The 72,089-nt window shown below is 32.8% G+C and overlaps 1 protein-coding gene across 1 annotated transcript; it reads left to right on the top strand.

Moving 5' to 3' along the window:
• Positions 1-9,549: 9,549 nt before the first annotated feature.
• On the top strand, positions 9,550-40,132 carry LOC127835695 (neuropeptide receptor 15-like). The gene is made up of 5 exons (XM_052362132.1): positions 9,550-9,662; positions 12,683-13,113; positions 13,682-13,835; positions 14,744-14,856; positions 39,994-40,132. The coding sequence occupies exons 2-5, from the start codon at positions 12,749-12,751 to the stop codon at positions 40,130-40,132; spliced, it is 771 nt and encodes a 256-aa protein (XP_052218092.1). The 5' UTR covers positions 9,550-9,662; positions 12,683-12,748.
• Positions 40,133-72,089: the final 31,957 nt, after the last annotated feature.

Here is a 72,089-nt window from a genome sequence, read left to right on the forward strand (position 1 = left end):
ACCAGTTTGTAGCATGTCAGACTGTTACAATTATAAAATTATGTGGCATGTCAGACTGTGACAATGGTACCGGTATGTATTATGTTAGACTGTGACAATGGTACCACTATGTGGCATGTCAGACTTTGACAATGATTCCAGTACGTAGCATGTCAGACTGTGACAATGGTACAAGTACGTGGCATGTCAGACTGTGACAATTATTCCAGTATGTAGCACGTCAGATGGTGACAATTACACCAGTATGTAACATGTCAGATTGTGGCAATGTTACAGTATATAATGTCAGACTGAGACAATGGTACCAGTATGTATCATGTCAAACTGAGACAATTGTACCAGTACATAGCATGTCCGACTGAGACAATAGTACTAGTTTGTAGCTGGTCAGATGATGACACAGGTAGCAGTGCGTAGAATGTCAGACTGAGAAAATTATAATAATGATGCTTAAAAGGTAGGGAAAAGATCAATAGGATTTTACTAGTTTCTGTCTTATCATTTTTCTTATATCACAATTATATTTGAATAGTTTGTATTTGAATTCAGAAAGAGGGTTCTAGGCCTGCTTTTAATTACAAAGTTCATTATTTTTTTAAATTAAAATAAGCTGATATAATAAACTTGTTTTGACTTTAACTCTGTTTAATTATATTAATTACAATACAAATATTAAATGATTTAAGAAAATTGTAAAGATATGATGATAACTTTTTTCTTTTTATGTATTGGTCTTTTACTTAATAATTCTGTGCAGACTACCAGTCACTGATTTATGATCATTTTTCTGTTTCTGGTATGTCTTCATACCTTAAAGTAATTACATATTTTTTTCAAATAAACTAATAATAATTTAAAGTTATTGGTTAAAAAACAAGCACAATACAATAAATGTCATGTCCCCCAGGCAATACAACTTGAATTCAAATAAATATAAAATGTAGTATTTTCTTCCATCATTAAAAACAAAGATTATGATAATCCCATTTTTCAAGTATTCCGAATAAAAATCTTCATATTAAGATATATGAACAGAAAAAACTGATCTGATTTTCTGATACGACATTTTTGCATAAACAATATAATCAAACATTACAAGATTTTAAGCGCAAAACAGTCGTATCTTGATATTTAACAAATATCTCCGACTACAATAATGACAATAGAGGTATATTGTGTGAACTTTAAATAAATGTACAATACCTTCATGTATGCAAAATAATTTTCTATTACTGATAAAAATTAATAAAATATTTTTATTTTTTATCGTACTGAAAAGTTTACAAAAAGTCACTTACGAACCGTTTTGCGCTAAGCCCGCGATATGTTTATTCGACAAACAGATCGCACACACGAAAATCGTATTTAATAACTGCAACAATATCGTTGTGCTGTAAATGTTACATTTGGTCATGTTATTGTATTATTTTATTTCAAGCACAATTCAACAAATGGTTTGCGTAAATAACTTAAACATGCATAAGACACTAGCATATATATATGTTTTATATTTACATTAAATAACCAACTACCGGATCGATAACATTAGACGTAGACTTTCATTATGGAAATATATTCGTGATATGTAAAACGCCTTCTATGTAACAAATCGACATCGCAAACAAACATATGTGATCATGATGTTTCATTTATTTTTATGAGATAAATGCTCTTGTTTACATTTGTATTTTCTCTAGTTTCTATCTTTTATCGTGAAGATACGCAGATAACTGTATGAAAAAAAACGTTGAAGAGGTTGTTAGCGATTTTGGTTGACTTTTGGTATGATTATGATACAAAGCACATATTTACTCTATAATCAGATGGTTAACATACACATTTTGTCACACGTTCAACGAGGCAAGTAAATGCAAACTAATACACCTAAAGTGTTATATATGTTTGATGACACTGTATGAATGAATGCTATGTATAAAACCAGCATCAAATACGATACGCCATGCATTGTGTAATCATACTAAGAACTACAGAAACATATAATTACACGTTTGAAAATCTTAGTATCTGCTTTTATTTGTCAGAATGATTATTCGTTTTATGTGCATTTAATCTAAAAATGCATTCATATAACCTGACATTGTATGTATAAACCTCATAACAGATGGATTGAAGGATCAAATTTCTACAGATAATTATCCTTTAAATTATAAGACAGAATACACTCATTTGAAATACATATCATATCAATATATATAACTAAGTACACTTAAACTATCTTGGCACGAAAATAAGCAGTTTAATAGCATACATGGCGTCGTTCAGATGCATATATACAACAGGCCACCATCAATCATGAAGATTTATTGTTTCAACGCTGTAAAAGCAAAATGTTCTCGGAGAGCTGTTGTTATGTTTGTCCCTGGTTAATGTCTGCAGAGGCCTTAGTTGTCAATATTATATACACAAGCGATGTTTTTGTCAGACGTATCTTTTACCGGTGTTTGATTTATTATAGTTTTTTGAGAGATTTGGCATTTCGGAGCGCAGCCTTAAATTCAAAACGAATACATAAGTGACAAACAATAGGTTCCGAGAGAGGATTTCGTGTCTCAAAATAAATGAGGAAAACAAAAATACTGCAAATGGATTCTGGAAGCTACACTTTCCTCTGCTTATAGCACGATATGGATTTTTATACACGTGAAGCTTCCCAACCTGCCCACTTTGTGGAAAGAAAGGCACACTAGAACACACACTATCATCTTGCCAGACAGCCCTTACACAAGGAAGATACAGGTGGAGACACGACAAGGTCCTCCAAGAACCTGGCAGACATAGTGGAAAGGGAAAGGCGAAAGATGAGGACTGTGAAGAAGACAGAGAAGATGCAGTTTGTAAAGGAAGGGGAAACCGGCAAGAAGCTGCAGACGCCAGCAGCATCGATCCTAGATCGTGCGCAGTCATCGGAGATGGTTGTTGACCTGAAACGAAGGCTTGTTTTCCCAAGTGTTGCCCAGACAAAACAAAACCCCGACATGGTGATCTGGTCGGCAAAGGACAATTGTCTGGTGATGGTTGAACTCACAGTTCCTTGGGAGTCGCGCTGTGAGGAGGCGATGGAGAGGAAAACGACGAAATATGCTGATACAAACAAGAGATGAAGAAATGTATCGCCTATAGTCGAAAGTGTTATTGATGAAATGCGAAATATTCTAAAAATATTTGATATGGGTAATGGATTGGTATACACAGTAACCAAGCATTTTCTGTTTGAAGAAAATCAACTAAATAGTGGAATGTTCCCTTGAGCGCAACATATCACTTTGTTCTACAATATACTATGGTCAATTTACTAAAGTGCTTTCAAGCTTACTTATTTAGCGACTTATCCAAGGGGATATCAGTAATTAAAAATAGTCACCTCCAGTTATCTTAAAAATTAGAAATGCTGAGCTTCCTCCGAAGGCGTTATTATTTGTTTATATGTTATGCTATGTGTACCTTAATTAAATAATGCAAGACGATAACATCTTCACCGTTAGTCGTTAATGATCATGGCATTGTGTTTCTATTATTTTGTCCATTTGTAGTTGTATGTTTTTGCACATAAATAATTGTTTACATTTCTTTCACAAACTTTTTCACCAACACAACCCGTTGATTTTGGAATAGCTTAATAAAACAGGTTGTAGTATCAATAATGACCACCACTGACTGTGTACTGAATACTGTGTGCTGTACGGTATTGTGACTAAATTGGCACGACATTACTTAATTGGAAGAAGAAATTATAACGCCAAAACAATGTTTAATAAAAAAGCTCGAAAAATATATAATTAAAACCAAAACATATATATTTATGGGACACATATATACACATATTTAATTAACCAAAATGTATATTTCTTTTGAATCAATTTTAAAACATATATGCTGACATTCATAGTTCGAAATGTTGGTTATTCTTAACAACTATTGAAACATACAGATGTAGATCCAATTATTTTATAAATGGGTTGGCAGAATTGAGACTAACAAACTATGTATAAAAACAAGAAGGTATACATTATTTGAAAACAATTCCATAAATTGATATGAATCGTTCGAAATAGGTTAAATAATGAAGCGTTTGCAACGATTTTCTTCGATAATTGAAAAACAACAAAATACATTGATTGCTGACATAGCGTTAATAATGTGCACTTAAACACAATAGCACGTGTAGCGATTGCTGCAGGATGTCTCGAATTTATATCCGGGGGAAGTTAATATTATTAACTTTGCTTTGTTATTGTCCTTGGTTAAGTCTATTCCGAACCTTATAGAGTTGTTGAACATATATAATACGATATGTTGGAAATGCATAATTTGTGAGAAAGGCCCTTAAATGTTTTTGAACGAATGAATATAATTTGAATGCGTATGTCGAATGCTTTTGCCTTTAATTAAACAGGACACTAAACCACAATAACAAGTCAAGATAATTATCTGAATATAAATGCAACAAATGTGTTTAAATAAAGAATATGTTGAAAACAATAACGATCATTATACATCACGTAATATAAAATGGCATATAAACATTTCATTTTTACAAAGGATCAACTCCGAAAACATTACAATTTTAGCTGATATTGAAATTTACATAAACTGAGATTAAAGATGAAAACTTATGATTTATATTTATACCATACAGACTAAAACTAATCTGGTTTTGAACTTATCTAAAAGGCGCGTTAAAAATTGGTTATGAAGTTGCAAACCTATTCGCCTATCAATAAATGTCATGTTCGTATTTTACATTTATTGCTGATTGGTTTGATGCCAAAAATAACAAAGTGAATTAAATACTTATGTTTGAAGTGCTTTTTTGTAAATATTAGTGCTATCGATGACATATCGCATAAATATTAGTTCACCAGCATATGGTTAATACAGGCTAATGATACGAGGGACCTCATTAATACTCACGCTTGCATTTTCACTAACGTAATAATACTCGAAGTTTTACTATCGTATTTTTACTCATAAACGTTCAAATTCGGTCGTGTTATTTCATAATTATCCAACATATTCATATATTATTTAATTGCATACGTTTCAATATGAAAATGTTCGGTAAATATATTTGTGATATGCAATGTGAAAGTTAAATTGAAATACAATTTCAATTGCAATCTTTTCCTGCCCCTCTAAATTTAGATATTGTTTTACATTTAGCAACATGTCCCAAATTAAATAAGTAAATTATCTTTAAAGTAACAGATGAACAAAGTAATCGCAGTATTATCGAGGCCTCTATGAAACATATTGATCTTTGCTATGCATCTCTCAGTGCCTGGTACATTTCACACATTTGTAATTGTCAATTATTTGTGTGATCTGAGTGGTGCATTTTTATTTGTAAATAAATGCCGCTAATCGAGTATGAAATAGATGCAATCAGGCATATAATAGGTTTGGCCAAATAAAAATATTAGGACATTTATCAACAGATCGTTTGGTAACATTGCGTGTGTCGTAAGAAATCCGTCGTTTGCTTATCGTAAGATTATATTCGTCTTATCAAATACATATGCTAAGATGTTTCCCTGACGCTACTAGTTTGTTCGACTAGTCTTTGCTTGTGCAAATAGGGCAGCCTTAGGAGCTTTAGACATGGTCCGAAGGGAGAGGAGACTGTTCGTTGGAAGCGAGGGTTTTAGTTATCTTCAGACGCAGACACCTATTGTCGCTATCAACTTGATAGACTAGGTATTTATTGGCTCATCGAAAAGCTTAGATATTGTCTATAAAACAGACGCGGTTATCACATACCTGTTCTGACGCAGGTTTGATATTGCCTCTTAATACGTGTTTGTTCACAATAGAACAAAATTCAATTACCTATGATAACGTCAAATGAATGCGTCATATCAAGCTCTGCTTAAACGTTCAAGCTTCACAATTTATATTTTAGTAATATGTTATTCGACAATGTTACAATATTTATTTTTCCAGCTGTCAACAGGATAAGTAAACGATTTCTTCTGTTGAATTTTCATCAAAATAAAATCTGTATTGTTTATATTTAATTAAATAGTTTAGTTTGCATTAAATATTGAACTTTTTAAATTGAGGTCTGTCGTTGACTTTCAAATTTTTTTCCACACAATTTACCGATTTACCTTCTTCCCATAAAGTGTAATAGTGGTTGTCTTTATTACAATCTAATGTATAATATCTGCTCCGACGATCATACGTCGACAACTTTGCAAACCGTAGTATTATCAACGTTCTGCCAATACTAGATTTATGAGTGCATTTTCAGTGACCAATTGTAAATTATGTACAGCTGAAAACACAACACTAATTGCCGATCAAGTTTGACCATGCACCAATTGATTTTATATTTCATTAAACATATCAATAGCATGGCATTTCATTTACTTGTTTTAAACCGTTAGGAGCCTTTTTCAGTAATTACTTTAGATAAGTTTGCTGGAAAAAAGGTACTTGTTATTCAGAAGTTGTAAGACAGGGATACATATAAGCATGAAACAACAAACCCTTAGCCCGTAAAATATATTTGAGCTTGTATAATTTTACTATTAATATAATAATTTTGGCATTTGAAGCAATTTGTTTTAACTATTTAGCAAAAAAAAAATACTGATCAGCCGCTTTTTTCGTTGTTATCTGCTGTTTAATCAGCATCCGTTTGAATCGTGTTGTTTTTGTGATTGTTTGACAGATGATGGAATGAGAATACGAGATTCAGTTTCAACATATGCTTTTATATTCAACATTCTTGACAACGAACCGTATAGTATATGTTAGACGTATGCGTCAACAAAATTTAGATTTGGTGTACATTATTACAAATGATGATCGTACAATTAATTATTCTTTATTTTTGATAAAAATCACATTTTTTATATAACGGCCATTGTGAAAAGATGTAAAATGAGCTGTTAAGAGAATCATCCGATACTGTTTATATATGAATTAATATTACACTATAAATAGCATATTTAATCAAATTTGTAAGTTGAGCGAATATTGATTCGTTATTTTAGTTTAAAGAACCAATATAATGAACCATTACAATAATTACTAAACCATAATGGCCAATTGTTACTTTTGTTGAATTGTATTTCCTTTTTCTATGCTGATGTAGTTATGTGAAAGTAGATGTCCATAATTAACAATATTATCAGCACACAATTTGTGTACACATTTTTAACTTACAAAAATGTATTAAGTTAACAAGAAAATACGGCACCGTTATTCACGAAGTTACTTAGTTACAGATATAATGTGTATTATGGTCAACCTTTAAATGTGACACTGCTACTAGCAGTCTATTAGACGGTTACCTCCACATGTCGTTATTGTATTACGTTAAATAAACTAAGTCTTTTTTTCGATGAAATATTGGAAGATAATTAAATAACGGTTGTAACGTGTCATTGACGTCTAGTCCGAACAAGTATAATTGGCGGAAATAAACAATTTTTATTTTCGAATTCAGATTTGACATGGTAACATCCGGCTTGAACAATCTTATTAATATTTACAACATTTAAGAAAACGTTACACGATGAAGTATGAATTATTTTATTGGTTATAGTGTAAATTATCGAATGCATATTCTAGGTTGATATAGTATTTTGTCATTACGATAATGATTGTGAAAGTAAAAGTAGAAACGATGTATGAAGCCTTTGTTTCATTCTTTTGGTATGATTATTCGGCCAAACAATTTACATTGTTATATCTCGTTATTAAGCTTACATGATTACAAATAATGACGCACCGACACGAACAAATGTGCCCATAGTGCACTATGAAGCTGATCACTTATCATACTTCTGCAAGTGTTGTGATTTCCAAGGTTTCTTTATTTAGACTTGTTTGTTGGTGAACGTCTGTAAGGAAAATGCATAGTGTTTACATTAAAATACTCCACAAAGAATACAATAAGTTGTTATTTTAAACCGTTTGAATTCGGGTTTTCAATTAAACACCGCTATGAAACAATAAACTGAAACGAATATCACATGCAAATCAAATGCCTTTTGATAGCAATTTCTTGTATTCATCAGAAGATTAAGTACATATTTTCCCGTTTGCTTTCAGCTTTATATGTTGTGACCCCCCCCCCCGTTCCTCAGACCCCGTTTACCAGGCCTACCTTTTTCCGCTTTTCTCCTTTTTTGTCGGGGATGACTATAACAAGAGTATACACGTTAATTGATACACAAATTGTTTATCTACAAACGTAGACCTGATTGGAACTGTATAAGCCCTTCTGGTAGGTATATTTTTATAACAAAAGTGCAAAAGATCATGTGATGTAATAAATTTAATTTTCCTCAATTAATGCCAATTCCTTCATTACTTCCACTACCTCGCTAAGCTTACTGGTAGTACTTGTAAGTACAGACTTTGACTAAACACACAATATCAGGTTAGATCTTATTTGGCTTGCGTTGAGTTTTTCTTTATGTCTGATATCTTGCTTATGTGGCAACATAAGATATTGACATTAACGCGGATAAACGCATTTGAATATTGATTTGATCGTACGCACAACATTAATTTGATTGCGACTTACTTACGATTGCCTTCGTAAAACGAGTAAAAGCTGATCGCAGATGAAATCGTTAGTCGTGTCATTAATATATAATCCGCTACAAGAAGTGTTCATAAAACGACATCCGGAGCAATTGCGTTTCATTTTTCGAAGGAATGAATGAAAAACGAAGTTTTGCGAATTCGTTCTGTGTGACGGTATTTCAGAACCCAGCATCATAAATTGCCATTTTCTGTTCAGCCTTATGCAAATGAAAAGGCCGTCATAAACAGCTGAACCACCAGAACACATAGCTTGTTTTAATATATAAGACGTTTCAAATACATATGGTCATTTGTCACATGCGGATGTGAATTACTATTCACAATTTCAAACAAATAGAATAGAAAAGTAACATTTAACATGCTTTTCAGTAAATATGTATTATATCTATATCAAACCATATAAATAATGGGATCAGAATCAGTATTCATTCATTGCTGAATAACTGTGTAATGTATGTTTAAATATATAGCTTGTGGAATAATTCATTCCAGGAAATTCACCTTTACTTTATAAAATGTGTGTGTTTGTACATACATCGTACAAATTGTGTTGTATGCACATTTTTGATAAAAATAAATAATGTATTATGGACACAAGTATTCAACGGCTTTGATTGGAATACTAAAAGATAAAATATCCTTGTGCGTTGAATGGTAAATATGATGCACCGTTTCAGAATGTTCTGCGAAAACAAAGGTGATTACATTTTACTTCGTTTAAACATCATAACTAAAGTTAAATATTAAATATATGAAACAATAGTTTTAGCCTGTCTCAAATCGTCAAACTCTCCCTGATGAAATATGCGTAAGATGCCAAGCTTATGATTTCAATCGGCTTTTTTTAAAGGCTATGTGAGACGATCATATTGGAAAAGCCGTAAATGTGAGATGCAATGGAAATATAACGAGCAGAGCGGGCCTTGCGAACGCATTGGTTTGCTGCTTGTTTTTCAGTAACTAGTTATTCAGACAAGGAGGCGTGTGTAGTATTTTGTTGATATGTTTTATTGAAGAGGAAAGCCATACACGTTCGGAATTAAACATAGAGTTTTAACTGGACAATAACGTTTGACTAGGTACGATATTTAACAAGAATATGAATAATATTTTGGCTCACTTGAATACACATTTGTTTGCACCAATTATGTTTTATTCCGTTTGTTAATTATTTGAACAACAGTAGAGTAACAAAAGATGGACATTTGATAGCGTTGTATCTAATTGGTGTCAGTTCACCGACCTCCAAGGCTATAAATATAACGGTGTTATTTTTAAATAATGATTAGAATTATATGTTATTCAACGTTTTTTAAATACAAAACAACCTTTGGAATTAACTTATTTGGCATGCACATTTATATGTTTCTGTATAGCATTATTAAGAACTATATATACTCGACTTAAACCATAAAAGCATGTGTTATTTCAAAATCATCTAAAATTGGTCAATCAAAATAAATGCATCGTCTTGTTATCATCAACGCACGTTGTGTTAAACTTAGGAAATTGACAAACAATTAATATTTGCTCTTCTTCAAAATGATTGACATTTACTTGTGAAGGAACCATTTTGGAAAAGCAACGATTAATTGCTTGCTATCTATGTCCATCTTAAGATATGCATATTGACGAAATATTATTTCACTAAATAAGGATGTGAGCACAACAAAACAACTTTTCCTATCGTCATGTTCACCTCCCGTTCGAAACGCATTTTAATAAAGTATAGTGTATAAATTTCGCAATTAGGAGTGAATTTTGCTAGAACGTAAATATTTATCAGAATGAAATCCAAAGCCATTTCCGGTCAATGTCGCGTTTCTTCACAAAAGAACAATAGAAACGTTATGTAAAAAAATTATTTTAAGAGAAGTCGTGTCTCAGTAACATGTTAATGTATAAGATCTTATCAAACTAGTGTACTTATATCGCTTAACTCGAGCAAAATCGATTCGATAATAACACATTACATAACCTAACTTAATCGATCGATATTTTAACACACATTTGCAGTGCTATGTGGATTGAAATGTGTTTTCATTTGGCCATGTATAAGCGATATCATAACAACTCTTGAACTATATAGAATAGGGACCATCTTACGCCTCGCTTCCTAATCAACAGATAACCGAACAATTGTTATTGTATTCGTTTTAACAATTAACAGTTTGCAATAAATATTTATACTTGGAACTAGTGTATACAGTTGAAACTGGTCATATATATGTAACAATTGACGCAGTAGACGTGTATGGAAAATAAATATAAATTCCGAACGTTACTTTATTTCACAAAAAAGCGGCGGGCGTTATATAAAACGTAATGTACAATATATCACACATCGCACATTCTGAAAATACAATAATTATTTAATAACTAATTCTATAAAAGCAATTAGGTTTATGAATATTATTAGATTATTTATAAACGAGCGGGGACTGCTTTAAGGCGAAACCGTATGCGTTATTAGTTCGGTGTGAAGATGCAAAAAACGCAGATTACACTTTTAGTGCAATTGTCTTGACTTCGCAGATTGTTTCGATTTATGTTAGTAGAATAGATCATTCAATTATATGTCTAAAGTTTATTTTGAAATTGTTTATTAAAAATCGACACTTGACGATGTATATCCTGTAACTGCTTTACAAATAAGTGGCACATCAGGGTGAAGATTGATGTACATTAGGATTTACGTCGGCGCTTCGCCTCATTATTAAGGATGCATTTGATGGGTTTAGCATCAATTCAACTTTTGTATATTTTTTATAAATAAGTGAGTCGACATGATTTATAAACATATTGGTAACGAAAACGGATCTGATTTTTTCACATTAAAGGTTCAAAACATTATATTGGAAAACGAGACAATTTGAGCTGTGTGATTAATAGACACACACAACGGAATACTGCTTCAAACCTTTGATGACAGTAATTAAAATGATATATCATATGACTAAAACCTATGTAAGAATGCACGCATGCGACAAGCTTTATTTTTTATAGACAACACATGCTTTCAAAATATAAGTATCAAAACGACTCAATTGACATCAGCAATGTGCATTTACGTCACTGTAGCTTATGCTTTTTTATCAAAGCATGTCGTAATATAATGGATATTAAATTAAAAGTTTTCTCGATCAAACGCTCTTTAATTTAAATTATGTTGCTATTTGGTTATTCATTTATAGATAATTTAATTCTTTATGTAAAAGCTGATGCTTTCTTGAAATACTTTTAATTTGCCAATCCAATGCGGTGATCCTAGTTTAATTATAATTGTGTAAGGATTGTTCATATGTGTGTGTTTTACTATTAAGAAATTGTGTCCTTGATATGTAAATGATCAGTATGATAAGATAATAGGGTTTTTCTACTTCTGTTGCAGTCAAAGCTTTCCTTAGTGTTTATGTACAATTGGTCCATTGTCCTAAATAAAGATAAGTGAGCTCCTAAGAGCGCCCACATGCAACTCCTGCTAGCGCAAATGGTTTGTCATTTTTTTGGATAAACAAACTGTAAATATGCGAATTCCGTTCGCGTTGTTATTCTTTTTATTTGTACAAGCTCATTATACTTGGTCTGCTTAAATTTAATGTTTCCGTGGAGAAAACCATTTAATGTGTGTTTTGAAATGTTGTGGGTCATTTCGTTTTGAACACAATGAAACAACTTTGTCATAGCACTACACTCAAACGCATGCAATGAAGAAACAGTAATTCAATCTACCTCCTAGACGGTGTTCTCTTACGATTCACTTCGTTATTCCCCCACTTATTAACTGAACATCGAGGATCTTAATTTTTTAGAATATTCATATATTGACATTGTTAAATGCTTGTTGATTTTACTTATTTATTGAACATAACGTACACATGTAATTCGATACGCTTGCCGATTGACGTCTTTATTTGATAAAAACATGGATGCAATGGTATATGATACAAATTACAGACGCATTGCGCTTATTTCAATTGTTCAAATAATTAATGAATTAGTTATTTTATTGTTTAACTAATCATTATAGAAATTAAAACGATAAGACTACTAAAGAGTTTCATCGTATATTTTGTATTGTACATTGTGTCAATTTCAGCAACATTCTAACCAGTCATACACCAACCGAGCTGCACCCGGTTCATATGAAATATCACCGGTTCATATGAAATATCATATCCTCATCATGAACGTGAGCAACTTCAGCTTCCCCAGTAAGGACCTGAATTCGTCGTATCAGACAGATAGCTTGAGGGTGTACAGGGTGATGTATGAGTATGTGCTTCCAATAATAGTTTTCGTTGGACTTGCCGGAAATATATCGTCCATATACCTTATACTGTTCGACAAGCAGATGCGCAAAGTATCCTCCAGTGTTTTTCTAACATCCGTGCTGGCGGCGGATACTGGGATGCTTATGAGCCTATTTCTGGTCTGGATTGAGTCACTGGGATACCCCGTAAATCACCTTCCCGCCGTGTGCCGCATCAACGTCTATCTCACATACGTCTTTGGATTCCTGTCCATATGGTAAGGTCTGTTTTTTAACTGATAGTATAGACAAAGAACGTTTATTTATTTACGTTTTCGTATCCTCACCCCTTCTATATGGAAAGGCGAGCTAGTACGTGTATCTTGGAGCTAGTCTGATGCAACTTAAAAGTTGTATCAAATAATGTTGGACAATTATTGTTGTTATTGATATTTTTTTCGCACTGCATTAGATGTATTGCAACGACAATGTTTATTTAATCATGAATGATTTCAGTATAACAAACTGAACAACACTTCTTATTAATAACATTATCAACAAATAAATACGATTTTAGTTATTGCATCTAACACAAACAGTAAACACTAAACAAAGATTTTATTCTGGGTCAACGACTTCATTAATTGAATATTTAATCAAAGAGTCAAACAATCGCATCCTATAAAATGCAAAAATCTTATTTTATGCTGCATTCTTAAGAACAATTTGCATACCGCGAACCGTACCGTGATATCACTTGGTTAGAAGAAAAGCAATGTATGTGCGCGTCCAACTTTTCATTCGCTCTTGTGTAAGAATTTCATTACGATTGAATTGATATTTCAGGTATGTGGTGTGCATAACAGTTGAGACGTTCATAACAATTTGCCATCCAACAAAGATCAAACAAATGTGCACGTTGTTCCGAGCACGTGCTGTTGCTGTGGTGCTTCTCGTCACGGCACTGGTTCTGTATGCGGTGGCGCCAATTATCACCGAGGTAGTCTATATTGACATATACAAAACTCGCACCTTTAAACAATATGTGCAACATATTTATGTGTAGTATTCATTTGTAAAGCAAAAACAATCGAAGCTATGAATGGATTGAACATAGGTTTTAATTTGCATTTAAATTAAAACAGGATTCAAATAAGAATCAATAATATTTCCCTGTGGAGTGATACATACGCTTGATATGAAGACAAGAAGATTCCTCATGTTTTTAAATGAATTATGCAGCTACGAGTAAACTGATGTAATAAGAAGCCTGAGGGTATTAATAACACGATCAGTATAAGTGTGAAGTGCACACATATCAATCGTTATTACTTATGTTGAACTCAAACATGAAATAAATAGGAAATTAATATTGCGTACTCTGTTTCTAAGCTGCTTATTTTGTTTGGTCTGAAAATATAGTATAGTTATTATACATGTAACGTTAAAGAATAGTATGTTAAGTTAAGTATTATGTTTGCACATTTTAACATAATTTGATCTATAGCATGCACTCAAACGAATATCCATATTGCATCGACGACCCTGTAATAATTTAGCTGTATAGTTGTGCAAATGATAAATATCAAGTTGACTACAGCAATAATGCATACATATTAGTCAATGCTACCAAAATGTAAATCAATAACTACTGGTCTTAGAAACGAAGAATGAACTGCATCGATACTATACGTTATAGCAAACCATACACACTGCAAACGGAACGCTTTTTTCGGGAATTTGTTTCTCGATCTTTACTTTAGGATAGTGTAATATTAAAACACATGCAATCGTAGTACACGTAGAACACCTTCGCTGATTTAGCTAGTAAGAACACCGTATGAATAGTATATGTTTCCATACGGGTAATATAGTGTATTTAACATTCATATGATTTCAATGTTCTAGGCACAAGGCGTACCTCATTCAAATTCCACGAAAATGTGTTTGCCGATTGCCAAATACGCCCACTTACTGCAGCTGGTCTACTACGCCGACCTGGTGTTGACCCTGCTGGTTCCGTTTGCTCTACTCATCATTTTGCTGACCTTCATGACAGTCGCGATTGTTCGCTCGATCAAGAGAAAACAGCAACGAACAATCAAGAAAACAAATGAAGATTACACTCATTCCAGCATAAGACAACTTCCGCAGGTTCGGGTAGCGAAAATGCTATATATTCTATCGGTTAGCGTCGTGTTTCTCAATATACCAAGTCATTGTTTCAAACTTAAGTCACTTATAGCCGAAAATACCCAACTGTCTGAGAAAGAGAGCTTTATTCACCTCTTGTTGCTATTTTTAAGTTATACTTCATTTACGGTTAAGTTTTTCATATGTACCGCGTGTAGTAAGAATTTCAGAAAATTGATAGATGAACACTGTTGCTTCGCACGAGTGATCCGTTACCACACTGTTCCGCAGCAAACTATGGAGACATCTACCTGACTAAAACTGTCAGTATTTAGTCTCATTCGTCCGAAATCAAACACTGCGTTAGACGCCCTAAGCTGAATATAATAAGCAAATGACTCATATAGGTAATAACAGTCAAACGCAGTCAAATAAGAAAAGTTACTTACCCAATTAATGGGCTTTGTTATTGATGTTAGCTCTTGTCATACCAAAATATACTACTATGTTTCTTCATTAAATTTACTCGGAGTGAGAAAAGCGTAAGTGTTGCATTCAAACCTAACCTCACGTTACAAGTTGAAAACAAAACCAAGAACCGTATTAACTGTATGTTTGTGTCATATTTTTGAACTTCAATGTTTGACACACAGAAGTTGTTAAAATCATTACAATTTTTAAACATGTGGATAATGATAATTATTTCAATATACGATGCCACTATTAGCCATATATCCCTTTCATTTTGAAAATACAATGTATACGTGTACATAGGTTTAAATAATAAACCAATCTTAAAGTAAACATCGATAATATAATCCTATTTGATCGCCAAACCCCCACAGAGCAAAGTGAGACCCTCCACCACAATAGTATACTAGTGTCTTTGTTTAGTCTTAGGAACGATTAAGGTACTTATAATGTGAATTATCTATATTTAAGATTTACTTTATTTACTTACAATGTGTGTTATGTAGACCTTCACCATAACCACAGCCATTTGATCAATTATTTCAGAAGAGTGTTTGCATTTTTTGTGAAATACTATTTGTATTTAAAGTCTATGCTTTTGTAATGTTAGACATAATAAATAAACCAATACACACATATGTGCCAGTTAAAATCAATCGTCATTATTAAGTATACTCTGAATGTCGTTTTGGTTGTTTTTCTGATACTTTAATAGCTTAAACAAATTAAAGATATTAGGATATTCCTGTTGACTACTTGTTATTTATTGTCTTACCACTAAACTGCGATCAAAACACTTCGTTGTTTCACTATATTACTTATGTATACGCCTCTTCCGTGCGTATTTCGAAGTCAATGAGGCCATACCGGAGCCAGAGGCTGCCTGAAGTGTGGACCCGGAGTGTGCCTCAGCACTCCTTTCTAATTAATTCACTGGACTCACGAAAGTTGGATATTATGTTGAATAAAAGCAAACATTTTCAGTTTGAGTAATACATTTTCTGGTGTGGTCTTGTGATGTGTGTGTGGGGAGCGGAGTAACCGAACACACACCCTGATGGGAACGGACAATTTTACCATGGTGATGGCGAACAGCGAGTGCCTCAACCACTCACTAGCCGGACAGCCATATATGTATATGACGTCTTTGAAAATAGTTCGGTAATACTGTTTTAAAAGAATATGTTCTGCTTTCCACATTCTTGAAATTTCAAGAAATAGTTTCAAAGTACATTATTTGATAATAATATACATATATGGTACTTTCTCGCCTAACAAGCTCGTGTACAACAATTGCTTAATCAATACTTCCCATTAGTCAAGCTCAGTTTTTTTAGTTATTTACATACTAGCAATAAAGTATACTTGGACAAATGCATAACCGTCAGGGATTTGCATAAATCCTTATAAGTAATAGCATTAGCAAGAACGACATCAAACAGCATTTTAGAAATATGGTTTGAATCATTTTTTATTCCATTCATATATTCATATAAATTCATTCTGATAAATATGCGATCTGCCGAGTTCTATGCAACCAAATTCAAACTTATTTAATAAGGGCATTTATCATGTGTAAGCTCTGTAAAGGTTCATAGCATATTTTTGAATGTAAATTGGCTTTCACATCAATTAAATAAATATTGATGCAATTTGAAAGTGTTCACAGTTGTCATTAAATCTATAGCCTTGTAAGCAAGTGTTTTTGTTTTATAATTATAGTATAATTTTTATAATTTTAAACCCAAAAGTAGGATTTCTTTACGTATACGTCTATTTCGAAAAACGCGATTATTTTAATTTTTAAAGCGCAAAAAAGACGGATTTCTATCTTCTAACCACCAGATATATTCTAATTGGCATAGACAAAATTCAATATATAGCCTAGTTACATGTATCAAGTATTTTATTATTTTTCAAAGGTACCGCTTTTAAAACCGAAAGTACGATTTCTAGACGTTAACGTCCATTTCGACAAACGCGATTATTTTTAAGTTTTAAAGCGCATAAAGACGGGTTTCTACCTTGTAACTGCCAGATATATTCTAATTGGCATATATGTAATATCTTCTTATTTAAACTTAAATTTACTATGCCATGTTTTTCATTTCAAGGTGTGTGGCTTTAATGTAAACATTAGTTATGATTGCAGGATTGTATGTCAAACAGAAAGCAGTATTCCTGTGCACGTGTCTTTAATTAGGATACCACGACGTGTGGTTTGGACATATCATGTTTCCTAATGCAAGCACTGTTAAATACACATAAAACATTATAGTCTCACGATATGATTGTTTTATTTGGCTTTATCGTTTTGCCGTGTGTAGCTCATAAACGCAATGCTACGGAAATTATGACGTGTTATAAGTTTGTGTTTGCGTGTTTGCGGGGTTGGAGAATAAATTAAAAACAAATGTCATTGGTGACAATAGTATTGAAGTTATATAGTGATGTCGCGTTGGAAACCGTATTACCCTCAAACATTCCGAACGATCCAACTTATATCAGCCGACGTATTTTATTAAGTTTTATTCTATGATCATGTTCATGTATCGGTCAGAATATTGCTAGATTGTTGCTCACTTAAATCAAATTTTAAAATATTACTGTAATCAAACTTAAGAACATGTTCCGATACAATATATGTTTTTAACATAAATAAAAATATCATGTGACTGCATTTGTTTGGGTGCACATCCTATTTTTGAGTACATGAAACAAATATGCTTATTGTACTTGAGACGAGGTTATGTTTGCATTTACATACATATATCAGTGAGGCTATGCTTTATGACATGTCAATTCGTGTTGATGTTCTTTTTTCGCTGTAAACATGTGTGGTCCTCGTCGGATATATAAGGTAGTTACACAATATGTTGTTAATGTATGTGCTTAAATAATTAAGTGCACTTTTCAGCATCGGTCAACAACACAATTTTGAATTCATTGCCTACTAACGTTTGGGAATTGTATCCCTAAATGATATATATACACTTCTTTTAGAACCAAAAAAACACAAGGAACACTATTTTAAACCGTTTCACTTAGATATTTATCTCTGTCTATAATTAAACTAAATGATGAACACATTCGGTTGGCTTCTCGCCATACAGTATAGCGTGTGATAACACATATACCACAAACATAATCTGAACCGGCAATCAGTAGACAAGGCATTAGTCCTCTAACAACACTCGGTGAAATATATATTAACCTTAGTAGGACTTCTTCAACATTGAAATAGGTCACACTGTCATTGGTCTGATGGCATACATATGATGATCCATGCCCCAGTTGTGGATGATTCGGCTTTATGCTAACCGAAAGGGTAACAGTTCAATGAGCACACACGTAATGTTGTTATGTAATAACTGTTACAAAGGGTTGTACAATGCGACATAATAATTATATTGTATTAGTTGGCTGTGTTAAATGGTATTCTATGTTATTGTTTTATATTATTATACAGTGTTGAACATGCAACCATTTAAATACACAATCAAGTGTCATCAGAGTCATCTGTCCATACAGTTAAATATTGATTTTATTTGCACTACACTATGCATGTTTGATTGTGTATGCAGTTTATATTGGTACTACATCGGGAACACGTTGAACAGTGTTTCGTCTATTATTTTCTATTTGAACAAAATGAACATATTGATAATGGCATGTTATATAACTATTTGTCTGTGCTATGTTTTACGATAAGGTTATGTTTAATATTCCTATAAATTGAACACTCAGTCTGGGTAAAATAACTCAAACATAAGCTTACATTCTTGTTTGTATCTATCTCTGTATTTCAATCGACTAGTTATGTTATATAATGCTGTGTTGTTATTCGTAGTAACGTTACAGAAAAATATGTGCATATTTGTTTCTTAAGACGATGAACTTTTTGTATAAATCTGAATAAAGTGTTTGTGTGTCTGTCTGCCTATCTGTATGTCTGTCTGTCTGCCTGTCTGACTGCCTGCCTGCCTGCCTGTCTGTGTGTGTGTCTGTCTGTCTGTCTGTATGTCTGTATTTATTTCTGTCTTTCTGTTTGTCTTTGTGTCTGTCTGTCTGTCTGTCTGATTGTATGTCTTTCTGTCTGTCTGTCTGTCTGTCTGTCTGTCTAATTGTATGTCTTTCTGTCTGTGTTGTCTTATCTGTTTGTCTGTCTATTCTGTCTGTCGGTCTGTCTGTTTATATGTTGTCCGTCCGTTAGTCCGACCGTCTGTCTGTCAGTCTGTATGTCTGTCTGTATTTATTTCTGTCTGTCTTTCTGTTTGTCTATGTGTTTGTCTACCTGCCTGCCTGTCTGTCTGTCCGTCTGTCCGTGTGTGTGTCCGTCTGTCTGTCAGTATGTCTGTCTGTCTGTATTTATCTCTGTATTTCTGTCTGTCTTTGTGTTTGTCTGCCTGCCTGCCTGCCTGTCTGCCTGCCTGCCTGCCTGTCTTCCTGCCTGCCTTCCTGCCTGTCTGTCTGTCTATCTGTCTGTCTGTCTGTCTGTCTGTCTGTCTGTCTGTCTGTCTGTCTGTCTGTCTGTCTGTCTGTCTGTCTGTCTGTCTGTCTGTCTGTCTGTCTGTCTGTCTGTCTGTCTGTATGTCTGTCTGTCTGTCTGTCTGTCTGTCTGTATGTCTGTCTGTATGTCTAATTGTATGTCTTTCTGTCTGATTGTATATCTTTCTGTCTGTGTTGTCTAATCTGTTTGTCTGTCTATTCTGTCTGTCGGTATGTCTTTTTATATGTATGCCCGTCCATTAGTCCGTCCGTCTGCCTGTCTGCCTGTCTGTCTGCCTGTCTGCCTGTCTGTCTGTCTGTCCGTCCTTCTGTGTGTCCGTCTGTCTGTCAGTCTGTATGTCTGTCTGTGTTGATTTCTGTCATTCTGTCTGTCTGTCTGTTTGTCTATGTGTTTGTCTACCTGCCTGCCTGTCTGTCAGTCTGTCTGTCCGTCTGTGTGGCCATCTGTCTGTCAGTCTGCCTGTCTGTCTGTATTTATTTCTGTCTTTCTGTCTGTCTTTGTGTTTGTCTGCCTGCCTGCCGGCCTGCCTGCCTTCTGCCTGCCTGCCTGCCTGCCTGCCTGTCCGTCTGTCTGTCTGTCTGTCTGTCTGTCTGTCTGTCTGTCTGTCTGTCTGTCTGTCTGTCTGTCTGTCTGTCTGTCTGTCTGTCTGTCTGTCTGTCTGTCTGTCTGTCTGTCTGTCTGTCTGTCTGTCTGTCTGTCTGTCTGTCTGTCTGTCTGTCTGTCTGTCTGTCTGTCTGTCTGTCTGTCTGTCTGTCTGTCTGTCTGTCTGTCTGTCCGTCCGTCCGTCCGTCCGTCCGTCCGTCCGTCCGTCCGTCCGTCCGTCCGTCCGTCTGTCTGTCTGTCTGTCTGTCTGTCTGTCTGTCTGTCTCTTTGTCTGTCTGTCTGTCTCATGTGATCGAATATCAGCATATTCGAATATTCGAACATCGCCCGAATATTGGAATGCAAAGTTCATACTCGAATATTCTTTTTTTAGGCAAATAAACTGTTAAAAAGGTTATGAAAATCAGTCGAAAATGAAAATAAATTTATGCTACACATCTATGTGTATGGATACGCATTAAATTGTGTAATATACAATCTGTATTAAGGTCGCCGTGGTGTAATGGATATGGTGTCCGCCTTGCGACCGAGAGGTCACGGGTTCGATCCCCACCGTGGGAGCGTTCTTTAGATTCCCCCAAAGACACCAAGTACTGGTTCTAGGCCCAGGAAACGGACTCGAGAGCGTTTATATAAGCCTAAGGCTTTCGACGGAATCGAGCTAAAATAAATAGGTTTAAACTAATCTGTATTTTGACAGTATCTTGGGATTTGATTGGACCGCAGTTGGCTTGTATTTCAGTACGGCATATCTATCAATATCAATAAGCGACCCTTGTTATAAAAACACCGTGGTGTGAATGCTTGATAAAATCAATAATTTTTAGATATATCGCTGATAATGTGTAAAAAACAACACTGATGCACTCGAGTAGTAGACGTTGATTTTAATAGTTGACAATAAAGGGATTAGCGAGGGTACGTTTAAGCCCGACATACATTGAATAGCAAAATTTATTGTTAATTTATAGAACGGGCGTCGTACTTTATGAATGTCGGGAAAAATTGTCTTATATAAGGAAGTCGGACACAATACCCCAAAAGCGAGACCCACTCCACCGAAATCGGGACGTATGACATGTTTGTTTAAAATGTTAAAATGTATTGAAATAAATTAGACAAACAATAACGTGTTTTCCGGAAATATCGCATATCTTATGACAATAAACAGTATGCATTTAAAAAGAAGAACATAATATTAATTAATGATCTTTAAAAAAATAATAATACTTTATTAATTTTTTTAAAGCTGCACATATGATACGATTTATGGTGGTATTTGTGGACATCAGGAATAGTACGTTGCTCCGGACTGTCACAATTTCGGACATTTAAATATAATGTTAAGAAATCGAATATTCGAAAATATTTAAATAATGACAAACAAATATTCAATTATTATTTTCAGTATTCGTTCCAATCCCTAGTGAAAACCTATTAACCTGAGCTATATTGCATCGAACGGCTTAGGCTTATTGAAACGCTATCGAATCTGTTTCCTGGGTAAAGCCAAGTACTTCGTGTATTTGCAGGAGATCTAAAGAATACACCCGCATTGGGGATTAAACCGGTGACCTCCCGATCGCTAGGAGGACACTTAAACTATTGCGCCACGATGACTTTATTTCATGGCTGCCTGATGCTATCCATGAAACTAATTCAATACCTACATATATCATGGAAATCCTTAGATAACGTGACATGTGTTAAAACATTCAACAGGCATGTGTTCCCTATTTTAAGAAAAACTATCTACTTGCAAATTCGGGTAACCATTGTAAGTGACATTATCAACGCTCTAATCATGCTTGATGAAAATCTTTCACTGAAATAATTGAATAATATGCTGACACGTTATTTGTACGTTTTTCTAATGAATGCAATTATGTTGATTTTTAATATGCCCATTTGCAAACCACGGTTATGCTTATTCGTAAATATCTCGTCTATAGTATAACTATATTGTATAGTGTTTTATACACTCATGACATGCGTTTTATATATTTCAAGGCATTAACAAAATAAGACGTCATATATTAATGATGTATATTTATACCGGTAAGGTAACGCTAAAGTTCCGAATACTCAATACATATACAAACTGTTGAACTGTTATATTAGATGAATGTACATTTTGGCCAGATTGTTCCGAGAGAACATTCCGTTTCTGTGGCACATTTTGCATATGCGATGTTCGTCAGTGAAACAAATAAACACGTGTGTATTCGCCTGTTTCTAACGACTTTATAGTGTGTACCCTGCATATGCCCATATATTATCCCAATATTCCGAAAATTATATCCAGGGATAACAAATCAAATCTGTATATCTTCTCTTGAAACCTGCATGCATAACTTTTTACTTTCCATCAGATAAAAAAATATACACTGTCGTCATTTAAACACTACAAACTTATAGTCAAGGAAACTATTATACTTGAGCTTTTTTGTGTTATTTGCTTTTCATATATCAAATCACGTGTTTGACTGATCGTTCGCAAACACACAATAGCTTAAGACATGCTTAACATAGCATAACGAAAATGTGTATACTCATTTTATCTGATGACCGGTTATTGCATGATTATTTCCTGTTTTCAGAGTGAAGAGGTCGTGTTACAGCTTTTTGAATTGAATACTAATTTTGCAATACCTCGAACATAACGCTGCATAAAGTGTTATATATAAACGTGCAATGTACATATAAAATCAAAGCATAATTGTTCCTTACATACTGCCAAAAAATGATGAACCGTGCATTGCAGTTTAAGTTGTAGTTCTTATTTTAATACGTTGACTTTATCTGCGATCGAATGACTTAAATAACCCACAATAATATATAACGCAATGTAGATTGATAGTATTAAGGTAAAAAAACTCAATTTCCTTCGTTAAATTTGTATATATGTATTTATTGTTTTTTTTTTAAATGTCTATGTGTCTTCTATACAATGCATCGTATCCATATATGTCTTCATTTTGCAAAGTAAATTGTCGGAGTTTCACACCCTGTACGTCGATAATCCAAACTCAGTTGGATAATTCAAACAAGCTGAAGAAAAGAATGTCGGCCGAAACAGAAACTGAAACTGAAACTGAAAGGAAGATGACTATTTTATCATTTCTGCTAATTTTGTAACAACAATGACGTAATTTTTGTACACATGTGATAGTGAATGTCTGACACACACAGGCGTTTTGAATTTTGCAATGATTTAATAGTTTTCTAGTAAAAACGAGAAATTTGTCTTCGAAAAATGCTTATTTACATGAAATGCGTTGAATTATTTACACGTTAATTGACAAAAGATCGAACGAAACTGTAACAGAGATATGCCAAATTATATCAGGAATATCCTTTAATATTTTCCTTTTAACACCTAGTGTGTTTCTGTGTCAAAATCATGTGTTTGTAGGACGGGTATAAAACTTTATGGATAAATCCAAACTGACATATAGACATCTGGCAATTTGGTAATTATCCATCGACTTCTTGATGTTAATTTGAAATAATCCATACACTAGTTAGGTCATTATCCAATTTGAATATTTTTGTGCCAAACACAAACGAATATATTGCGTTTTCGAGCATTTACGCAAATACTTTTCTTTACATACATACATGAAAGGTAAATACATTTAAGTCCAAGCATTAAAACATTAAAAACATTTGATTACAAATGTTTTTGGCCTTAACCTTTCGACAATTTCATTTACTTTCTCAAGATTTTCAAACATATTCATTTTTTATTTTGACGCAATTGTTTTTAATTGTTATGGGTTTATTAGCGCATTGTATCCGGCAAATAACATTTTATAAAAAAGAAACGTTTATCATGTCACAACTAAACATTAATAAACATGTTTTTTGAAATAAATGACTGAATCTTTATTTCTGTCAATATTTGTTTCTTCAGTTTAAATTATCCTACTCAGTTTGGATTATCGACGTACAATGGGTTGAGTCTACTCCTAGATAAATTGGGCAAATATTTTAGGCGCAAACAAATAAACTATTATGGCATGCATTTTTTAAACTATTATTTCAAGATGCGAAAAGCTTAAGATATGTCGGAAATCCAGATTTTTCTTCGTGAACCATCAATACTGATTAGTACCTACTAAACACATATTACCATAGATAAAGTAATAATTGATGAATAGCAAAGTTATGTATAATTAAAGTAAAAATACACAATAGTATCAAAAATAAATTAAGCTTGCTTTTATTTGTACAACTCGTATTAAGTATCGTTGTATTATTAACATCCGCCTACCAAGTATTCTTACGCAGACAAGACACAACCGCCTTTTTACATTGAATCGTTCAATGTCATCTGATTCAACAAATGTAATCTTAGTATAGAGTCAAATAATAATAATGCTATATTATATTTTTTATTTTTTTAATTCTATATTTATCGTATTCGTAGTATTACAGTACCATCAAATATATGCGAAATCGATCATCTTATTTGGTTTTTTATAAATAACCTTCGCTCAATTGCATTTGATTTCTTGTCATAACACTTGTATATTTTACAACGAAACAAGTTTCATATACAACCTTCGGAGTTCAGAGTGCAATCATTATTACTTGGTTTCAAAACATATTTACTAGAATATGTGGACTGTGTGATTGTTATTGAGAAAAATAAAAAAGAATGGATCGCAAATACTATCCCGAACATTGATTCCATTTCTGAAATGAATGTCGATTTGAATTTCATTTCTATTACTCTTCGAATATGCTATTTGGTGTCAATTCACTCTTGGTAACAAGCAATGTATAATGATTGCCATGTACAGTTACAAGTTCAGTATACCAATATCCTGCTGTAAATGATGGCCCACTTCAGTTGTTATCTTGTATGCGACAGCTATCGTGCGTGTGCAATTATTATTATTGAAGTCACGCAACATCAGACTGAACATCCATTAAATACAAATGAGTGTATTATACAATTCCGCTAATTATAGATACTCAATTGTAAAGGTTCATTTACATGTTATTTGTTGTTTATCCGATTTACATCTATTGAGCAAGCTGTCAATGATTCATTCGCACACGTGCGTGTACGATACCGTTGATTGATAGTTCAACACTTGATCCAGTTGTGAAAGATGTTTGGTTGCATGAAAGGGAAGTTACATAACACACACTGACTGATAATAGATAGTCTCTGTACAATAAAGAGTTAGCCGCTGCATAACTAGCATTCATGAAGGTGTTTTTTCCTGGTCGTGTATACGCAAGTAAATTATGCTTTCATTAAAAGGGATAATATGAGTTCATCATAAATATAAGCTTGCAAATCCTTTGTTTAGAATAGTATCAGAACGTAACCGATATGTGTCCATGTCCCTGTTTGGTACCATTTTCTACTCTTAAAATCGTTCTTTTTGCTGTGAATTCATTACAGAATAACTGATACACATATACCCGCATGGTCACCTATTTTATAATGTGTTTAGTACTGTACGATACGAATTCATCAACTAAAATTTTCGTGTTGTGAAGCCATTCAAATACGGGGATATTTTTTCTCTCTTTATTCAACATTTAAGGTACATTAATACTATTTAATAATTTGCTTCACTTAGTTTGTATATGGGGTCTGATCTGTTTCTGTCCATAGTAGTGTTCCGTATATACACATTTAGATATATACATATCTATATATAGATTTCTGTAGTGACAAACTATGTTTATACATTTTTTAGAACTTTTGAGAGGTTGATTCTATACGTACTATACGGAATTTAAAATGGTTGGAAAGTATAAATATATATTCAAGTATAATTTTCACTTAACAAAACGTTGAGCTTTCACCGCATTGGGGTGGCATACAATGGTTAACACACTGTTTCACCTGCCTAAAATAATATATATATATATATATATATATATATATATATATATATATATATATATATATATATATACACAAGTGAATGAAGATTAAACAATAAAGTATGTCTGCGCCTTTAAGCTTGTGTTCCCGTTTTAAGATTAAACATGCGGTTTGTGAGCACCATTTATCATAATGTTAAAATGGGAACCGTAATCAAGTTCTTTGAGAGTGCTATATCGTGTCAGAGGTTTAACTTAAGTATGTTACATGCAACAGAACAATATGGATAATAGGACACCAAGATACATTATCAGGATATAAAGTAGTGTTACAATCGCTTATACAAAGAAGCTGTCACTTGATCAGCAATAAAACAACAATTAAATGAATATTTGTAAAATAAATTGAAATAGTTTGTGCTCACAATCTACAGTCTCTTACCATAAACAAGTGTTATTTGTGCGCTTAAGTTTGTATTTTCAATATTCAAGTGATATTATGGGCATTGTTCAATGTTGAATTGAGCTGAACACAATTAACATATCAAAAGAGTTTGTAAAAATGTGGTTACTGACCAATTATCAGCAACTCATCTTGCTACCAGTTGTTAGTAAAAAATAAATATTATATTCGATATTTTACATGACTGAACAGTCCTCTAAGCCGAAATGATTCGTAAAACAAAATAGTGTCTGTGTGTCATATGCACGAATCTGCACTAAAACTAAATTTAGATTCGCGTCGTTAATCGAATCATTTATGTCGTCAGTTGTCAAAACGAAAGTACGGTTGATATACAAATACATTATTTTTCTCTTTCTGGTATATTGTTTTAGTATGATGATGCTGCATTAACAAATGTAAGTGTTTATTTTATGCTTTCTGGTGGTTTATAGAGAAATATCAGTGAAATAAAACTGGTATTCCACTGTTTTAAACAGTGAAAAATAACAGTGAAAAATATCGATATTTTTCACTGTTTTACTGTGAAATGACGTCATTGTTTTACGAAATTACGTCATCAATCCAGCGAAATTATCCAGTTAAACTCTTTGACAATGTAAATAAACGGTGAACAAAATGCAAAAAATAAAAATAATATTTGTTGGATTCGATTCACTCGTGGCTGCGCCACTGGTTAAAATATTATTTTATATGATCACTCGTGAAATAAAATCAATATTCCATCCAATCCAACAAATATCATCTATATATGTAGTGAAAACACCAAAAATTAACAACGGTTGCGATAGACACCGATTAACAGTTATATTCCAATAATATCACTTTAAGAAGTTGTACACGCTAAATGTATTAGCAATCAGTATAAATACTTGACTTATGCAAAATTATCTTATTGGATCAATACGAGCAATATGTGATGGTTCAACATCAATATCGCAACATTATTAAATATTACATCAATGTGATCTTACACGTATCTAATTTGTTTGCGATATAAATGTCATGCCCAGTGTGAAATTATATTGGTATAAAAGTAACGAATCCATCAACTCATAACAAGAAATATGCTTACGTCTTACAATAAGAAACGTATAACATATTATGTTTCAATCTGCACTCGATTCACACAGTTGAAAGTTTTGCTACAATTGAAAAATCTAGAAACACATTTACAATGTGTTCCAGTTAAAAAATAAATAAACGAATCAACTTCGCGTACTAACACAGTACACTTCATCCAAAGTGTTCATATAATAAACTACACGATAATAATATAACGACCATTGTGCATGAAGCCGTATAGATTTCCGGATTGTATAATGTTATCTCAAAATGTAAAATCGGACTTTTCTTTAGTAACACAACTACCGGTTTAGTACTTAATCTCTCACTTGACATGTGGAATCAGTAAACACTATCATGCCGGCAACGTCGTTTGCATTCATAACACTCCAACCGTCATTTAAAAATCACACTTCCCTTAACTAAATTGAATATATATTATAAACACATACTTTATAATTTTGTTATAATGATGTGATTCACAACGATTTATCTTATTTATGCCATTGTCTTAAGGTTTGATTGTTTCCTTTATTCATGGCTGTTTTGAAATTATTATTTAAATTGCAAAGTTGTTTGTTAAAATATAAATATTTAAATTGAACATATGGTGCGACATTTATTCAAAAAACTATAATGTCGATATTAAAATTTGAAATCGCATTATTTATGACCAAATGCTTTTTCATTTAAAGAAATGTTGCATTTATAAATTGGAAAAATCTCAAATGCGTACAGGCCGATCCAAAGGCTAACACAAATTCCTACATGGATGAATAAGTATATAAAACATGTGGTATTAACAAAAATTGTAAGCACTGGTATAACCCTAGCCGTGTTGGTTTGTAAAAGCCATATATTCATTTGAATAACTGTGAAGTATTGTATGACCGTTTTGATTGGCAATTGTCAATGACTTGTTTCTTCAACTGACGTTTGATTAGCATAGATTGTGAACCTAGATTTGAATAGATATATTATCAAAATATGTCACAGCATTGGTTTACTTTAAGTACTTTTTTGAATATTATTGCAGTGCAAATACTATTTCCAACTTTGTACAAACAATTCAAATATAGTTTGAAATACATAGAGGATATTTGTTTGATTTGATGGAATATCGATTTATTTCACAATTGATCATATAAAATACCATTTTCACGAGTGGCGCAGCCACGAGTGAAAATATATATTTTATATGATCACGAGTGAATTAAAATTGATATTCCATGGAATCCAATACATTTTCTTTTTATTTAATGCTTTTTACACTGTTTATCTACATTATAAAATATTAAACTGGATAATTTGGCTGGATTTATGACGCCATTTCGTCGAAAAAATGACGTAATTTCACAGTAAAACAGTGAAGAATATCGATATTTTTTCACTGTTATTTTTCACTGTTTCAAACAGTGAAATACCAGTTTTATTTCACTGATATTTCTCTATAATCCACCAGAAAGCATAACATAAATTGGTCGACTGTACTATTAGTAATTACAAGCATTATACGATATTAACACAGGTCTTATACAACTGTCATAATATACCTGTACACTTCGAAAAGGTTCTAGCAAATCTAATTATGTTTTGTGCAAAATCGCATTTTCACCGAAGGTAATTAAAAAGATCTATGTTATATGCAGAATACCTTATATATTAGTGTATGACTTTAATAGATGCGAAAACGATTTAAATGATGTTCCCAAATCTTCCTGTAATGTTTCAGTTAATCACATACCTTATGCTTGTGCTGTCTGTTTTAACGTTGGTTGGAAACCGAAACATTTAACGATGAATCCCATTCCTCAAATAACATGGGCGAATGCCATTCAATTACAACGTGATGCATAGTCCGATGATAATTCGTGCCCAATTCCAGAAATGGAAGCACATCGTGAAATTTTATTACACAGCCCGATTGCTACGTAGAGAACTGGAATAATTTCTAAGAGATTGCTAGTAAGGCTTGTATTCCAAACACATGAAACAAATTCATTTCACTATTTGACGAGAACACGCAATATGCTTATTGGCAGACTGGTAAATTGTGTGTGTATTTTTGGCACAACTTACGTTTAAGGTGCCCCAAAAGACAGAAATCATAAATTCATTTTACTTAGAAAAGCTTAATAGGGTATCTTTCATTACTGACAAGATATTATTAGTTTTAATAAATCGTTAATTCGTCGAACATAGTATTTTTGCTCTTAATATTAACAACACGTATGCGTTTTGCATCCAAACATATCAACGTTTTTAGGATATTTGATTCGAACAATGTTTATATGTGTTCGCAAACGTTGTGCATCGACTCATTTTGCGTGTTAAATTTCGTGATAAGCGCAAACTTTACCATAATTATTTTATCGTGATGTCTTAACTATGATGCACATGTTTCAATGACTTTGAGTCGTTTTGTCTTTAATGTTCATTAAAATGTTTTTAATGTTCATTAAAATAATCGATATCTTCTTATCGAGGAGGCCTTTGCTTTGAAACAAGCAATACTCATGATAATCAGAAAACAGAATAACCAATACATAATATACGTATCTTCCTTCACTGCACGGAAGTCACAGAAGCAAACTTTACTGACATCGTCTTCGTAGTGTCTTAAAAATTAGTTTCATGTATACGTTCTTTCATTATAACCGTTATAGCTCTTTGGATTCATAGATGCATTTGCATGGTATGTTTCAAACACAACGTCATATGTTTATGTTGCTGAATTTCAAGACAAATTATAGCATCGGTATATCTATGTATTGCTAAATCTGGTTCATTATTCGATATTTTAAGTTTATAGATACAAAAAATAAACTTAAATATTTTCATGTGAAATATTTTTTTTCGTTTTACGTCTGTTTTTGCTTTAGTTATGTCTTTGAGGGACTCGATAACAGATGTTCTTTTTATTAAAACATGCAATTAAATTAGTTAACTTATTAGCCTTACTATTTTGAAATTAAATAATTATAAAACAAATAAACCATGTGCATACGCTGGGGTATAAAACCCGGACGTATTACGTCCAATCTTGCTTTCAACAAGAGCTAAATAAGTTAAACGATATGGAATGATGATTATTAATAAAACCATTTGTATTTTGAACATTTTTCCTTGAACACAATAAACGACACATACAGGCGCCGCTATAACTTTATAAAACAGTTTGTACATTACCGTATAAATAATGGCTGATTTAATTACATATCAATTTAATTAACTATCACATTAGCAACACATGTCAACATTTCACTCTGACAAGGTTTCGATGTTCATATAAAGTTGATTATGTTCGGTATCAGCTAAACAAGGTAGATTGGTCTCATATACAGTGTATTATATTTAACTATTTGCAATAACAAAACTCATGAGATGTCAACTATAAGAAACTAAAAGACAATCTGCGTCGATCAAATGTAACACAACACATTTATTTTACAACACATTTCTCATGTTAATTTTCCATTGTCTTAAAATGTCATCCAATACATATGCACCTGATGCTTAATTTGATTTATTTATCAGAAATGAAGCACATCCTTCTTGATAAAAAACAAAACAACAATGCACACATTTCTGTATACAAATGGCATCATGCTTCTTAAGATTAATACAATTATTTACATTATTCCAGTTGGGGTGGCTTTTTTTGTGTTTCAGACGCAATTATGTGATTTTATAATAATATCAAATTGATCAACCCAGCATTCAGCTGACAGTGTTGCCGTTTAATTATTATCTAATTATAATGTAGAGCTATGTTCGAGGCTATGGAAATATCAATAATAGTACATGAAGACACACCCGTCAATATCAAATACACACATATAAATAAATAAATAAATAAATAAATAAATAAATAAATATATATATATATATATATATATATATATATATATATATATATATATATATATATATATATATATATATATATATATATATATATATATATATAATTTCGTCATAGTTTAATCTTCAGATGGTGTAGGAAGTACAGCTCGTTTATGCTATGTGTCAAGTCTTCGATATTTTAGCATCTGGCTTGTGTGACATTTATGGTTTAATAACTTTTAAAAATGTATATACTTATTCGAACACAAAAACTTCATAATTATGTATGTAGAATTATATGCACGCGTCTCGTTACAGCATACTGTAGTTATTTTCGGTCGACATAGTTTTTATTGAGATCGTTGTCTATACGCAATTTATTTCTAATAAAATGTCGGCATGGCGCATCGTAGGTTGTCCAGTGTAACATACAGTAAACTCCCCGCAATACCACTTCTATTTTACAAAGACAAACAGCGATAATCAAGGTACGCTTAAGCATGCTGTGCAATCGAACGAGTTCTAAACCAGCTAGAACACCCATACAATAACGAAATCATTACTGCCGCCCTCACACAGACAAGCACTTCTTGAGATATGACGACAAAATGCTGAAATGACCTTCAACGGGCGTATGTATTTCATTATATAATACGTTTGTATTATTTAAATGCTTCCAGGTTCCCCGAAGGCTAAAAATTCCGCCTAAATGACATATTGGAATGAAGTATCAAACATACAAAATGAATTAATAATGGAACATGTGTCATGGTTTAAAGTCATCTTAAGAATTAATTGTCGTTAAAAAACATATCGTTAAATTGCAAAAACGCTTAATCACACATGACATGTTGTTGCCAATTATTTCATTTAATCAAAGGCTTGTCCCGTAGACATCCTCGATATTGACCTCCTTCTGATGGCGATGTATCCATGCCATGGCGCCGCCGCTATCCACGGTTGGAGGCCCGACGTTTCAACTAACGCCTTCTCAATAAGTCATGTAACGATAATGAACGTATTCCGAACTAGCGCCTTGGTTTCTCGCAACAGATTTACCGCCAGGCTGTAATACATAACTTGGCTGTTAATTCGAACATATCAAAACAGGCTAGACATAATTAACAGTATTCAATATTGGTATTTTTTTCAGTCAATGCTATTCCACAAAAGGCGATATATGTAAAAAACGAAGCTTGTATAACGTATTGCTTATGTCGCAAAGTCATAACTGAAATCGATTTCATGTCTGAATTGCTGTCGTCTGCTTGTTTTTTATTATTGATACAATATGTATATATATATATATATATATATATATATATATATATATATATAAAAACATCTGCCAATATGTTCAAAATATTTGCGTTTCATCTGATGAGAATAAATAAAATAAGACGTAAGAAATTAAACCATTTTAAGCAATTTTTCATTGAACAAATCGTCTAGTTGCTTAATGTTGCTGTAAAATTAACTATACACGTGATTTAACAGTATACGCTTATCCGAAATACTCAACAAGCCAACATCAGTCAAACAAAATCGATCTCCTTCGTATATTAGTCAATGTTAATGTCAGTGTTCTTGAACATGAAATATATCACAACAAATATAGCCTAATTACTCCGTTACATTTTGAGAAATGTGTCATTTTATTGTATAATAACGATCATGATTTACTTAAAGTGAAATAATTAGTCCGCAGTTCAATGACTGTGTACTTTTCCGAATAAAAATCGACGATGGTTTTTTAAACTGTTTCGTGTTGCTTTGATTGTATATTGGCACACAAGATGCTATATTTTATTAAAGTCACTATAACGCTCAAAATCAACGAAAATTTCGTTAAGTATTTCGTAAAATAAAGTTAACACCTTAACAAGCAGTGTTCCTAATAGCAATAGCCAAAATTACAACGCTAGATGTGGTATGATTACATAGATTTTTGTAGATACAAAATGCTCGTTTTTATTTATTTGTGGCCACAATTAATTCCAGCGAATATATCTATTCATACGACACACACACACACCATTTAAGTGTTCATGTGTCGTATGAATAGATATGCAAAACAATAAATAAAAACGGGCATTTTGAATCTACAAACATCTATTTTACCAGACCACATCTGACGTTGAAATTTCGGCAATTGCCATAAGGACTACTGAGTTTTAATTGGTTTAAGTTTATTCTACGAACAATTGTACGAAATTTTCGTTGATTTTGAATAAATATGTTACTTTAAATCAAATGTTATATGAACTTTATAAAGCGACTCACCCAGTTAACATGTTTGCGATATTCTACGAATTGTTTATCTGTTTATTTCATAAAAAAGCTATACAAAACCCATTTTATTGAGTATATATCACTTACTATGCAGGCGCTTTGAAAGCAGCAAATAATCGGGTTCTCTGAGATATTGTTCGTAAACGCTTAAATATGGACGAATTAATACGTCTCATGAAAGGGATAATGCTTTGTTACATATGACAATTCTTAAAATATGGCAGTTTTGTTATAGTTTCAAAGAACAACATACAGTAAAGATATAAGTTAACTGCTCGAGATGATTTATGCTATGGAAGGAAGAAAATAAATATCTTATTTACTAAATAAGTGCGTGGATTGGATAATGGCAATAAAGGAAACAAGACTTTGTGGTATCTTTGGTAATCTTCACTTTATGAATTGTATTCATCGCATAATGCCCTCCCATCCTGTTAAATCAGCATGCGGTCCAGTATATCACTTGTGATACTCGATGCACTTATTGAGGATGCTTTTTTAATGTCGAACGCTACATGGTTCTTGATATGCCTTTCGTTCGCAGCGTTTTATACAATTTAAAGATTAGTCATGTGTATAAATCAAGACGTTACTTTTCAAAGTGAATCCATATCAGATTCAAATCTTTAACATAACTGTGTGCGCCATACAATTCAATCATTTAGTAATCTCTTGCCATATCAGTGTTATGAGATTGTTAGATCTCTTTTATCTCGAATTTTCAAAGCATAATAGTTGAAGAACAGACGCATTGATCAAAGTCGTTTTCGCATTATTTAGTTCATGTGTTCTCGTAGCAATAAAATAGTTTGACAGTAAATGAATATGGCTTTTCTTGGAATTGAACAAAACAGTATTACTTAAAATGCGTTATTTTTGACAAAACATGTTAGTTATTTCAAAAGTAATATTGGGAACATTTTCTGGGTAATGAATCATCCGATGTACCGAGCGATTATATACAAGTAACATCTGATTAAACTTATCAGCTGCTTGGTGTTCTTCAGATAGATTTTCAACGTTATGAAATATGGTACAAAGCAGTTAAACAGTTAATAATCTTGATATTTGAGCCGTGTTCTGGGAAATCTACTGGGAAAAGTTTAATTTAATGTCATCCTACATTGGATTTTCGTTCAGAAGATACTTAATTTAAACAAACAATTGGATGAATGCGGAGAATGTTGTCCCTGATTTATCTGAGGTAATACTTAACTCAAATTCATTAAACCTAGTTTTATGAGAACGCGGCTAAACATTTTTCAATAAATTGTGAACTAATCCAATAGCTAATATTTGAAATATGGAACTTTTATGTGCGGAAGTAAACCTGAGTGAATTGACATTATGAGGTATATTCACCCATATGGGTAGGAATATGCTCATTTGACTTAACAAAAAACGAATAAAATAAGTTAAACAAAATGAAACATTAACACCTTATCGATGTGTTAATATAAATATTTATACTATACGATGCTCATTTGAAATCTTAAAATTTCACTTGGGTTCATCATGGATCCGTAAGTAGAAGCATAATACTGTCAGAATACGCTTAAAATGTATGACATCGTTCTCTATATAAATAATATTCATTATGATGATAAAATCTACCAAAATGACGCTGATTGTAATTATCACCTTTCGGAGATTGTATAAGATCAGTTGCTGCTGCTGCTGACGATGATGAAGAGAAATAATATTTAATATAGAAAATATTAAAGACAGGACATCTCAAAAGTGTGACTACCTTCGGCAGCACACAGCAGACCAGAATGTATCGTCGTTCCTCATGTACCCGAATAGACGGCCGTTCAAAGGAATAATGATTAATGCAGATGAGGATATGACACTAGAACATATTAAAAATATTTTTACAACTTGGTTCGTATCAAAGATCTTAAACGTTCACGATCAAAATAATAAACCAACGGATCAAGTTTGCTTTGTTAAATGCTAGACATTTGGCGCCGTTTGGGGTACAGAAAACTAGTATAAATGGTAAAACCCATAAGCAAAGTTGATAACCCGTATGCTTGTCGATTATGTTATGTTCTTAATCCATCGGTCTTGATCTTCAGTATACTTCATCAAAAAGAAATCAATTGGATTCGTGTAAGCACAATTGATATTTGAAGTTGAATACGTTAGTTTTAATTTACCTTTTTATTTCATATCAAAACTCATACAGCATGTACACATTGTTCATATAAAATTATTGTTATGGAATCGCAATTACATATAGATAATACACGTATTGAAACGACTGACGATCAATTAAGACTGTCAGCAAAGCGTTGCATTATACGATAGGATGCTCGCAGCATTTTGGCTTCTATTTAACAAAATACTGAAACAAAAACGGTAAGTGTATACGAAATCAGTGTATGTCTGTTGTTACATGCAAATTAACAACCAGTTAAATATCTTTTTAACAACTAGCAAGGTAACAACAAAACATAAAATATAATGAAATAAAAATAATTGTAGACACATTGCGACCCGAAAAATGAACAATACGACAAAGGTAACAGCCCGCAGACTGTACATCAAACCTTTTAACGACAAGCCATGTCTTGCAATATACCAAAAACATGTGATACATCCCTATATTTAAATATATACGTGCCGCAAGTTAGATCCGTGTCATAATTTTGGATAACGTCAGTAATGCAATTTGAGTGGGATCAATATCATAAAAAGAAGAGAAATTGTTTTTCCGCGAAAAAAAAAAAAACATTTCCTACGATTGATCGTTTCCTTTTCATATAACCGCTTATATTACCAACATTTATCGATGTTAACGCAATACCAAGTTAATGATCTGGTTTTTTGATTAACCAACAATCATCAAACGGGGTTTGTCTTGGTCGTTATTAATCTGACTTTATCCTGACTTAATATCTGTTCTGACCTAGTAAAATGGTTTAATGTATGGTATTAAGACAAATTATCGGCGTTCATGAAATAAGGCCTTGAATGAGATTTGTTTGCTACACAACATGGTTGCAGACAACATCTTCTTTACTGTTATAGTATGTTCTGCTGATATATTGACTATTTTACTGAAGTCTAGCCTTAAGACAAAGGGTATCAAAATTAATTAAATATAATATAATTTTTCACAATTTTACAAAGACACTTCTTTAATCCTGGATGTCTTTCCTGCAATCTTTCCATGAAACCGTTGATGCTCTGCCATACTGGGCATACTATTCAGGGCTAACAATTATTTTCGTCAATAAGGTTAGCGGTTCGGATAGCTCTTAAACCGGTTTGACCCGCTTTGCTTTGCACTCACCGTTTTGAAAAGATGATCTTTGTTTTAATAAGTGTGTGTTTATATTTGGGGTTCTGTTTTTCAAGTAGAGGATAAAACAATAATTAATGTCTTAATGTAGTTTCTGGAATATAATTGTTTTCTTTATTTCACAGTAACTACAAAAATTGTATTTGTATTGTGAGGATTCATTAGAAAATATTTAAATAGTATACAATTTATATTGTGTGTGTGTTCAGAAGCTGTAAACGGTAGACATCCGGATGGACAAGTTAAGCTTCATTAGAAGACCTTTTATATGAGCAATGATTTGAAACCATGAGCAAACGGACCTAAACTGTCCTAAACTGCATTCAATCACCCTTGCATCCAAAAGTTAGTTCACATACCAATTACGCTCTAAGAAATACATCGCATCTACAAACAATTGAAGCTCGAACATCATTCAAAGTATTGTGTGTTTAAAAACAAATCCTAAGATGCTTCACGTTTCTTAATAGTTTGTATATTCTATAGATGAACACTCTTTTTCTTTTAATATATTTCCAATACAATCGACACTAGAACACCTAAAGTATGTTGTTTGTATGCTATTAACGCGTCACATTTTAGCATGTATGTTTATATTGCCTATTGGCATTTGACTCAAATTGTTATAATCGTAAGTTTGGTTTCTGATGAATTCTGGGGTATGTATGAGGTTCTTTACTTTCCGTCAAATCGGGTTTGAATCAAGTACATTGTATTGGCCCTTATAAAACGGTGACCCTAGCTAATGTGTGTATGTTTATGTTTATAGCTGGTTTAAATTTTGAATTAAGGGGATTAAAACAATGATTCATCTTCTACTTGAGTTTCTAGAGGTTCATGGTTCTCTTTATTGTGACCTTTACGACGTGGAGTTAGATCTCATAATTAAATATTTTGAAATGGTAAAAAACATGTATTTAGCACTGCTGAGCCCATTATTACTTACTGAAATTAAAAGTAATCACAGTGCGCTGCTGTTTGCAGTATTAAGTACACGTTGGTCCTTGGTCCTTAATGTCTAGAGTTTCCCTAACCGTGTAACAACGGAAACATTAAGAATATGTATACCATAATATTGCACAATTTAATAAGCAAAGACATAACGTTTTTTTCAATTTATTTTAGTGAGTATGCCTTGATAGTGTTTGGTGAATATTATGCATAACTTGAGAGTTTCTTAATTTGAATACGTGTGATGGTTTGTGTATTGCTTATTACTTAAAGACTTTAAGGCTTACTATATTTATTTGCTGTTAATTTAAACATATTCTGGATAGGCTGAGTTGTGTCAGTGTTTGCCTTTAATATGTTAGTAAAAGAAATGCAAGTAAATTTTATCGCTCCATAGTGTCACTGAACGAAGGATGAGGCATTTATTTATGGCACACATTGTTTATAACGCATTTCAATCGTTTGGATACTGCAAATAAATATTGATCCTTTTTCATTTTCAATCAAGGAAAAGGATGAAAAGGATTATATTTCTGCCATGAAAAATATAAATGTGTGATTTCACATGTCAATGTGATTTAATGGCCTCAGTGCTGGGCCATGAATACAGATTATGCTTACATTTCAGGCATGCAATCATACAATACAAATTGATCTTGACGCGTGTTTGCATTAGATATAGAACGAACGTGACTAGTTTGATATGGAAAGGACAAGATCGCATACTAATAATAATAACACTACTTATGGTATGGCCATGTGTCAAATACATTCCATTAGATACTATTGGTGTTAAGTGTTAGGAGCATCATGAATCGTGTGATTGCAAATACATAAATTACTCATGTATTGACCGTTACATAATACCTTAGACACTTTCACTTCAAACTGTACCTTTAAAGAATAATTTTGGATTTCTGTTTCATTGTCGATATATTGAAACACATTTATTAGCGTCCATCATGATTTTATGAGGATTAAAAGCCGTATCATATAAACACATAATCAGTTAAATGTGGTCGTTTTAATTACGTTACAAAGTCGCTGACTACGTTAAAGGTGGTTTTATGTAGAGAGATATGTTAATATTTATATTATAAAAAAATAGTCTATTCAAATGCAAACCTGCTTTTGATAAGAATCACGTGTGGTTCTATGTAACAAACACGTTGCATGCGTATGTTCGTAGCGTTCATAAGAAATATTAGTCACATATTTAATACATTTAAGTTCTCATGTCTATTTTAATGGCACGATCTTAGCATGTAACCATTATTTGTTCAGTCATACAGAAAGTAAAGTCGAAAGCACACGACATTTAAACCCATGAAAATATCAATATCCAATCGAAAGTCGTCTGTGTTAGACATATTGATAGTGATTGTGCATTTGTTTATTAAATGACGTATTCCTTTGCAATGTATGTTATATCAGCCCATTTTATGGTATTACATTATTTTACTTTTAGTAAAGGCCTACCGGTATCGACACGCCAAAGTGTGCCTTTGGGAAATCCGTAAGATTATCTGCCTCCCACAACAATACAGAACAAATTATGTACAGATGCAAATACCTATTTATTACAAAATATACCCCTTCGGCTCCATTCTATTCACGCCTGTATGTTCTATGTATTCTATGTATGCGAATCCTAAAAATAGATCTACTGTGAAAGTTAGCGTGGGATCCGATAAAATTGACAGCCTAAAGGCGACGAGGCAGAACACGGCTCGAAAGTACGACATCGATGAGGCGTTACGAGAGGCCAAGTTTTGTGTGTTTAACATTCAAGGACTGTAAGGGAAATCCTACAATAAATTAGATACATCTGAAATTCAAAAGTTATTTAGTACACACGATATTTTGTTATTAACTGAAACTTGGGGAAATGGCAATTGTTTATATGATGTCGCCAGTTTTAATAATTGTGTGTTAAATAGAAAAAAAACAACATTAGGCACAAGGAGGGACAGCGGTGGGGTAAAAGCATATGTATATGAACGTTTATTTAACTATGTTGAATGTGTGAAATTCACTAATGATGGTATAATGTGGCTTACATTGAAGGGTAATTTATTTGGTTTGCAGAACAAAGGTTTTCTCTGTTTGATATACAATGTGCTTCAAGGTAGTAGTCGAGAAATCCTAAATGATGATAGTATCTTTGACATATTAACAAATGATATGATTTATTTTGAGCAAGAGTATGGTAATGATTGTAACTTTATACTGTGTGAGAATTTAAATGCGAGGATGGGGATTAAAGGGACTGTCCAACAGTCAAAAGCGTCGTTCGATATGAATCGATATTTTGGGGAACTACGAGGATTGCTTATATAGCTAAAAAGTACCTCAGTATTTGTCGTGAGCGTGGATGGTCGAGTGGTAAAGTCGGGAGACATTTTACTCCATAAGTCCATGACTCTAGGGGTCAGTGGTTCGAGCCCTGTCGAGGTTAACGTTTTTTCTTCTTTTTTTAAAATTTGTATTCTTATTTTTTACTGGATATTTTTAGTTCAAATGTTTAAATTTATCAATATAAAGCAGTAAATGACAAGCTTTAATACATGCCAAAATCTTTTGGACAGTCCCTTTAAGCCAGATTATGCAGTATATGAAAATAAACATATTGTAGACATGTTGCAAAATGATTATGTAATGGATGATGCAATCGAAAGAAACAGTCAAGATAAAACAGTAAATGATTATAGCAAAATGTTACTAGATTTTTGTTTATCGACAGGTTTAAGGATAGTAAACGGCCGCTGTGGTACAGATAAAGGCATTGCTAAATTCACATGTGTAAACTCACAAGGGTGTAGCGTTGTCGATTATGTTTTGTGCAAACGCGATGTTCTTAAACTGTTTAAAACTTTTGAAATTTACGATCCTAATATTGTGTCCGATCACTATGTTATTTCGTTTAGTTTAAATATGTACACATTGGATACTTTTGTTGATGTCAAAAATAAAGATGATCCTGTTAAATTGTTATACAAATATAAATGGGATGATAGTAAAAAAGATGATTATATGATTATATTAAGTTCGGAAGAAAATATTATACATTTTGAATCTCATTGTTGAAACATACTTTTGTCAAACTCACATGAGGATTTAGATTTAAATGGTCAAGCTTTTACATATATATTAGATGGGGTATGTAAGCCTATATTTAAACAAAACTTACATAGTAATGTGTGTAACCAAAATCACAATAAGGATGGTGTTTACTTTGACCATGAGTGTAAACATTTAAAGAATTATAATTATACTTCTCTTTATTATTACATAAATAATCCTTGCGATGAAACAAGGACGGACCTGGTGGCAGCTAGATCAAATTATAAAAAATGTGTTGCAAATAAAAAATATGATTATGATAAACTGCAAACACATAAATTGGAATTAGCCAGAAAAATAATGCAATGTTATATTGGAAAATGTTAAAAGGATCGGCTGTGGGCAATTCTAGTTCTTTGTCATCAAATGATTTTTTTAAATTATTTTAAGTCAGTAAATGATCCCGATTCTGTGTTTTTTCAACCAGATGAAGACATTTTATATTTTAACGAGAGATATCTAGGGGGGGGGGGTGGATTAAACATAATGTCTGAAGAATTGAATAATATAATTACCACGCATTAAATAAAACAAAATGTTGTAAAAAACTAAGAAATGGTAAATCGGGTGGTCCAGATAATTTCCTTAACGAATTTTTTAAGTACGGGTGTGAGATAGACATGTTCGCGACAGTTCTTTGCACTTTTTTTTTATTCGGGTTACTTTCCAGAAACATGGTCAAAGGGTTATGTGGTCCCGCTGCATAAGAAAGGTGATGTTAATAATACGAATAACTACAGGGGTATTACTTTACTGAGTACACTAGGCAAATTATTTACGAACGTTGTATATGACCGGCTAACAATTTGGGCGGAAAAGTATAATATTTACATTGAGGCTCAGGCAGGATTTAGACAAAACATGGGCACAATAGATAATATTTTTGTATTGCATAATGTAATACAGCATTTATTAAATAAGACAAAGAAACTATTTGTAGCATTTATATATTTTACAAAAGCATTTGATTACGTAGTAAGGCCAAACAAAATTACGTCCGTTTGGGGTCTCCTTAGAAAAAAAACAGGGTCGGTAGGTAGGGATTTTATTTTATTTTATTTATTTTTTTTTGTGGGGGGGAGGGGCGGGGGTACTAAAAGGGAAGGCTACTAAAGCTCGTAATAAGAAATACATGTATATATGTGCTTTGTTTGCTTGATATAACATCTTATATGAACGAAAATGAAAACAATAAATAACACATTTTTGGCGACTCCAATAAAATGTTGAGGATCGGCGCCGATTCGGGAGACACGGTCGGGCGACCCGAAACGGACCTATTTTTTTGCCTAAGAGATATTCTGTGGTATAAACTGATAAAGCTAGGTATTAGCTGGAAAATATTAAACATTATCCGTTCAATGTATAGTATTGTTAAGTCAAGGGTAAAATATGACAATGAGGTTAGCGATAGTTGTACATGCCTGTTCGGGGTACGTCAGGGTTAATAATTGTCTCCATTTTTATTTGCGATGTATTTGAATGACATTAAGGAATATTTGCTGACAAATAATTATGATGGAATAAATTTAGACAACTTAAAATTATTCATAATGTTATATGCCGACGATATTGTTTTTTTTTCAACAAGTGAAACTGGTTTACAGAAAGGATTAGACTAGTTAAAACAATACTTTGATCGATGATAGTTAACGGTTAATACACAAAAAACTAAATTCATGGTTTTTAAAAAGGAGGAAGACTTAGACAAAATATGAGATTTCTATATAATAACAACGTATTAGAAATTGTTGATAACTTTACATATTTGGGTTTTGTCTTTTCCTCAGGGGGGGGGGGCTTTTTTTCTAAAACGTTTGATAGTCTGTGTGGACAATCTTTGAAAGCTATTTATAAATTAAAACAATATATGTCGAAATATTATAACATTGCAATACAACACAGATTGGAAATATTTGATAAATTAATTTATCCGGTTTTAAGTAATGGTTCCGAAATATGGGGTTTAAAGAGAAATATAAAGAAAAAACGATTACATTTAAATTATTGCAAATTATTATAAGGAGTCCGAAAGCAAACACCGAATAACTTTAAATATGAAGAACTAGGAAGAACGTCTTTATCCGTCAGACAAAGCATTAATGTAATTAGATATTGGTTAAAGATAGTAAACACACATGATATTAAATATGTAAAACTTGTTTATGATATTATGTTCCGAGAATAAGAAACAATATTAAATAACAAATCTTGGGTCTACATGGTAATAAGTATATTAGGTTATTGTGGTTTTAACGATGTGTGGCTGAACCAAGGGGTATGGGGATGTAGAAATATTTTTGAAATTGTTTAGAGTAAGAGTTACATATATGTTTATACAAAATCGGAAAACCGATTTGAGTGAATCAACTAGAGCAACAACATACATACTAATATCCGATTATAAATTTAAATCCTATTTGAGTGATGTAAATATTCCAGAGTACAGAATGGCTCTCTCTAGATTAAGAGTCTCTGCATATAAGCTTAAAGTAGAAAGGGGTAGATGGCAAACACCAATAGCTATTCCTTATGAAGAAAGAAAATGTACTTTATGCAATGTCTCTCCGCTTTGTTATGGAGTGTACATTAATACTGATGTAAGAAAAGCTTATTTAAAACTATGTTATTACGTAAGACCAAATATTTTAAAGTTAATAGATTTATTGATCTCTCAAAATAGCAATATTGTTACAAATGTAGCTATGTTTATGTTTAAAGAATGGGAAATAAGAAATACGTATAATACATATTATGATTAGGGTAGGACTTTTGTATATATTTATGCACAGCCTCTTGCTGTATATTGTCTTATAAATTATCCACTACTTTGCTTTACAATGTACCAATATATTTTTGATGTCGTTGATTCGAATGACCTGTGACTTTGTTTTTTTGAATATTGTATGTGGCATTTCATGTATACTCATGGGCATATTGCCTACTGTATCATCAAATAAACTTAACTTTGTACTTGTTTTGGAAACAGAATGAGTGTTGCTTTAACATCTACAAAATATAGGCTGTTAAGACGGTTTATACTCAAAGATGGGAGTGAGTAATGCAAACAACAAACAAGCAATTCATGACATTCCCCATCTAATATATCTGTAAAACTATGGATATCCATATTGGCCTTTCATGTCACTGTTTTCATTATACATGGATGCAAATACGTTTAAAATGTGCAAATATATGATTTAGGATGTTGTCTTTACACACAATTCATTTTAGCTACACCGCACATGACATGGAGCTTAGGTCTACTTGACTGCGTGTGTCATAACGCTTTTGGAAAAATGTTTTAGCATTATATTTTTTTTAACATTTCCTTCTCTTAATACGTAAACGAATGAAGAGCTATGAAAGGATGAGTCGGAGAAAGTAGTTGGAACTGTCATTCGTTGCCACAGCCGATACGTTTAACAGAAATATAAAAAAGAAATATGGGATTAAGATTAAATACGATAATTTATAATAATGGATCAAATGCAAGGCCTCTTAAAATATGGGTATTGATATCTATAGTACATCATTTATTAATGCGCAATATCTGTATGAGCGAACCCGAACACTTGTGTAGGTTTGTAGCAACCTAGTAATTAAATGAATTAAAGCGATCATCCGTTCATGCATAATTACAACAAGGCATGTCTTTATGATATTATTCATGCGCAGGAACTGAATAATATTAAATATAAGTATATAGATTTCATCTGATATGAAGATGGACAGTATAAGCAAATTGTATGGAAATAACACAAGTGGTGTGTATCAATACATGTTGAGGTTGTATCCTGGCAGTTAATAATGCATCGGTAAGACGCATGCCGTGCCTTAAATGATTTGCAGACATCGCAGCAGATGTATTGCTCCGCTGATAAACATATTTCATTTCGGAATACATGTATCTAACAATACGTTTGACACATAAACACTGCATTGCCTTTATAAAGGATTAGTCGATTATAATAACCTTATTATTATTTATTCAAAGGTAAATGTTATTGTTGTTGAATTTGTATATTAATGTACGCATGCATATGTAACCTTACTAATTGTCAAATGGTTCGTGTAATTGTCGTATTTGCCTTGTTTCTTAAATGTTAACTTTATCACAGATTTATACTAAGAGACATTGACATTATTACATGTTTCATTGTAGTTAATGTAATAAATGCAATTATTTAAGCACAAATGTCAATATTAAGTTTATATATGTGTTGTTCTTCTTCATTTGACGTTCATTTTACTTTCCAGACGCATTCAAAGTAACACCTTTGAACGTTTTTTCCATTAATTCATTAAGATATATTAATAGTCGTAAATAGATACTATATAAATCAATAAACTTCAAATTGTATATAAAACATTTTTTTTCATTAATATTTTTGAAAGCGTGAACAATTTGTTTTACTAATACATTATGTTTTTTTTATCCAAAATGAAAACAACACTTCGAAGTATTAAAGCAAGTGAAGAACATATTTAAATTTTTAACTTTTGGTCTTCATATCGTCTTCACGTCCTTATTTAATTTCAAAAGAACATTTCATTTTTCGTTTTTTTATCACATCAGTTAAACAAATTATTAAAATAATTTTTAACCTAATGTGTGAACCTGCGATAATCCGGTACACATACAAACCACTCTTGACACCAATATTTTGTTTACCAGACAGACAGACAGAATGTTTTATTGACGGTAACTTTACAGTTTTTGTCATTTACAAAATAGTTCTACAAAGCATAATGTCAACGTAAGTACAAATAAGAATTTTTAAATATCATATTAATCGCGTAAAGATTATATACATACATACATGAATTTAACTAATAAGTTATCCACAATAAAGATTTGTTTTACAAATATTAATAAGAAACCAAAAAAAATCCTTTTTTTGCTAGATTAACATATACAGATGATGAAAACAATAATTTTGTTATAAACTTTAATAAAAATATTGGAGGATAAAAAACAATAAACATAGTGCAATTATTTAAACGTTATACAAGGCAAGTTGGTATGAAAAAATGAAGATAATTTAGTTAGTTAATATTTTAACAACTTTGTTAAGATAAGTACATTTGGAACATGCGTTAAGGCTATACGTGAATTATTTGGAATTTATTAAACTGTACAACATAGATAATTTAAAAACAAGAATAATTGTACGCAAATCGATTTTTGTTTAACAATTTTCAAAATATGAAACAATAATATTTAAGTTGTGCTAGGCTAACATATACAGATGATGAATAAGGGGAATGCAATAAGAACGTGTACAGACGAATGTGGAGGATGAAAATAGTACGGTCATTACACATTAACAAGACGAGTTTATTTACCCAACTATTAGATAAGGAAAATTAATTATTTTATATTTGAATATCCAGGGTAGGTTAGCTAGGTGGGGCTGCATTAAGGCTCTATATATGAACTTGCTCATGTTCTGTACTTGTGTTTTGTTTGAAGTACCCATTAATTCAACAAATTTGAACAAATTTGGTCATTTATAATAGTAGGCTTTGATTAGTTCTTTTTTTCAGTGAATTGAATGCTGGGCATCTTGATAAAATGGCACTCGTCTTCAATATCTCTGACTTGACATTTTGCGCATAATCGCTGAGATCTCTCTATATTGTTATGTCTACCTGTTTCGATTGCTAATTTGAGCGACGATAATCGTAATTTGGAAACACATTTTCGCAATTTGTTCGGCAAATAATCAAGATATGGTTCAAACTCAAAGGTGCATTTAAATAATGTGTATGTCATTAATGAGTTGCTATTATTAATCGAATTGTACCAGGATTGCTTAAAAACGTGTATAATAGTTGACTTAAATACAATATGGAAGGTATCGAGATTGACAGAAGAGGAGTTGTCCCATACGTATGAAACTCCGTAGGTATCCAATTACTTCTACACATTTATAGGCTAATTGCTTTTACATAATTTCATACCTTTGTAACGTTCATACGATTTTGATATGATTATGTTATTCGAATGGATAAGTTTACACCAGTATTTTATTATACGAACGTTTCTGTTAATGTTAAGTGGATACCTTCCTAGTTCCCCATATACTCCCATGCTGCTGCTAGATGCTTTGATACCTAGAAGCCTTTTACAAAATTTTAGATTATACGTTCTATTTCGATAAACGTATCAAATCCCCATATCTCGCAACCGTAATTTAAGGTCGCACCCACGTATGCGTCAAAAAGTTGAAAAGCAATACTAGGTTTGATATCAAGGTTTTTTAAATTAATCATTAAGATATTTTGGGCTTTACGTCCTTTCCCAGAAAGAGATTCAGCGTTGAGTAAAAATGAACCCGTTAATTAAAAACTGTTCCTACGTAATTGAAGTCATCAACTATATCTAACTTTTAACATTTAAATGACCATTTTTTATTGTTAAAAATCGGTCCTCTTTTACAAATACCATAACCTTAGTTTTGCTGATATTAACTTCTAGACCCAAAAGATCGCAATATTCACTAAGGTTGTTAATACTTTTTTGAAGGTCAATTACAGACTTGCCGAATACCATATAATCAGCAAAAAGCATAAGTATAAATATCAAGTCATCATATGAAAGTCCAGAATTGACGTCATCTTCTTAAATTAGTTCAAGGTCATCTCAGAATAGCGAAAACAGCACCGGCGAGTACCTCTCCCTGTTTGAGTCCAATCACACAATTAAACAAATCCGATTACACTTTGTTACACATCATTTAACTTGATGATACATGTCTTTGATGAGCGTTATTAATTTACCGTTACTACCTGCGTTGTAAAGCTTATAACATAGTCCATTTTAATAAACCGAATCAAATGTACGTTTCATATCAATAAAACAACAGTACAAACGTCCATTAGAATATTCGACATTTTGAATAATAGCATTTAGTACAAATATAGCGTCAGTAGTCGAACGGCCCTTTCGGAAGCCGAATTGTGCGTCACTTAAAATGTTATTATTTTCAATCCAGCTATTTAAACGACTGTTAAGAATGCTCGTAAAAAGTTTGGACATGCAGCTTACCATAGTTATCCCCCTATAATTATGCACATCGTCATGATCATTCTTTTTAAAAACAGGCATAATGAACCCCTTGGACCATTCTGAAGGAACATAACTTGAGTTTAATATAGCATTAAATATCTTTAATAGATGTGGTGATACTATATATAAACTTTCGATGAAACATTCGTTCAACAAATAGTCAAAGCCACACGATTTTTTTGCGTTTAAGCCGATGAACTGCCTTATCGATTTCGTCAGTGGTAATTGGACTATCTAGTTCTTCAAATCTGCCGTTATCAGTGTTAAAAGTATAAAAACTGCTCAATTGTTCTGCTTGGGTATGATCTACGTGTTTTAAATCGTTCTGGAGAGAGTAAAAATAATTATAAAAATCATCTATGGACAACGAATCACTTATGCTAGTTTTATTTTTACTTAACAGATTCCAAAAAGCTCCAGGCTTTGAGTGTCTAAGACTTACGATTACTTTGAATTTTTTGCTTTTATGTTGCTGATGTTTCGTTTTAACAGAATGTTTGTATAATGTTTTCTTATTTATCATAAGCATTCTATCTATATCGGATCTGCTTTTATTGTATTCAATTAGAGCTTTGAAATAGACAGATTTAGCTAGACGGCAGTCGTTATCAAACCACTCTGCTTTCTTAAATAATGTATTTTTAGAGTTAGATTTCCCACTATTTACGGTCTTAGAAAATAAAGTCTCACCAGCTTTGTTTAATATTTTCAAAAATCTTTCCACGCAAAAATCAATACTGTCAACGTTATTACAATCAAAATCATCGCTAATACTGTTAAATACATGTACATTTGCGATTATTTTTTTGTCGAAATTCTTCTCGATGCTGATCTAACCAGATAAGCAGTATTAGACATGATATTGAATGCCAAAGGGCAATGATATGACCATTCTGAGTGAGATTCAACATTAAAATGAGTTAAAAGATTAAATTTTTCTTCGCGTAGTAACAAGTGATCAATAACACTTGAACCACGTGAATTCATGAACATAAAAGCGCCGAAACTATCATGGCTAAGTCTGCCGTTAGCTATTCTCAATGAGAGCGATTTGCACATGTAAAGAAGCTTCGTACCAAAACAGTTAGTTTGCGAATCCATTGAATTTCGTGGAAGTTGAGAATCACGTATGTAAGATTAGTCATTTAAAAGATTAACTGTCACACACAATAAAGTCTCTCTTATTTCCTACTCGAGCGTTCAAATCGCCAGTTAAAAAAACTTCACCATTTGTTTGAAATGGATTAATTTCATTGTGTAAGATATCAAATAAATTAACATTCAAAATATTATACATATGGGAATTCTCAGGCCAGATATAAACACTAGCCAGAAAAAAGTATTCCGTTAGATTAAAATAAAGCTTATCTAATTTAAACCACACAATTGCATCCTGATAATTTTTGACAATAGAAATTCCCTTCGCAAAAGATTGCTTAATATAAATTGCTATTCCGCCACTACCCAGTCAGCATAACTATATCGGGCCATCATCGGACCGATGATATATATCGGATAGATATCGTAAACAACATTTAACTAATATCGTTTTGCCCATCGGTTTCAAGTCGGTCCGATATCGTGTCGGTTATCCATCGGTCCTATATCGGACAGTTATCATTTTAGTTGTCTATCCGTCAATGGTTCGACATTTTTGGACATCGGTCCGATATCGCATCAGTACTAAAAGGGATATCTAATCGATATCATTCTGAATATTGGGTAAACATCGGTCCATTACCGGTTTGGTATTGTTTACTACTGCTATATATATATATATATATATATACATGTACTTGCTGTTCTCTGGAATTAACAAGAATATTATAAAACCACAACAAAATAGTAGTGAAAGATATACAGAATTTATTTTAACATATGCACAATATATTCAACTCCTATTCCTGAACTACAGCTAGACATGCTTATAATACTGATCATTCAGCAACAAAAAATAAGGCTTTGTATATGGCTGGTATATACAACAAGGACTGTATATAAGATTGTTTACAACTAAAGAGCATTCTTTAAAAAAAAACAACCTTTCACAACAATATCAGATTTAAGGTTGAAAATCATATTTTAAGAGTTACAGAAAATAACAAACAAGAGCTGTCAGCTGGACAGAACTCGCATCTTTTTGAAAAAGTGCACTAAAAATACAAATTCAAAGTATAAAACAAACGTAACAAAATTCAGCATCCTTAAGGTAGAAATTGTAAGTAACAACTCTTTACAATTTTGGTCAAACTATGTTACAGATATATGTGTTCTTGCCTTAAGATAGGAGCTGTAATGAGGAACAAGTGCATAAAATAAAAGATTCGAAGCAATATTTGGAAAGGTTTCAAAGTATCTTTTGTGGGATCCTAAGTGTTAACTTTTGTGGGATCTTAAGTTGAAAACAGTAATATTAATATCGTCACTAATAAAACACTAGATATGTATCCCTTTAAAGGGATGAGTTTTAAAGGTAGCAAAATTTGCAAGTTTCACAGCAATATTTGAAACTGATCAGAAAACAAGGTGTTGTACAATAAAACTTCATCGAGATTCCATGCTAGAAGTAAAACAGGAACATAATTAAAACAAATTGTTGATAGATAATGGTTGGTATGGATAATCAGAAACTATTTCCCTGAACTCAGCAACAGTCGTGACACAGTTATATACTCTTGCCAAAAAAAGGGTAAGGGTGTTAAACAACTATATATCTAAGCAATACCTTTAATGACAACAAAAATTAAGTTGAGTCGTATAAAAACCTTAAACAAGCTTTCCTTTATTTTTTGAATATGAAAACCTAAAAATACATAAAGTTGCATGGACGGTATGCAATCAACACTGACATGGTATGCAATCAACACTAACATGGTATGCAATCAACACTAACATGGTATGCAATCAACACTGACGTTCACGGTTAACTACAATCATACAAATATCATGAGCTTTAAGTAAACGTATTTGGCACTAACAAGAGATGACTATACATTTATGATAAAACATCAAACTGAAGAATGGTAAGGTTGTAAAGTAATTTGGCACATTTCATAATGAATACACACAATATAAAAAGAATAAAAATAAATCTCAACTTCTATGACCAGAATTTTAAGAAGATGACAAACCTCAAAAAACATATAGCAATTTCAATACTGACATAGGAAGAGAACTTATTCCTTAATTACATTAAGCAAAAATTTTTCCTAAAAAGTACTAATCTAAAAGGAACAACATAAGAAACTTACTGCAAATACTTAAGTGTTAAAATACTTGTAGGCTATTCTGGTAGGATAAATTCAGTTTGATAATTCTATAAACTTGTATACAAGACATATGATTGGATTTCCTGGTGCTAATTAAATGGCACTTGTCTCAATTTACACATATTCTAAACCAAAAACAATAGGATGGTATAGCTTATTTATAAAATCTTTAAAAGGCCATAGCTTCACTGAACCGTAAAATCCTGACAATATGCACAACTAGGTCTGGTACTAATCATTCCTGTGGTTTTGAAGAAATCCGAGGAGTTGTCTGGACAAATTTGTGAGGGATGGACGGACGGACAGATGGATCTGTATAGGCGAAACTAAAATCAATCATCACTATCATCTTGTCTATCCTCCTGTGGTTTCTGTCTGCCTCCATCTCTGTCTTTCGCATACCTTAACCAATCCTTCACCACAATTTCAGTTAGATTATTGGATTGTTGCGGAAAATTGCGCCGCACAGCTCCAGTATGAACAAAAAGAAGTATAGCTATCAAGAGCAGATGGTACTGGATGTATAGAAATTCCATAACCATCAAACTAATTATAGGCCAACAAGAGCTATCAGTAAAACAGCCCGCTGGACTGTTATCAGTGCTTGATAGTATTAGAAGTATTTAGTCGAAAAAGGGGCAAATTTCTACAAATGAATGACACAGTTATCTTCTCTTGTCTAGTGATTGAGGTCATGATGATAAACAAGTGTGCTTAGTTTCAAAGCAATAGGTCAATGGACTTCAGAAATATTTGAGGTGGTATGCAAACTTTAAAAACAATCTAAGCATCCAAGTAAAACAATTACTAATATGGTGTTATAAAAAATGAATGGAACAACAAATGCATGTAGCTAATGACGTTAAAGAATAAGGAATTGAACAAGAAATACATGTTGAAACTGACGTTAAAGAACAAGGAATGGTTGCAAATGAGAAACCTATTCAAAATTGTTCACGTTAAAACATTAACCGTTAGATTGCGTTTACAAACGTTTACAGTACGTTGCAAGAAAAGCATGCATAGGTTCAAGCTTAAATTTACATATAACTGACGTTAACAAAAATATACATGGATGTATTCAGTACATTGGATAACAATAAAAAACATATAATTACCCGATTCTTCTTCCAAGGTGCTTAGAAAAGCGTTAATTTGAATTAAAAAATGAAATTTCGCTTTGTTTGAAACAAGCCTGTCTTCCGGGTCGTTAGACGTTTGTATCAAGCGTTTTTGGTATCAGGCAAGACAACACTAAATTTCCCGCGTGCATTTGGTTGGACTTGTGCTTTCAAAATTCAGATTTGTTTGTATCAAATTTGTTTTTAGCAATCATTTAGCTACGCAAATAATGTACGGTGTTTTATAATGGGTAAAAATAAACTTTTTTGCTGATAAGATAACCATAGTTATGATTAATATATTCACTGCATTTTAGAGACATCGGTCCGACATGGGACCGATGTTAATTCTGATTTTGTTTTAAATACATACAAAACTGATTACATCCAAGTGTCTGGGAAATTTCAATAACATTTAGTTACACAAATAGCACCTATCATTAAAAGACTCAATTGATGGGGTAATGATTTTTCATCGGACAGACGTCGGCTCGTCGTCCGCCCTATCTGCCGATATTCCGACCATTTTTTCCGATATCTATCCGATATGGGCTTGCTCACTGGGTAGAGCGTTTTGATTTTTTGTTCTGAATTTTCCTGCTTAAAAGGTTACATGTATAGCCTCAATGTCATAACAAGCTGAGTTATTAGCCCATGTTTCAAAGCACAAAATACTATCAAATTTACGAATGTAGTTTAAGAAGTCTGTATCGTTAATTTGTATTTGTAAGTCCTTGAACGTTCCAGGAAAGAACCTTCATTTTAGCCTCCGGAAGTCCCTACTTTCTGCTACCGCTGCTGTTGTTTCTTGTGGAACTGTCAGGACGCACCGGAACACCGTCTATGTACAGTTTGTCGTAGCTTAACCATGCCTTCCTGCCTTCAGCACGTGCTTTCCTGAAGGCGGGCATCAAGCTTCTGCGCCGGTCGGCAACGCCCTTTGGAAATTGCTTACTGACGTAGAAATTGGTTCCTTTAAGGTTCCAACTTGATTTCCGCACGCTTTCTCTGTCCTTGAACAGTGAGAATTTTGCAACTATTGGACGAAGATGTGGTTGGTTACCACTTTGCCTAACACCAATACGATGTACTCTCTCAAGATTAATACACTTGACAGCTTCCTGGGGTATTTTCAGGTTTTATACTATGAGAGCAGTAGACGTTCGGTATCGTCAGGCTTTTCGGACAGGCTTTTATTGATACCGGAGAATATTAAATTATTCCGCATTGACTGCGCTTGCATGTAATTTAAGGTCTCTGATAATTCGGACTTTTCTTGCTGCAGTTGTGAAATGGCGCTTTGTGACTCTGCCAAAGCGAACTCAAGCGACGAAACATTTTCGGCAATCTTGTTAAGCTTTTCGCTCTGAATTTTATTTTTTTCTTGCACAATATTCCACAGCTTGCAAAGTTCAGATTCTACGCCGTTTACTTTTGTCTCAAGTTTATCTAGTGTTCCCAACTTTTTATTTATACTTCCAAATTTATTGTTCATAACTTGCTCCATGGATGTAAGGAAACTCATAATCTCTGAGTAGGGGGGTTGACTGACCTGTGATAGGGTGCTTCCCTCGGCTCCATTTCCGGCCTCCCCTTCGCTTGGTACGAACACTGAGTTATCCATCCCGGAGTCACTGAATAGCACGGAATGAGCGCCGTGGATAGCGTCACTAACACTGAAATTTGCGTTGCACGTTTCACTCAACACACCGTTTGTTAAATCCTTTGTTCCAACAGAACTACACTTGTTTTTTGCAACTTTGTTTTGTCCCTTGCTACTACTGGATGTATTACTACTGTTACTACTGTTTTTACGTTTGCGTGTTTTTCCCATGGACGGTTGATACAGATTAGCTTATAATTGTATAAAAGGCTCTCATTCAATCGGTTTAACGATATTTTGCTGTTTTTTGCGCTCACCTCTACAATTGTAAATTTTCAACTATCCATCACGGCCGCGTTTTTGTAGTGGGAGGGGTAATCCGTTTGTTAATAACTCGTTTTTTATAACCATACGAACACAAGTAAACTTTGTTAATTAGTAATAAACGTCAATCTGTTGATATTTCATACTATATATCCGCATTTACTGCACTTTGATTAGGTATTGTTGTTAATATTTTAAGGTTTAGTAAAAATTAAGACTGCTTGAAAAAGACGATACGCGCCAACCATTGATCACGTGGCCTGCACCGTATTGACATAAATGTTTCACATATATTTGTCAAGCCTTATTTAATTATGACATCCCTGTATTCATTCGACCATGTAGTGAGAATCAACAAAGATAACTCGTATTTCCATGTTCATCCAATACTTGTATGGGTTTGCCCTGATAAAGATCGTCGTGGTACAGTTTCTTACAAAGAGCAGTAAACGATTTGTCGGGTACGATATTTCATGGAGCAAAATTATATCTTCCAATATAAAAATGCTTATTGTGTAAGCTGGAAATCAAAGACACATATGATCATTTTATTTTTTTATATTTTTTTTTATATTCAATATCATACATACAATGTAAACATGTATATGAGCATACAACACAGTGATTGTACAAAGCAATAAAGTTCAGACATGTTATACAAGATATGCTAATATATATATATATTTTTTAGAGAGAAAAGAAAAGAACAACAGAGAAATAGTTATGAACAATGATGAGTTGTATAAAGTCGGAAGAAAGCATACTGGACTTGTGTGTTTTGTTGTATATTCACAATGATCTTGTCCGATTGAGAAAAAAAAATTAAACAAAACTATTTTAGAGGGATAAACTAACATTAGAGTGAAATGTATATTAGTGGACAAAACATTATGAAAATTTAATCCGATTCCATTTTTGTTCAAAGATTTGTAATGTGTCATTACTGAGGGCTATTTTTTTCTCAATCTGGATTTTTAGTTTAAGACTATGGACAAAACAATTAAAATTGGGTACTTGTTTTTTGTACTTCATGTTTAAGATAAAATATTTCATCAATATAACCATAAAATTCACAATATTATTACAGTCTATTGATTTCAATGAGTTAATTCCGAAACTTACATTTAAGAAAGATAGTTTAATGTTTAGTTGATGTTGTTCAAGAAAAGATATTAATTGATTCCAAATAGGCTGGATGTGTTTGCACTCCCAAAAAAGATGTTCTATAGTTTCAATGTTTTCACTGCAGAAGTCACACAGATTTGAGTTAGATAATTTGCATTTATAGAGATATTTATTTGTAGCTATAATTCTATGGATGTATTTATATTGAAAATTTCTCAGTGTGCTTTCAATAGTTGCTTTATATGGCATGGTAAATATGTGTTTCCAATTTAGTTCATTTTCTCCAAAAAGGACTTGCCATTTATTTTGAATTTTGGAGTTTTATGTAGGGTTTTTAATTTGTAGTTTGTAAAATATTTTATTTGTTTTGTTTTTTCTTCCAAGTATGTTTTCTACAAATGTTGTTTGAGTTGTTTGACACATATGATCATAATAACAACATGAAGCATGCACAAAAACTTTTTTGTTCTCCAAAAAATAGCGCGACTGCAAATATGCGAACATTAAAAAGCTATATATGTCCACATCTCTTAAAGTACGAGCATTTAATTTATATCAATGAACCAACAAATAAACTCCTATATGTGCATTAGAGTATGATAATCTTTACTATAATTAATAACTCAAAGTAAACCTAGTACAGATTAAAGTGCCAATGCTAAGATTTTGAGTGCTTCACGACAAGATGAAACACAGTTAAAACAGTTCAGTTAAATTACTCTTGTAAACCGATTTCTGGTCATTATAAAGTGGATATCCCGATTCTGTAAGCACGTTGAAAAATCTAAATGTATCATTTTATCAAGCTCCCTTTTGACCATACTTCCAATAAACATTTAAAAAATACGTGTCTTTGTAAGACAGATAAACTTGGTCACCTATCAAAAACTATTAAACGTTTTTAGTTTATTTGTGTCAAGTTTTTTTACTTGACGCTTGGGATCGAGGAGATCTCATAAGTTATACCTGGTGTATCTGTTAATTACTGTTATGCAATGGTTTGAGTGGTTAATCAAGAAATGAGACAGTTCCGAAAAACAAGCATTACTCATGTATAGGTAATTGTGTTAATAATGTTAATTTTATTGGATCGCAACAATCAAAGAGTTAAAATAAATAAACGTTATAACATCACAATCACTTAAGAACAAAATGTAACGAGCACAACGTACTAAATGAAAAAGGTGTTTCGAAAGAATAATTTTTGTTTTTTAAGGGGCGTTTAATTCTGTTCTTGATTTCATTGAAGCTTATTATCGCATTTGTGAGTTTAACAATTGCAATTTTTACATATGTTGATATAAAAAATATAATTTTAATCGCAAATGCTTTCTTTAAAATAATTGTTAATGTAAATACACGATGTAAAGTGCAATCAAAGTGTAGCCTTTCAAAATAAACATTACTCTAGGCAACTCATGCGACAGACGTCGCAATCAGACATTTCAGATAAAATGTCCTGAGTTTCGGTAGTATTTACTTAACTGGCGTTCCTCGCGTCCGACACACAAATATATAACACGCTTTGTTCCCGTTGCAAATAATAAGGAAACTTCGAATTTTTTAAACATATGTACACTTGTATACGTTAAGTTTACTTCGATATATGATTTTACGATAACATAGGACGGTTCATTATCAACCAGTCTAGCAAAATAGCTATCTATGTTGTTGACATAAAAAACTGTAAGTGCTATACTTTGAACAAGTCAATAAGTGCATAACGTTTTGTGACGAAGGCGACACACAATAGTTTTTCATTAGTTGACATTAAGTTTACTTTTGTATCCCTGTAAAATGATTGTAAAGCGAAAGCGGGTAAAGATATGAACTACCATTTTTCACTGACCTGACAAATATGGGGAGGAAAGTAGTAAGACGGTCATACGTTTAACATGATAGCGTACGGATGAATGGCATGTCTTCTTCCAACTTAAACACGATGCGTTTTTCATTCTTACTTTATTATATGAACTGGAGAAAACATAGCATTCCACTTTTGGAAAATATCTATTTTTATCCGCTGTAAAATATTAAATCGGTTAATTCTAACTAGGTTTATTTAACCTGGTCATGCATAACTCTAACCTGAATAAACATTTATTCATATAATATTTGACGGTTATTATTGAATCGAATCGCTATAACGTGTTACAATAAGGTTCCTAGCATTTAGCTTATGAAGTAAAACTAAATCATGAGATATGCATTTCACAGCTATATTTATATCTCACTATACTCACATTATCCAGGCAAACAAGTATCATAAATGGCTCTTTCATATGTACTTACAGCAGGGCATCATGAATCAGGACGATTTATTGTTAAACCGCTTAGAGGGCAAATTGTTCCTAGAGAGCTAGATTTATTGTTTGGTCCTGGTTCATGTCTGAAGAGGCGTAAGTTTTTAATTTGAAAAAGCACAATTGTCCTTGTGCAGACACATTAAATAAATAATCAACAATTACATAAGTACCATAACTTAAGTGTAGCTAATCAAACATAAATGCGCAAAATAACGTCATCAAAAATTGAAGTAATATCGTAAATGTAGTTTCAGTAATTGTATATAATGAACAAAAAGTAAGTGCTCTAATTATATTTGTATGATTATTTGAACTTGCAAAACGATATTTACAGAAAATGAACTAAAAAGCAAGTATTGCATGATTTATTATTAAATCTGTTGATATCTGCACCACATGCAAGAACAACTGTCTATTATGCACGTACGATTTTTGCAAATGTATTTCATTAACGTAAGGTTGTTGCAAAAATAACGTTCTCATCTTTGTGTTTACGTTCTCTCCTTTACGTGTGTGAACTTCTGTGAACCCCGTTGATCATACACAATGGTAAAGACACGCATTCTAGGAAAAGTTATGTGAACCCCGTTGATCAGGCACCATGATATAGACAAGCATTCTACGAAAGGTTCACCCCACACAAACTCAGACATCCGATCAGAGAGTTCATCTGCGTGTAATGAGAACGTTTTAACAACAAATCGTTTATTGTAGACAGTTTTCACACAGAAGTATTTGGAAAAGGTAGGCTGTCAGATCGATGTTTTAAAAATATTTTTAAACAGCGTGGAACATAACAATCCAGTGTTGTTTTTTCGCAGGCTACAACTAGTTACATGATGTGTTGGCAATTTGTCTTGTATAGCGTTATATTATTAGATTTAAGTAACAATGTTATAATAAAAATCAAATCAGCATTCTTATTATCATGTCATTGTTCATTCATACTTTAACAAAACTTCATATACATTGCGTTAATACTAACACATATGCCACTATACAAATTATGAATATTAAATTATTGGTTGGTAAATATATTGAAAACTTAATTATGATCAATGCTCGTTAACATCACCTTATGTTTATAAAATATATTAGCTCAACCTTTTTCAATGGATTTAGTAGTACAATACAATTGTAATAGCATCGGTTTACACCATAAAATACATTCATATCTCCATACGACCAATAAGAGTTTTGAAAGCAGGGACGGGTCAGTGAAAAATAGGTAAATAACGTATATAAATATATTTCAAAAGTTTTACTTGATACAGCACTGATTGTATACCAAACAAAGTCGTCAACGTCTGCCCAGCCGAACCGCCATGTCTATCATCGGAAATACAATCAATAATAGAAAAAAAGCTGATAGTAAAGCTAAAACAATAAACTGTCACTTGTCAACTGCGCTAGCGAAGTGGTTATAGATAAACTTCAAAACGCTGGAGTACTCAATGATTTCTTCTCTCAACATACATTTATAGATGAGATTGCCAAAGTTCTACCGGAGTTGGCCTCAATTAGAAACCAGCAGTTACTCTCGTCTTTAGTAATTACCGCTTGAAAAGTAAAGTGCGTTCTATGGGCAAACCTCGCGGTCCTGACGGTATTATAACAAATTACTTGAATAATGATCTAATGAACGAAGTCAACCACTGTGTGATCTCTAGTATGCCTTGTCAACAGTACCATATAAATGAAAAATGTCAAACTTGTGCGGAAAAAATTCAAAAGTAGATGGTTTTTTTATTGGTCTTTATTGTAAACTGACATGAGGGGATATGAATATGTACAGTTTAAGTATATTCTATAAAGTACAGTTTAATCGTGGTAGCGTTTAAATAATTATTTTGAAAATATAGCATGAAGCGCAAATTGATCATTATCATCATCACGATCGTATGATTCATCAAATTACCATAATTGTGTTGTAATAATCACCATCATCCTAATTATGATTATCACAATCACTATAATTTGTCTTATCATCGCCATCATCTTCATCAAAATAATCATAATGGTAATAAGTATCACCAGTATAAACGGCTCAATCAGCGGCAGCATAATAATGATAATATGATCGGCGTCAGCATAAGCACTAATAGGACAATATTTCACAATGAGATTGCAACAGAGGCACTTACTTCGTTTATTGTCAAAGTGTTCGTTATTTCTTTGATTATACAATTCGTTATGAATCCGCAGCGTGCCTTGGTATTAGTGTAGCATATACAACATGTTGACCATGAAATGTGCACATCCATTTAACATTAATAGGCGGTCAAATAAACATGTGTGACTATGATAATCGGCAGCACTATGATATATAAATGTTGAAGGGCATACTAATAACAATCAAACAAAGTTTTACAATGGTACAGCAATAAACTGGTTGATTTCTCACGTATAATACAAATCATTTAAAATGACACTAGTGTACACCATTTACACAATTTGGAAGATGGTGTGCTTTCTAAATTAAATGTAGCAATGATCACTACCAGTTTAATCGCTACTTCAAAAACTATTGTTCTTAGAATGAAGTTATAACAAAACTATTTTGAAATCATGTTTTATGGCAGGTAGCATCATCTCTGTAAAATCGTTATTTTAAATAACGCACACCACTGATATTATTCAAAAGTCTTAATATTTTGGAACTTATGCTTGCCATACTAATCAAACATATATCTCATGCATTTAAAAGCAACAGCATACGCACTCTTTTAAAGAAAGGATCACCATGTTAGTGTAATATCTGTGTATGTAAAACAAGTCGTTTAACAACCGTAAGGCTCAATATACAACTGAAGGCAATATTATGGAGATTAACACAAACATAAATTTAATCAAATATGCTATACACATTGCTCGTGGTAACGTCTCAATCTTTCCCGTTTTTTCCAAGAATGTTTCTGTTGCTTTAATTATGTAATGGCAATGATATATTGTAATTCAGCATAGAAACAAATGTTAAAACGTTTGTGATATTACACATTATCACATGCTATACCCTGTTCCCCATGTAATACAACCATTACATAATTTATTTAAATTACACATGTGTAATAAAAAATTTTTAAGCGTTTTCATTGGCTTAGTTTTCGTTTATTGACCAATCGCATTTTTTTGTTTTGCTGAAATGACGTTGCAACGTCAAATGACTTCACGAAATGAAAACAACATTCGGGATTTATCGTTATGTTTGCGTCAATATTTATTTAATTTGCTAATTTAAAAGCATGTAATAAAAAAAGATCTGACACTCGTTGTCATATCATACCATATTTTATTAAACTCGTCCAGGAAATTCGTTAGTAAGCTCGCCAAAGGCTCGCTTACTAACAAAATTCCTGAACTCGTTTAATAAAATATGGTATGATATGACAACTCGTGCCAGATCCTATATTTATGACGTGTACATATTTCTCATAATAAACTAGACTAGTTATTATTCAATGTAGATTGCGCGCCAAAGGACAATTACTGATAAATATGCATATGTGAAAAGTATGTGTCGATTGTATACGAAATACAAATATATATGATAAGTCGAGACAGAATGATACTCGAAGCACATCATATTGTATACATTTACGTTTTTCGTTTTAAGTTATACATCTTTATAACGAATGTATTCTAATTTGTTCATGTCAATGAAAATCATACTTCAGTAATTTTGAAGAAGTGTAAACAATATAATTGCAAATCTACGATACTAAATGATGTCACAACTTGTAAAATTAATAAAACAATATTAAAACTACAATAAAATATTTAAGTTGTATTTCATTTCTTAAATAAAAGTCAGCATTTTAATTGAACTGTTCCAAATACATTATTACATTTGTGCCCATGCGTTTATATGTGTATCCTTTCGTGTGTTTCAGATTAACATCATCAATACAAATTGATAAGTAGACACGGGAACCGAAAACGGGACATGGCCATATATTGGTTACGTGCTGACACAATTTTAAACATAGGATTAACAAGCTCACCAATTTATATCTGATTAACACATATTGTCCCTTGAGATGAAAGCATTATTCACTTTGCGTATGCATGACAAGGAACAACCACTTTTATGAAAGCTAGTTATACAGCGGCAAAATATATATTGTACTCTCTATGATCAGTCAATGTGTTTTTATTTAAATTCACTAGCATGCACTTAAACATTTCAGTATCAAGTGTTGAAGTGTCCATCATCGTTTCCGTACAAACAAGTGCGCGAATGAATCAATGACAGCTTGCTCAATTGATGTACATCTGATAAACAAACATTTTTATGCAAATGAACCAATACAACTTATTATATATAATGAGCAGAATGGTATAATACAATCAGTTGCATTTGCAGGATGTTTAGTCTGATGATGCGGGGCTTCAATTATAATAATTCGACACGCACGATAGCGGTCGGATACAAGGAAACTGTTGAAGTGGGTCAGCATTTACAACACGATATTGGCACCATCAACGTGTGGTTTTGCATCGTTATCATTATACATAACTTGTAACAAATAGTGCTTTTACAAAAAAAAATGCAGATACATAGAGCAATACAAATCGACATTAATTTCAGAAATATCAAACAACAATACTAATAAAATAATAATAAGCATACTACTACTACTACTTATAGTAATACTGATAATAGCAATAACAATACTAGAAATACTTATAATAATTATTCGACAGCGACTATAACTAGTAGTAATACTACTCCTATTACTACGACTACTAGTATCAGGATTTAATGAACATTTTCCGTGGATATAATTTGTTGCGATAGTAACTCGCCCAAATAACAGACATAAAACAACAGCCGTGCACTAACAAAAGGCCATGGTCACACATAATGGAAAAGCAGATAAGCTTTCGAGGGCATTGCATCAGGTAAATTAATGCTTCTTTAAATGCAAATCAGTGGACAATTTACGTTCAAAGAGTTTTCTAAAACGGGTTACGGATTACTGAATACCAGACGTAACATAGGTTAAATCAGTACCCTAAATGCATTGTCTGGTCGTCATCTGAGCCATTAAACGCACGCCAATTCATGCACGCATTTTGCATATTAAATGATGATTTAATCTCAACGTTTGACCTCGATGGTCAGCATTTAAGAGAGAACCTGTTTTTTGTTTAAAGAAAACTGGGCATTTTAAATCTTGCATTAGTTATAACATGTACATGAAAAGATAATATGGCTGGAGCAACACCATTTTATAATATTGTGTTTCTTGTAAAACGCACTTAAATTGTATCGTTGTGTCATTACTTGTTTAACTCGAATTTCATGGGCATATTATAACTTAATTGAATAAATATACGTTTGCTTGTTTAATCCCATTTTCCATGTGAGGTTGACAGTGCAATTAACATATTTCACATTCAAATATAATTTACATTTTTGTATATTAAATCAAAATACTGTTTAAAGCGTTATTATTTTTTCCGAAGTTATTCGGCTAAACATGCATATTGTTTATCGTATATTAGGGTTTCACTCGTATCTACCTAAATTATTGTAATAAACTTTAACGAGGTCGCGGTGTATTGATTGTTGTAAAAGACACATCTTGATTTTTGTTTCCGGTTTTAAAAACGAACGTAAAATATATCATTGCAATAAGTTATGTTTTTTTTTATATTCATCTCAGTTACAGCTAAATTTCAATATTAGCTAAAAATGTATTGCTTTTGAATTTGATCCTTTGACAAAAAATAAATGTGTATATCCCATATCATATTACGTGATGTTGAGTGATCCTAATTATTTTTAAAATTTACTTTTAACTCAACACATTTGTTGCATTTATATTCAGATAACTATCTTGACCTTTCAAGGTGGTTAGATGCCTTGTTTAATAATAGGCAAAAACATTCGACGTACGCATTCAAATTATATACATTCGTTCTTATACATTTAAGGGACTTGCTCACACATTATGCATTTCCAACAAATCTTATTTTATTTTATTAAACAAATATATTAGGTTTGGGATAGACTTAACCAATTACAATAGCAAACAACATAAAGTGCCCCGGTTTTATATCTGAGACATCTTGCAGCAATCGCTACGCGTGCTAATGTGTTAAAAGTACACATTATTAACGTTATGTCAGTTATGAATGTTTTTTTTTTCAAAATTATCGAAGACATACGCTTAATATCCATTTATGGAAAAATAATGTTTTAATTGTTCAAAGTCAAGTGTTTAACTTTGGTTGTCTTCAAATAATGTATACCTTCTTGTTTTATTCATATTTTGTTAGTCACTATTTTGCCAACCCACTTATTAAATACTTAGATCTCCGTCTATATGTTTTCATAGTTATTAAGAGTACCCAACGTTTCGAGCTATGAATGTCAAAGCATATATATTAAACTGCTTCAAAAGAAAAATGCATTTGGGTTAATTAAATATGTGTTACGTCCCATAAATGAACTATTTTTAAAGTGTGTATTATATTAACACTAAAAAAGCAACTACTGAAGCGATAGCATGGGACGTTAACTTTCATTATGGCATCTCTTCGAGATATGTAAAACGTGTTTCACGATAACAAGCAGATATTGCAAACAAACATATGTATGATTCCGACGTTTCTAATATTTTGATGCGATCGCTGCGTTGCTTAAGAATGTATTTTCTCTAGTTCCTATCATTCGCGTAGAGAGATACGAAGATGACTGTATGTTACATTGCATTAAATCATTGTGGTCCATTCGAAAAAGTAGTGCCTATTTCTTAAGGGTTTCTTTTCTTTTCTAGCTATTTAACAATGTGAGACATGTATTTTGCAGTTATTTGCAATATCCTGTATGTGTCTAGAGTATGTTGATGCCTTGGATTGGACGCTAATTTAAAATACGAATTAGTGTTGTTTGATGGGTGGTGTTTTCTATTGTGGGTGGCTTATGTCGAAATTAGGCTTTTGAAAGTTGTTCTACGGTAGGTGCCTTCGACAGCGATTTACTTTATTAGAAGTTATGATACGGTATGTTTTGGAAGCAATTATTGAAAGAAGACTGATCAATCTTTAAAAGAGCTGGTGTTTTGTTGGCCCTGGTTCATGTTTGTAGAGGCGTCAGTTTTCAATATAACAATACACAAGCGATGTTTTTCCGACGTATGTGTTACCGGTGTTTGATTAATCATAGTTTGTGCGAGAATTTTGGCATTTTGGAGCGCAACCTTAAATTAAAAACGAAAACATAAGTGACAAACATTTGGTTCCGAGAAAGTATTTCTTGTCTCAAAATAAATACGGAAAAACAAAAAAACCGCCAATGGATTCTGCAAGCTATACTTTACTCTGCTTAAAGCACGATATGGATTTGTCTTACATATGTACCTTTGTGAATATCAAACCGATACCAAACAGAAATGAAGACATGTATCGCCTAAAGTCGAAATGTTTTGATAAAATGTGAAGTACTATACAAATATTTGATATGAGTCAGATTTGAAGATTGTAAAGGCTTTTCAATAAAACGTCTACGTTAAGCTGTTGACTCCTGAGGACAAAGGCAATTTTTACCTCTTTTACCTAAAATACGCTGTGCTCACATCACATTGTTTATTCGGCTCGGTGCTAAACAAACATATTAATGTCGGCGAAGTAAATCCCAAAAATAATGTCCGGTTTAAATTTCTATTATACCCACATACGTCACATACATTGCAAGTCACTACCATAATTTTCAGCAGAGACGTTTTTGTCAACACAAGTGCAAATCTGTTGTGTCAACTATGTCAAGTAATCTCCTGAATCCAACTATGGCAGATATAAAAAACCATGTGCTGTTGATTGGTTTTTTATAGCGGTTAGCATTGTATCGCTTTCGTTGTCACAGCACAAAAGGTGTACACATTTGCTTGGAATCCGATCGCATTGGGTGTAAACGAATTATTAGTTTTAGTTTATTTTAAGTCAGGCATTTTAATCATATTTGTCATGATTTTCTTTTGAATACGATTGTAAATTAATGCTGAACAAAAGTGTGTACAATCAGGTAAATAGTGAGCCTATGTAAGCAGGCGGCTACAATTGAGGCAGTGATCAATGAAAATTGGATTTGCTGAAGCATTGTGTAATGCATCAACGACACCAATTGCCTATGTATAATCAGTTTGCTCTGCAGAAATATTCATCAAAGATAACGCAGAACTATAATTACCATGTCCACATTTTCACCAAGATAATCCCTTCCAATTGTGAAAGTCAATTAAGAAGTAACGTTATCATAAATATAGATAATAATATTGGATTTTTGGGCAATATGGTTTATCTGTGGTATGTGTAAAATATATAGGAAAACAATGACACCCAATAAACGTTGTAAAGGGAGCACTGCCAACATTTTTGCGTGCCTCCATGCAATGATTGTTAACAATTGGCATTGCACTACAGGATAATAAATACTACATGTATGTAACAGGCCAAACTTTGCATTTTACGAACGATCACTTCCAGAAGTTTAATAACTTAGCATTCTTGTTTTTTTACAAAAACATTCAGCTGAAAATAAATGATGTCATTCTGAACGTAATTGCAGTATTACTTATTGAACAGTTTAGATAGAATAGTGCAACAATACAAAAACCGATTTGTTTTCCGAATTGAAGCCGTTCGAACAGTGGATATAATCAAAATAAAAAAAATATAAGAGTGTTCAAATACTTGTTTTATTTGTAAATTAGTTGAAAACAATTTTTTTCACATTAAGCAATTTTTACCGAAACAATACTTTAAATAGCTGGCGTGCTCCACAGTCCATGACATAGTGTCACATCAACTTGAAACGACATCATTTAAAGTTGTAAAACGTGGAATAAAACTATTTCGCGATTGTCAAAAATCATACGTATATAAATATAGTAAGTTGCCTAGCGTATCAAATCATGTGTATCAAAACCGATCGTTAACGGCTCGAGATGATTTATGTCATCACAGGAATACAATTATTTACTGAATTTATGTGTGGAATATGTGATTTCAATAAAGGAAATAAGGCTATGTGATAATCTTTACTTTAGACACATCGCATAATGCCCTCCCATCTTCTTAAATCAACATGCTATTAGTTATATCAAGTTGTGATACTCGATGAACTCATTGAAGATGCATATTAAATGTAGAGCGCAACATGGTTATCTTTGATTGCCTTTAATTCGCAGCGTTTCGCAATGTTTAAAGATAAGTTATATGTATAAAGCATGAAGTAACTTTTCAAAATTAATCTGTAACATATTTAAATCTTAAACATAAATGTGTTCGCCATACAATTCAATTATGTACTAATCTCGTGTCATATCAGTGTTTTGAGACTGTTAGTTCTCTTTAATCTGGATTTTTTTCAAAATATAATAGTTGCAGAATAGACGAATTTCTGAAAGACGATTTAGCAATTTTTGGTTCATGTGCTCTCGTAGCAGTAAAATAGTGGACATAAAATGAATATGCCTTTTCTTGGATTGGACCAATCAGTATCAATTGAAATACATTATTTTTGGAAAACAATTTTGTATTTTCAAGAGCAATATAGGAACATTCCCTGGGTAATACATCATCCGATGTACCGAGCGATTATATACAAATAACATCTGATTTAACCTATCGGCTGCTTGGTGTTCTTCAGATAGATGTTCAACGTTATGAATTATGGTACATAGCAGTTGAAGCATTTAATAATTTTGATATTTGAGCCGTGTTCTGGGAAAACTACTGGGGAAAGTTTAATTTAATTTCAGCCTACACTGGATTTTCATTTAGAAGATACTTTATTTAAACTAAAATTTTCCAGGCAAAAAAACAACAACATATATGACTCGTTCAGATGTGTATACAGTAGGGCGTCATTAATAATAATGCGCATGCGTGGAAAAGTGTAGACATGGATTTTTAAAAGCAGCAGTTTTTGACTCAAAAGATGGATTTATAAGTGGTTACCAGTGTTTTCTAACGAGGAATACCCGACATGACACAGTGCTCTAACATTATTACTCAATGCCGGCTAACAGCGACAACTCAAAAACAAGACAATCCAAAAAGGCTAGAAAAGGAAAACGGAAAGCCAACACCCCATTATCGGGTGAAGATAGCCATTGTTCCGAAACCGGTTTGACAACTCAGCAAAGTGCAAGCACGGGAATAGCAAGCACGAGTCAAGCGGCCAACACACCAGCAACGTATGTAAACATTCCATGGAGTGAGGGCCTAAGTTTTCAAAACAGTCAGGAATACGTTTCGTCAATAATGAACCCTAATAACATCTCACCAGTCGCAATGAACTTTGGTCAACCGAACTTTGGACAACCGCATTTTTTTATGTCCACACCCCAAACTCCTGCCGGCCAACAGAACATTACACCAAATTGGGCATTGAGCATAATGGAAGACGTAAAAGCTATCAAAACCTCATCACTCCAAATCGAAAAAACATTAAGCACTATGAATTTAAAGATCACCGAAATGGAAAACAAACTCGGAAATTTAGACCAAAGGGTGTTAACTATTGAAAACTCTTGCAGCTTCATAAGCAATGAATTTGACGCACAAAAAGACCAGCTCGCACAAACACAGGCGCAATTAAAAACGTTCGAATCTAAATATGCGACTATGAAAAAACATATAGACGACTATGATTCCAAAGAGGAGTTGATAAACGAGAAGTTAGTCGACCTTGAAAGTCGCTCAATGAGGGAAAATCTAATGTTCTACGGAATCACCGAAACAAATGACACAGCTAATGAAAACTGCGAAACATTAGTTAAAACACTCATCCAAGACGTCCTGAAAATTGATACACAAACCATGGTATTCGATAGGGTACACAGAATTGGCCCAAAAGGAAATAGAGGGACGAGGCCTATCGTCGCCAAGTTCCATAGATACAACGACAGAGAGACAGTGCGTCAAAAATCGTTCGACCCAGAAATCAAAGCGGAAATGACGAAGCGTAACATTGGAGTCGGCGTCCAATGGCCACAACAAATCAGAGAGGCCAGAAAAGCTCTGCATCCCCTCGCCAAGGAAGCGGAATCCAGAAGGGAAAAAACGCGTATGGTAGGAAACAAGCTCTACATCAACAATGAATTACGTCATAAGTACGTCAACGGAAACGTCATCAACATTAGCCAATAGGGACAGCATGAGAAGGACATCAGCTTCCTGTCGTGGAACGTTTACGGACTTGCTCGCAAAATAAATGATCCAGATTTCCTAAGTGAAATAACATCATATGACATTATATTTTTATCAGAGACTTGGCTATCCTCGAACACGTGTGTCAATCTGGACATCAATGGGTTTAAAAGTGAACATATGCTAGGAAATAAAAGTGCAAACACCACAAAAGGACGATACAGTGGTGGTATCTCATTATATTATAAACATGATTTACAAAACAAAATTAAAATAGTTGATAAAAATAAATTAGGTATATTTTGGATAAAATGTTGTAAAACTATGTTTAACTTTGATCAAGATGTGTATTTATGTCATGCATACATCCCACCAAAAATCTCGAATCTCAATAGCAGCGATATTGATTATTTTGAAATCATAGAATCCGATATAGAACGATATAAAATCCACGGAAAGATATTAATTACGGGCGATTTAAACAGCAGAACCTCGAATGAGAGCGATGTTTTAGATTTTGATCGATATATCGATGATGACGTGACATTACAAAACAATGTTTACATCCCGCCGCGAGTAAGTAAAGATCACGTGCTTGATGCGCACGGTAAACGCCTCATCGAGTTTTGTCAATCAAGTTCACTTATAATCGGTAACGGTCGACTACATAATGACCGCGACATCGGGGAATTTACATTTCATTCATACAGTGGGAGTAGCGTTGTAGATTACCTTTTATTAAGTAGCCGAGATTTTGACTGCGTTTCGCATTTTGATATATTAGATCAAAATGAATTTTCGGACCATTCGGGGCTAGTATTTTGCCTAGAGTCTAAACACCAAATACCTACTTGTACACTACCAAACAACGATGACTATAAAATCCCATGGGATGTCTTAAAAGCCGAACAATTCAAATCTTATTTGATTGAAAACCAAGCAAATATAAATTCGTTAGCAGATCAAATCGATACTGGGGGTGATATTAATATAATATCCTCACATTTTATGGACATTTTGAAAACAGGTGCTGCCCAAGTATTTGGGAAAAAGTACACCTCCTCGCAAAAAAGACAATCGTCTAATGATAACAAAAAACCCTGGTTTAACCAAGAATGCCGTTTAGCAAGTTCGGAATTTAAAAAATATCGAAATATATTTCTTAAGGATAAAACCAATGCAATTAAAAGACACGCCTTCTTAAACTCAAAAACTAAATACACACGTACAAAGCGCAGAGCAAAATGTAAATTTAAGACCCACGAAACGCACTATCTTTCGAAATTGAGCAAATCGAACCCTAAAGAGTTTTGGAAAAAAGTAAATAAACAGTACAAAAAAGTACAAAACAAAGCGAATAATTTAAGTACGTCTAACCTGTACGAGCACTTTAAGAACCTTTACTCCACTGAAGAAACCCCCGAAAATGCCTTGCCCGAACACACCGTAAACACCCAAGATATCGAATAGAGAATTTAGCATAGAGGAAATCATTAAAGCAATACGTTCACAAAACAACAACAAAAATGGTGGTATTGATAAACTATGTGCAGAAGTCTACAAATGCGCAACCAGCGAACTAGCGCCGTTTATGCTTAAGTTATTTAATAGACTACTCGACAATGGGGAATACCCGGAGTCATGGGGAGAGGGCATTATTGTACCTATCTTCAAAGGCGGAAACATAGAAAATGAAGCGAATAACAGAGGAATCACTTTAATTAATATCCTGCCTAAAATATATTCAACTGTACTTTTAAATCGTTTGACGAAATGGTCCGAAAAACACGAAACTATCATAAAAAACCAATTTGGTTTCCAAAAGGGTAAATCAACAATAGATTGCATCTTCGTTCTGCATTCTATAATTACAAAAACACTTAGTCAAAAAATGAAATTATATTGCGCCTTCGTGGATTTTGAGAAATGTTTTGATAAATTGGAGAGAACATTTATTTTCCAGAAACTTATTAATGAAAATGTTAGCTCCAAATTCGTTAACGCGGTCAAAAGTATGTACAGTACCGTTAAAGCATGCGTGCGATATAATTCTACGTACTCGCCGTTTTTCGAGTCAAACATCGGGGCAAAACAAGGTGATCAAAGCTCAACGTTACTCTTTCTCTTCTTCGTAAACGATATTCTCACTAACATTAATGAAAACATAGACGGACTATTCACGTTAGAAAACCAAAAACTATTCCTGTTACTTTTTGCATACGATGCCGTTTTGTTCGCACATACTCCGCAAGCGCTCTCGTCCATGCTTAAAGACCTCGAAAATTACTGCCAAAAATGGCGCCTATCTGCCAATACTAAAAAGACTAAGATCATGATTTTCGAAAATGGAAGGCATACGAATTATGATTTTGTATTTAACAACGTTACACTAGAAACTGTCACTTCATTTAAATATCTCGGTGTGCATCTCTTTAAAAACGGCCATTGGATTAGAACACAGAAACATATTGCAAAACACTCACAGTCAGCGCTCCATAACCTATTTATCGTTTTCAATCAGTTAGGACTAAGCACTAAAGAAAAATGCAACTTATTTGATAGTCTTGTAGGTACAAAATTAACATATTCAGCGGAAATATGGGGTTTGAAAGAAAGTAACGATATAGAACTAGTACACCGAAAATTTCTCA

Source organism: Dreissena polymorpha, chromosome 6 (genome assembly GCF_020536995.1).
Source record: "Dreissena polymorpha isolate Duluth1 chromosome 6, UMN_Dpol_1.0, whole genome shotgun sequence".
NCBI classification, from domain to species: domain Eukaryota; kingdom Metazoa; phylum Mollusca; class Bivalvia; order Myida; family Dreissenidae; genus Dreissena; species Dreissena polymorpha.

What these genes read in the sequence shown, in the direction of transcription:
- LOC127835695 (XM_052362132.1), top strand. Translation starts at nt 12,749, where the DNA reads ATGAAATATCATATCCTCATCATGAACGTGAGCAACTTCAGCTTCCCC. An exon ending in TTTGGATTCCTGTCCATATG is followed by an intron (nt 13,114 to 13,681) that starts GTAAGGTCTGTT and finishes TTGATATTTCAG; the next exon opens with GTATGTGGTGTGCATAACAG. An exon ending in TGGCGCCAATTATCACCGAG is followed by an intron (nt 13,836 to 14,743) that starts GTAGTCTATATT and finishes TCAATGTTCTAG; the next exon opens with GCACAAGGCGTACCTCATTC.